The sequence below is a fragment of the Apis florea genome, unplaced genomic scaffold (assembly GCF_048593485.1).
Source record: "Apis florea isolate Af1SG1 unplaced genomic scaffold, ASM4859348v1 contig_2492_pilon, whole genome shotgun sequence".
NCBI lineage: Eukaryota > Metazoa > Arthropoda > Insecta > Hymenoptera > Apidae > Apis > Apis florea.
The window spans coordinates 4,736,696-4,808,784 of NW_028256593.1; the positions used below are offsets into that span (position 1 = coordinate 4,736,696).

A 72,089-nucleotide genomic window follows, 5' to 3' on the forward strand; every position below is an offset into this window, starting at 1 on the left:
GTTTGAGCATGAACGAAATAAGATCCTGCTCCCAGATGTCGTCCTCGTTTCGACTCTTGTAGTCTCTCTGTAATTACTCTAATTCTAGAATTCAACCAGTACAATGACGCGAATGGAAGACTGCATCGCCACGCATTTTTAAGAAGAGTTGAGCAAAGAGTTTTCCAGTTCGATACTTTTTTTCACGTGCAGATTTTTTTCTCCTCGACTTCCCGGCCAATCGATGGAAATAAGTAAGGACAAATACTCTCAAATCTCGACGCGCATACGAAGAAAAAAAAAAAAAAATACGAATCGCGCCTGACCTAATATCGATTTATTCCACTCGCGCTTTTTCTTGTGTGATCCGTTCGAGGAATATTATTGGAAAACCCGTGTCGACTCCCCTGCATTAAGAACGGAGTGTAACAGTGTCGTAGTAGGGGTGAACACACGTTAAAGTGGTTTCGTGCTTCTTCGACACGACGACGATAAAAAAAAAAAAAAAAAAAAGAAGAAAGAAAGCGCGCGTAATGACACGTTGCGCCCGTCTGTCGTCATTATTCGACATGCATTCGGGACTTTATTGCGACGAAGCTTTAAGGGGGAGGGGAGGAAGCTTTTTTCATAAAGCTGGGAAAATTTAAAAAGTGGTGAATTAAAGTGTGGCGCGCAAGACGTACACGAGTAGACCTCTCTTTTCTTTTTTAAAAATTTTAATTCTTTTTTCTTTGTTTTTTTTTCTTTCTTTTTTTTTTTTGCGAATAAATAACTCAATTAACTGATGAATACTGTTCGATACACAAACGATCTCATTCCAATATATATATCCAATATATATATATATATATATTTATGGAACATCCGCGCATTATTGGACAATTGAACAAGTTTAGAGAGGAAGAGACGAACAGATGAATCTCATGAATAATTTATTTATTAACTAGAAATTTTTTAATTTCATTATTTACTAATAAAGTTTATTCACTAAAAGAAACATTAGCATGTTCAACAATTTTTAATTCATTATATTTCATCCATCACATTATTATTATTAATAAAACGTTATTTTTTACTTCTTATTATTCAATTTATTCAATTAATTACTTTTTACTAATTAATTACTTCAATAAATTTAATATTAATAATTTAAATTTTTTATTTTTAAATAAACAACAATCTTACATATTTATAATTTTAATTTTTAATTATTCAATATTTCCAATTTTATTAACTTTCATTATTAAATGAATATTAATTTATTTAATAATTTCAGGAAAATTATATAATTGAATATTATTTTAATTTCATGAGAAAAGGAGAGAAGGAAAGAGTCGCTTATAAATAGAAATTCCTCATTTTGATTGGACGTTTGATTTTGTAAAAGAAAATATATATATTTATGGAATATATATCTGAGCGTTATTGGAACATTGAACAATTTAAAGAAGGAGAGACGAATCTCGTGATAAGAAAAGGGGAGGAGGAAAAAGTGGCTTATAAATAGAAATTCCTCATTTTTTCCTCCCCTCGCTAAATTGACCGGAAATTGGGCGAAATAAACTATTTCGTCGCGCAGCAAGTTGAAAGGAGTTTTCCTAAGTTGGATCATCAAGATAAAGAGGTAAGTTTTTCCTTCACCACGTGGGGCTCGATGCCCCGTTCCATTTTATTTGTACCCTTGAGCAAGCGCCATGGAAACAGTCGACGTCTCCACGGTTCACGGTTGACGATCCGTGGAAACAACCCCTCGTGGACGTCGTCGTTCAAGTTTCCTTTGAAATTAAAATGCCACGCGACACCATCGACCGGTCACGTTCCACGTTGTTGATCTAGAATTTTAACGAGGCCTGTTTCCATTTTCATATCCTCCAAACGATGATTGCCACATTTTCGGGGGATAATGAGGAATCGACGAGATTGAGAAAATATTTTTAATCCTTGATGAATAAAGATATACGCGTGCATTTTTACGATTGTTTTAATAAAACGACGAAATTTGACGAAATTGAACCAATGATGCCATCATTGGTTTATTAGTGACAGACACGTCGTTCAATGTCATCATAATTTGCATACCGAAAAAATTACTTAGAAGCTATTTCATTTATTGGGTTTATCTAATATGATGTATGAGGGGAGGAAGGGAAAAAAAGAAGCGACAAAGGACACGCAAAGTTTCCATATTTCACACGAGTAACAAATTTTGTTATATCGCGAAAAGGATTCTCGAATCGAATTTTTTTTTTCATAAATTTTTAAAAAATTTTATTAACAGGGAAAATTGAAATTTTTTTTCCACCCAACGTTTATTCGTGCATTGTAGCAACTTGTTTTCCACGCGAGTGAACGACGACATTTCTGAATTCCTATTGAAATTCTTATTATATAAACCGCTATTAAAAAAAAAAAAAAAAAAACGACCAATGTCCTGGAAAAAATTTATTAATTTTCAACCGAACCTGTTAAACGAATAAAATACAAACTGGATCTAAAAAGATCTAACGAAAATTTCCAATTAAAAATTATTCCATCTTATATGAAATAGATCAGTCTTATTCGCTTCCCTTTTTTTAAGAGTAACGAATTCTTCACAGGGTTTATCTTGGACCACGTTTCGAATTCAGCATAATCCATGCATCGATATAACAATATCACTACCTGTTCTCGAAATTTAACACAATAATCTCTTATGATAATATATAATAATAATAATAATAATAAAATTTCTTATATAAATATATAAAACGAAAAGAAAAGATTATGCATTATATTTCGATATTCTAATTGTTGCTTTCACGAAAACTAGAGCATTAAGAATTTTAATTCTACCATCTCTTGCCTGTTCTCGAAATTTAACACAAAGAGATCATGTGTTCTATAATATCATATTTCGATATAACAATATCTACGAGCATATTAAAAATTTTAACATTATTTTAATATTATGCCTGAAAATTCAATTTCTATATACGTGTCGTATTATGTCAGATCAATTATCGACAGTAGAATAAAATCTTTCTTCGTGCAGTGTATAACATTACGTTTACACGCATGTCGAAAATATTTAAAAAAAAAAGAATTGGTAGACAATTTGCATCTTGATCATTGGTTTCGAAACTTTAATCCAATTCGAAAAATCGTTAATGCACGCCAAATATTCGGGAATATTTCCGTTTCGAAATTCCAATAATCGAGCAAACAATGAATTTGTCCAATTTTCCGTTTTATATTCGTATAAAATCGACTCTCGTGCAAGACTCGAACGAGAAATTTCACTCTTCGTTAAATCGGTTTTTCGGCATGTTTTTTTTTTTTTCGGCAAAAACTGATGCTACATTATCAATATTTCTCGTCAATCGAATAATTATCACCGTAAAAAATAATATTTTTATTTATCGCATTAGATTGGGTTGTTGCGGGCAAACAACCAAATTGCTCTGGCGATTTCGTTTAAAGTAACGTTCGAAAACGATGGTTCACATTTCACAAAGAAATGTTTTATCGTTCCTAGAGGAATAATCTGGCCAAATGCTTTTAAGTTAACCGCAACGATTCATCGTACCGAAGAGAACCAATTACGAGGATAATATCAGAAGGAATTTGAATTTGAATAGAATGATTTGCTTTTAACGAAATTAAATATGTGGAAAATATTTCACATAAATTCTAATTCTTCTTCTTGAACTCACATCCTTTTTTTTTTTTTTGTAAAACAAAAGAGAATCATATTGGAAATTATTTCAAGCAGCTTAAAAATAATGTAAGCTCAAAATTGTACCATTTTCTATCGATTACTCGATCGAAAATGCAAATAAAAACAAGGATTGTTGAAACTGTTTACTTTTAATAATTTTATATATATATATATAGATCCGTGGAATATTTACAACGTAACGAGAATAAAAGTTATTTTTTCTTTTTCTTCATCACTTCATGATAATCCCTGATCGATCTATCGATCTCAGATGGATGTCAGAGAAATGTAATAATTAATGGGAAAATAAAAGGAGAATAGAAGAGGTCGAGGTATTAATGATTCATTTATAGAGAGCAGTTTCAGCTTCATGATTTCTATGTTTATCGATTCATGGACGAATTTGGAATTTCCATTTTCGTTCGTGATTTAGCCGAAAGCAAACTTTAATTGCAGCCCATTAATTGCCGTGACGTGAAAATTGATCGACTTTGATTATTTTCGAGTGGAAGTTTCCAACATTCCACGATGATTAATACACTCATCCTCATCGAAAGATATTTATGACGAGCCAAAAATAGAACGAGATATAACAAAGATAAATTTATACGAGATATTCTTTTATATTTTTTTATTATTTTTAATTCAATTTCGAGGAAAATATTGTTCCCTTATAATTCCTTCTGAAAATATTTTTGAAGGAAAGGAATTAATTTCTTTCTATATAGCTTTCTTTCTTTTTTTTTTTTTTTTTTTTTTGAATCTTTAAAACCACTTAACCCAACAAGGAAGAAATTTCACTTCTCTATACGTATACCACGCCCCAATGAAAAATCTTATAAATAAACTACCGTGAGAGCAACACTTTAGAAAAGTGTTTGTGCTCTACGGTTTGCCAGGTTAACGGGAAAAATTATTTTTAAAGGTAAATGCGTGGAATGGCTCGTGCTGCACAGCAAGCCGAAAACAATAGAGATTTATTTATTCGCGTCGAAGGGATGAAATGAGATTTGTTCAAGTGAAAATTTGTTTTGTTCCCAGCCCAGTCTCACGGTTTGCAAAAACCGATACGTGCTAATTTAATTTCCCTTTTACCCCGCTAATTACAGCCAATCCTGCATTTGCACATCCTTAGATTCTGTTCTGTTTCGTTGTTATTTGGACAAACAAACGGTGGAGAGGTGTTTTTTCTTTTTTTCCAAATAAAAGAATTTTATTATATCGATATAATAAAAGGAGATATAAAACGCGTAATGTTATTTAAACGTCTGTAACGCAACAGCGTGCAAATTATATACAGACTTTATCTATAATTAAAAGTTTCGTTGTTTGATAAAATTTTCGTATCCATTCCAGATTACCATTGAAAATCTTGGTAAATGAGAGAAGAGGCGAGATAAGAGGATGAAAAGACACCAACGGTGTTTGCAACGTTGGATTCACTGTTCCCACTCGATCACCGAAGTCAAGTTACGATTGTCACGATTAGTAATTGGATGGGTGACCGCTTGTTGAATTTTTCATTATCTTAGTTTAGGTTTGTGAAAACCTCATTTTAAATTGAAAATTCCTAATAAAAGTTATTAATAATAAGTTAATAATAATAATAAAGGATTTTTATACGTCACGTTTCATTCTGAGAAAATTTCATCGAATGTTTGAAAAATTTTCATAGATCATAGATGTTGGATTATAAGTGGATTATAAAATTCGAAAATATATATACGAAGGTTTTTTCTATTCAAATAATATGAAAATGATTTAATCATTTGTATGATACATTGTTTCGTTGATAAATACTTCCAGTATCGTTTTTCGATTCGTATGAACAGAGCGAATAATCGCAAAGTTTCAACGAGTAAAACGATGAGAAAATCGAAAAATATATACAGAGACTTCTCCTTGCTCCGGCCATTATTTGACAAATCTACGTGAAAAATTCGGTACGTCAAGCGGCTGTTATCGAATCGCCGATATTCAGGATGTACTCTCGCAAATTTATTTCGCGAAAAGCGATAAATTTTTTCGCCGTTTTGTCGCTGCATCATCATCAGAAATAAACTGCATACGATAGTGGTGGAAATCTTATTCCCGGAAAATGTCCCCTACTAGGGACAATGAAAAAAAGTATTCCATCATAATAATTTTATTACACGTTGTTAAATTATATTATAAATTTACACGATTTACATTTCGTATAATTTTCGTTAAATTTCTAGATTTTAACTTTTTTTTTTCACTTCTATCAGATTATATAAAATTTTACTAGACAGTTATTTTTTTTTTTCAACATGTAAAAATATATTTTTTTACCTTTCACATTTATTACATTTACGTTGATACGTATTGCATTTTGAAAGTTTTTCTTTGAAAATTTTCAGAATATGTTTCGATCAATTCAATTCTATTTGCTGAAATAATATATATATATATAACAAACATATTTTTTTAAAAAGTACATTTTTCCAAAAATATTTATTTTCCGTATGCAAAATGCCTATAAAATAAAAATTGTCAGAACATTTATAAGATTACTCTTCGAGCTATATTTTAAAGATTTACGAAAGATAAAATTTTCCTGTTGTTTCGTTTTTAGAATGAAAACTTCACGATGCTAAATCATCGGTTCGAGAGAAACGTTTAAGCAAATCGTAACAAAATGATCGTTACGATTCACGTGGAAAAAATGTAAAACGAAGAGGAATAAATTCGATACATTTATTTATTTGAATTAAAAACAAATAGTAAAAAAAAAAAAAATAATAATAATAATAATAATAATAATAGTTTCCAATTCATTTTTCATGCATCGATTTGCATCCGTATTGCGATCACTCCTCTTGAAAATTTTTTGCGCAGTATTGAAATCAAATATCATCGAGAACAACAAAGAAAATGGAGATAGAAGAGTAAAGAATGAAAGGAAAAGGAGAAGAGATTTATCGTATTGTTATTGCAAAAATGATCCAATTCCAATTTTCCAAATCTAATTTTTTTCCATCGTGTTTTTTTTTCTTCTTTTTTTTACTTTATTGCGCCATTTTGTCATCGCCAACGCCATCTATCTCTCGTTCTCGAAAACGAAGAAAGCAATCGAGTTTGTTCTTTAAGGAGAACATTTGGACCAAACTGCTGCTCCACTCGATTCGAAAATTTTCGTTCTTTCGCTGCTCGATCATGAATAATCTTTAGAAATAATCTTTAGAGAAAAGGCGTCATTTTTCTGATATGAATTATACTTTTATTGTTCTCTCTCTCTGTAAAGCTATACGATTCAAAATCACGTAGGTTAGAATTATTATAACATAATCGTATTATTTTAAATATTTTCCATTATGCATCTTTTCCCTAATTACATCATTCTATATTAATATTCGAAATTAAAATTTGGCGAAGATAATAATTTTAATCTCTTAATTTTAATCTCTCTTTCAAATTTAAATTCAAAAACCGATTTTTAGATTTTAACCGATTTTACGATTTTAATAAAGTTATTGTACTTGTACTGACAAAAAACTCGCGCGAATTAGATGGATTCCTTAAGAAGCCGCCTCGAGGTTGCGAAATTTAAAATAAGTCTCGAAGTTCATCGCAGGAAGAAGTGAAGTTTCTTCGTAAAAAAAAAAAAAAAAAGAAAAAGGAAAAAAAAATTCGTTTCCCCTTTTCTCAGAAAACTTATTCCCCTCCTCGATTTCATAAATTGTAATCACATCATTCGATCGATCGAAACACACGCCACTGCAACAACAATTTCTACGTTTTACATCCACTAGAGAGAAATTACAATTAACAAAATTTTCTTGTGAAAATATTTCTTCATCGTACAAATATTTCTTCCTCAAATCTCAAAAATTATTTTCATACTCCTTCCTTAATAAAATATCCAAATTCCAATTTCCAATCTCTTGGAAACAAAAATTTCAATTCGTTCGAATTACCGAAAATTTTCATCAATTATATTGGATTGGCACAATTCCAATTGGCATACAAAAACTTCGAATTCTTCGTCGAAAGAAGTCACTGTATCGTCACTGTATCGTGCAACACACATATTTGACGTATCTATCCAGACACGTGAATCAATATCACCTGTTGGTTCGACGACAACGTTGAATCGAGGTTGGACGGGGGAAGGGGGAGGGGGAGGGGGCAAGTTTTGACGAGGATTCGCCAATTAAGGATAACAAAAGGCAACCACGAGGAGATACACCGAGCACAAATCGATTAATATTGACGAGTTGACGAACGTGAGGGGCCACCACTCTACGTCCCTTGCCGTCTTGAATAATGGCGGCATCTCTCTCTCGGGGTAATTGGAGATCGTCCTCGTCTCCAGAGGGGAGGATTCAAGGGCCGAGACAATTTTTATTCGAGTTCAAATATCGAGCAGTTTCTTTAGACTCTCTATATCCAATATTTGTATAATGCGAATCTGAATACCGAATTAATTGGGAAATAATTTATAATGTTACGACGATGTGTTTTTTTCACGAGCGATTCTGCGAGAAACGTTGGTTGACTAATTTTACACGTTTTAATTCGATTTCCAAAACGTGTAATTGATTTTTGAAATAAGTAAGTAAAAAGTTTATGAATCAAATATTTTCACTAGCCTTAAAATTTCCTCAGCTTTTCGTCAAATAAAATTAAACAAATCGATTTAAGTGTCTGGAAAAAATTATTGTAAAAAGTTTAAGAATCAATGTGGTATTCTGAAGTTGAAAATATTTTCACAATAATTTTGGGACTAGTCCCAAAATTTCTTCAGTTTTTCATCAAATAAAATGCAAAATCGATTTAAATGTCTTTAAGAAAAAATTATTGTAAAATGTTGTAAGAATCAATGTGGTGTTTTGTAGTTGAAAATATTTTCACTTGAAATTTCTTCAGCTTTCCGTCAAATAAAATGCAAAATCAAACGAATCGATTTAAATATTTGGAAAAAATTATTGTAAAATGTTGTAAGAATCAATGTGGTGTTTTGTAGTTGAAAATATTTTCACTAGCCTTGAAATTTCTTCAGCTTTTCGTCAAATAAAATGCAAAATCAAACGAATCGATTTAAATATTTGGAAAAAATTATTGTAAAACGTTGTAAGAATCAATGTGGTGTTTTGAAGTTGAAAACATTTTCACGATAATTTTGAGATTGGTTCCAAAATTTCTTCAGCTTTTCATCAAATAAAATGCAAAATCAAACGAATCGATTTAAATGTCTAGAGAAAAACTATGGAAAATTAATTTAAAGCTAAATTGTCTGATGAGGATCGTATTATAATTAAATGGATGCATGAATGAACAAGGATGCATATACATATATAGAGAAATGTGACCTAGTATCAAAGAGAGAGAGAGAGAGAGAGAGAGAGAGAAACACAATAAAATAAATGTGAAAACGTAAAAAGTCGAAGAATGTTCAGTCTTCTGATAAATGGAACGTCGCATTCTGAGACGATTTCCTGCATAATATTCCCTTTTTATCTTATCTCTTCCCTGTTCAGGGAAGAACGATCGAGTAATTTTATCGCGCGAATTCCGAGAATTGAATCGAGCATTACTCTATTTTGTCGCAGAATTCTGTTATTTGAAGAATCTTTGAATCTTTGGGAGAGAAAGAGAGAGAGAAAGAGAGAGAGAAAAAATTGCACTTTTTCTATCAATCTTTCGATAAAAGAAAAAAACTTCGAGACAACTATTTGTAATTGATAATAATATATATAAATAATAATAAGAAATAATCATAAGAATCATAGTAATCATAAGAATAATAATAAAAAGAGAAAGGAATATATATTTTTTTTTTTAAATACGAAGAAAGAACATTGTAAAATATTCGATCGATTTTATCTCGAAAAATATCGAAAAGACAGATATATAATTATTCGATCATCTTGTTAATTTCGTTTAAAATATCGTCTCGAATAGAAAAACGTCATAGGAATGGGGCTCCTTTGAACCCGTCCACCTACGACACGCGATTTAACTCGAATACCAGGCTCGTGATACCAGGCTGTCTCTGGTATTATAATTCGAGGAACTCGAAACACGCGTGGAATCGCAATGAACTTTTCACTTTATTATATCGTGAAATTTCGAACGAAGGGGGCGTGTCCCTCCCTTTAATCGACTTTGAATCTTCGAGGGTGCAAGGTTTTTTATTACACTTCTCTTACATATTTTTTTGTGCCTCGAAAAAAGTTTTCTAAATAATCGAAAACTTTTCTAACGATTTTTTTTTTTTTTTTAGTATATTAAAATTCGAAGGAACTGAAGATTTTTTATTATTATTATTATTGTTATTGTTATTGTTACGCGCATAACAATAGTTTCAAAAATTTTCGACTTGAAGATCGATTTTAATTTTTTAAAAATTAAAAATAAGTTTCCACTTTCCTCTTTCCAACAATTTATCCCGCGAAACCGATCGTGCAACATGATAATCTAAGATAATTCCGGTTGCTTTGAAGCCGTCTGACTAAGCAGCGACCTTATCTACTTAAATTAAGTAACTGGACGTAGGAACATTGCTGATCCTATTTCGTTCGTTCCATCGATCTTCTCATCAGTTAGAAATTATTCGATTCTCGAGAGAGAGGGAGAAAAAGGGAAAATTCCCTTTGCGATGATATCTCGTAACAATGATTAAATTGCAATTCGCAAAAAAGAGAGAGAGAGAGAGAGAGAGAGAGAGAGAGAGAGAAACTGTCAAAGTTTCGTCACACCGTGAAGATGAAACGACGAATGATTTCATAATCGAATTGTGTAATGGACAGTTACGTAGCTGGTACAAATGAACCGCATGATGTTTCATGATGTTACGTAATATAACGTGACAAAGAAATTTACAGGTTTAACTTAATTTCAGCATAATTGATCGATTTACGAATATTCATTTGAGTTATTATATCATAGAGACAAGTAGAAATATTGATTAATTCAAGGAGAGTACCAATTTTGGATTTTATACTTTTAACAGAATATATATTTTTTTTATAATATAACATGACAAAGAAATTTACAGGTTTAACTTAATTTCAGTATAATTGATCGATTTGCGAATATTCATTTAAATTTTATACGAGGAGACAAATGTTAATTAATTTAGGGAACGTTCGAATTTTGAATTTTATCAAAATATACATTTATATGAAAAAAGGATTGTTCAAATTAATTTCAGCATGATTGATCGATTTACGAATATTCATTTAAGTTATTATATCACAGAGACAAGTAGAAGTATTGATTAATTTAAGGAGAGTACCAATTTTGGATTTTATACTTTTAACAAAATATACATTTTTTTTATAACGAATATTCGTTTAAATTTTATATAAAGACAGTCAAATTTAGGAAAAGAACCAATTTTGGATTTTATATTCGTTGTTTATAATTTTATTTCTATCAAAATATTGTCATTTACATAATATAATAATATGATGAAGAAATTGCAGTTTAACTTAATTTCAGAATAATTGATTGATATACAACGTATAAATGTTAATTAATTTAAGAATAGAACAACAATTTGGATTTTATACTTGTTGTTTATAATTTTATCGAAATATGCATTTGCATTCGACACAATCTGTATCATTTATCACTAGAAACTATTAAAAAAAAATAATAATATTTCTCTTTTTTTCACACAGAAATCGTGCTCAAAGGGATCACAAAATCTGATAGAAGGAAACTTTGTAAAGACGTCTTCCCTTAAAAATCCATTTGGCGCGAGCATTACTTGATTAAAAATGAGATAAGCAAAGGAATTTCCAAGAAAGGAATTTCGCCACTACGAGATGTAAAAAGTAAAAGGAGAGAAAGAGAGAGAGAGAGAGAGAGAGAGAGAGAGAGAGAGAGAGAGAGCAGTAAGAAACGTAACTTTTCCCCCAATTCTCTCTGATTTCCTTCCCCAGATTCTTTCTCGAGAAAATTACAAAAATCAATGAGCCAAGCAACGACAAATCACCAAAGGATTTTTCGAAAGGTAATCCTGTTCACGTGACGATTCCTTCGATAAGCCAACTGTCTCGATCCTTTGAGCCTTTGCCTCTATTAACGCAGCAAAGAGAAATTTTGATTGAAGCAAGTAAAACTGAATTTCAAATGTCCAATGTACATTTGCTCGTTTGAAACTTTTCGAAAAAAGTTCAATTTGAAATGGAAATTATGGGAAAGTAAAATGATGTATCAAAAAAAAAAAAAAATTCTAAATTTAGATTATATCACGTAATGTGACTGTGTATTAATTCCACATCGATCAAAATTACTATAATTAAATTGGAATATCAATGTTCATAAATAGAAACATGACTATGATTATTGAGTGAAATCAGAGTTTCGTTGGAAGACGTGAAAGGAGAGTATTTGAATGTATCAGAATGATACACAGATAAAACGAAAGAAAATAAATACGAGGGAAGCATTACGTGAACCAGTCTTGAAAGAAAGAATATTTTCAAGCAAGAACAATTTTTCTTAATTATAATTCTAAAATTAATAAATTCTATTATATAATTATTTAATTATTAAAAAACAATCGAATCCACGCCAAGTAATCGTTGCATAATGATCAAACAAAACAAGGTTTTCCTTACCTCTCTGATGAAACACATTTAAAACACATTTTTAATTAAAAAAAAAGAAAAAAAGGAGAAAAACAATTCGAACGCCAAAATGCATTCTAACCGATCAAAATTCAATAAAACGAGCAACAGGTAATCGGTTTCGAGAAAACGAAAGAAGGACACGCATGATCCTAGCTTCAATTAAGAGTAGCGGAATGGCAACGAGAACCACGTACCAGAAGTTCGAGTGATTCAAAATTTAGATGGAGAACAGTTAAGCCACTTTCCTCAGTTGGAGAAATCCAGTTGGGTCGTTAAAAGCAACGACCAGCACGAGAAGCTTGGAATGAATATTCAATGCGACACGAAATCGAAAGCGAGATCTAGCTTAACTTAGCCCGAGCCCTCCTTCTTTTTGCATGGTTTAACATCCTTGTCGAGGACTATGGTGTTATATTCCAAGGGGAAAAACCACGCTCGAACAAATACGTCTTTAATAATTTAAATCCTCCTCTTTTTTTTTTTTTTTTTTTATAAAGGTTTAGGTGAAATGATTTGATCAAAGGTAACAGCAAAAATATATTTAATAAAGGAAATAGAAATAAAAATAACAAATTGATAGTAATTGTTATGTGGCGCTAGTATCGCATTACTGGTCGCCATAGTGCTAATAGCTAGCAAGAGTAATTTCTAAATATTTATATTAGGGAATAGATTCGAAATGATTGCATTAAAAATAAAGAATATATTTAAAAAAAGAAATAAGAATAAATTATGTGTGAATCGTGTCGATGCCTTCGTTCTACTACTTTCTGTTAAAATTAAAACAACTTTCGCTTTATAACTGTCTGATCTAACCTTGTTCTTAGAGAGATCTTTGTAACTAGTTGAAGGTGTAGAGTTTTATTCCCTGCTTGGGAACAACCGAACTTTCTTTGCGTGTATTTTGTAGAAAAGTAGAATCATTAGTAGTTGAGACTTATCAAATCACGTAGATTGATAGTTAAAGGTTATGTGGCGCTAGTGTCGCATTATTGGTCGCCATAGTGTTAACAGCTAGCAAAAGTAAATGCTAAATATTTATATTAGGGAATAGGTTGTGAAATGATTCGACTAAAATAAAGAATAACGAAAGAGTATATTTAATAAATTATGTCACGTAGATATGGATCGATGCCTTTGTTCCACTACTACACTGAGCTCGTTATATCGAGTCGCACGACCGTTTCGAAAAAGGGGAGCAGACAAAACAGAATCGAAACAACGATCGCGTCCAGTGACATGCGATTCACGCATAAATATACGAGATACGAGTCGCACCTTTACATGTATGTATAAAAATTTTTTTACGTGTTTACATGCTTTAATAAAAATTGTCTGCTATATCGAAAAGAGGTTAAATCAAGCTTGTTAAATTATTAAAGAGTTATGAAAATGTTTGTGAATAATTATTAAGAAATTTGTAGAGTAGGATAAGTAGGAGTGGCTCGTTTGTTGCCAGACAGATACAAGACAAATTTTCTTTTTAGAAATAAAAAATTAATTATAAAGTTGTAACAAATTGTTCGAACGAGATGGATCGATATTCGAAGGAAACGGATCTTGCTACGTGTCGGGGTGAATAATTAATCGTTAGACGCGACCTCGTTACACAATTCCAACAAGTATAAGAATAGAGGGCAGGGGGAAACGTTGGGATTTCATTCTGCAACTTCTCTCGAGGGCATCGTCTGCCAATTTATCGATCGTTCAGAGTTTCGTAACGTCGTGAACGTGTATCATTAACTACGAGGGAGAAAATCGATGGTTAGGTGAAACGGAACGATGAGGGGGAGCGTTATCTCTTTTTCGTTCACTCGAATTTCACGAGAGAACAAGTGTATTCTTTTGAAAGTGTATAAAATTTAGAGAAATCGAGAAGTATTAAAGAGGGATTTTCGAATTTTTAATTCGAAGCTTCTACCAAAAATTATTAAAAAAAAAAGTATAATAATAATAAGGATAAGGATTATTTGCGATCTGATACTTTAATTAATCCTCTTTCAAACGGCTGCCCAATGGACCAAGAAAACTAATTAGCCTCTGGACAGTTAAAATGAGGAGAATCGGCAAAGAATTTCGGCCGAATAATCTACTGACATTTATTAAAACGCGAATTTTAAAGAAACTTGAAATGGAAATTTTTAACGAAGTTTTCAAAAGTCTAACGTGACAATTTTTCCAGAATAATTGGCAAAGTTTCTCGAATATGATAAAAAAAAAAAAAGAAAGAAAAGAAAAAAGAAGAAGAATCAATTAAGAAAGAAACATGTTTACCACTGCAGGGCGGTCTCGTCCTTAATAAACAGGGTGTAATTATTGCAGTTGACGCGAACGCGGATAATTTACGCGCAGCCGTGTGGAATAACGACACCCTCGTCGTTACATCCACTTTTTTTTTTCGAAAAGGAAGCAGATTCTTGAATGTGCGTCAACTTCTCAGAATACGATTTAAATAAGGTAACGATAAGACGCTTGAGAACGTGAATTTTGCCGATTCGAGAATTGTGAAAGTAAAACAAAAAATTCTTCCAAAGAATTCCCAGATCAAGGAATATCGTTGAACAAATAATGAACGACATCTCGTCTCAAAAAAATTAAACGTTAAAACTAGAATTTGAATCTAATAAATTGGAAAACTAAGAATCGAAACAAAATTTCTTTCTATCATTGATATAATAAATCGGTGATATTTTCAATTTTCCTACCTTCTGCAGTGCATAGGTGCGACAGGCCAGCTCCTTCTGGTCCTGAGAATGATGGCGGGGGCCCTAGCGTGGCCCACGACAGGCGCCGAGGTGCGTCCCTGATTCCTCTTTCCCCAGAGATGACCGCCGCCGCCGCCAGGCCCGCTTCCGGTCCCCGGAATTCCTGGATGGGGTCCACTCTCGCTACACGCCCGCCTCGAGAACATTTCGCGCTTCCTGTCGTCGCACTTCATCATCTTTCCTCGTTTTTCAGTTTCTTCTCTCCTTTTCTATATCACTCACCGTTTCCTTCTCAAGAGAGGAATTCTCGAGGGAATCTCGAGAAAAGATTTAGAAATGCATAGAAAATGGACACACTCGGGGAATCAAGTTTCACTCTAGTAAGAAAGTTTTTTCGTCAACGGTTCTTCTCCAAGAGACACGCTTTCTTCGGGAACTTTTGCTCCATTCGTCGTTAGAATTCTTGTAAGAATCTTGGGCCAACCATACCTGTACCAGTTTTTCTTTTGTTCTTTCAACTTTGTTAGTTTCTCTCGCACTTTTGAAACTTTTTCTTGTATAGAATTAAATTTTCAAAGATAATTCTCAACACGTTGTAGAAATTTCTCTTTCTATCTAGAATTCTTTAATTGACACTGAAAATTATTCGATTTTACTTTTCTTATATTTAAGTATATTATTATTCTATAGTTGTATATTCTATTAAATTAGTTTTTTTAATATCTTTATATACTTTTGTATTATAGTTGTGGTTTTCTCTCTCTCTCTCTCTCTTTAATTTTACAAGAAATATTTTTCTACTTATTTTCAATTTTAGAAATCGATTTCCACAAATACATTTTATTGATATGTTTTTATCTTTTTATTTCACACTTCTTGGATTTTTCATTTTCTTTTATTTTCCACTTTCCTTTATCACCTTTTCTTTTGTAATTTCTTTCTATTCTCGTCTACTACACTTTTCAATTTTGAAATTTCTTTCTTTATTTCAATCTAGTATTTCTATCAATTTTTGATATTCATTTTGTCACTAATAACTTAAAAATCACATTCGAAGCAAGTTTTTTTGTTAAAAAATATTTTTATATTTTTATCTCCCTTTCGGGATTTGAACCGGAGTACTTACGATTTGCATTCAAGCGCCGTATTATCTTGACTATCATTACTTTCTTTGTACGATGTTTCTTATTTTGGTTTTTAGTAGCACAAATTCAATTTCTTCTTACTCTATGCTGACGAGAGTAACAATCTTTCTCGTCCTTAGTTTCTATCTTTATTTTGGCCCCAAGCGGCGAGAAATTAAGATAAATTGACCGATCAAGTTAAATTCTATGGCTAATAGGAGTTTTTAGAAAAGTTTAAAAATCTACACGTGACAATATTTTTCTATCACTGTGTTGGACTCAAAGTTTTCCTACTACTCTTCACTCTTGATAATATCGTAAATCCCAGCTCTAATCTAGCCGTTGCTTCTCGTTTTGACGTGTTGCTAGTAAAAATGACTTGAAACCGTGATAAGTAAAAAAAGCGAAGTGCCTTGGTCCTCCGGAGTATATACCGGTGAAAAATTTTTAAAGAGGAAAAAATAGTAGACTATTTAATCTAATAATTTGAGAATTATCATTTAAGTATTAAGAATATTTTAAATTTATTTAATTTTATGTATATATATCTCTTTAAAAATCTTATTTATATCCACGAGAGGTAAACATTTTGTCTTACATTTAATAGATTATTTATTAAAGATTTTTAAAAGAAGAGAAAAATATCACTCTCTTTCGATCTTTCGATCAATATTTTATTCTTTAATTCGCATAACCCTCGTAACTTTGACTACAATTTTCGATAATTTTTAAAACCCAATTAATATTCAGCGCTGATCACTTTGAACTTGTAAAACTTTCCACCATTGAATCGCTTTCCTCCTCTTCCATTTCCACATGAACAGGCATCTGTTTCATCTGAAATCGTAGAACCACGCTTAACTTAACTGAACCTTTCGAGAATTCTTCGTGCCTCGATACCCGCTGCAAAAGCTGGTGAAACTTGTTGAAAACGATTATCGATAAATACGCGATACTTTTACTTTTACAATAACAGATACGTCCATTTAATGAATGCAAACGTGACATAATCCAAACTAATCACTCAGCTCTAAGATTCCTCGCTCTCGCCTCAAAATAATCCTCGCCATAAGCCAATGCGAAGCTCTAATCGAACCTAACCTAACCTAACCTAACCTAATCGATCGTCCAACCGAGCTTATATCGCTTAAGCTCGCATGACGTTTGCATAATGGGTGGACTTGCCAGGACTGGAAACAAAGAGGAGAAAGAAGAAACCTCTCAGAGATTCGAAGGAAAAAAGAAAGCTTGTCCAGAAAGTTGGTCAAGCTTTAAAGATTTTAAAGTGGATGAAAACTTTTATTGTTCGATCTTCGGACCGTGGCCAATCTTGTTAACTTTTCTTTCAACAAAATGGAAGATGCTCGAAAGAGGGATGTTGGAGTTGACCTCGGCTTTGGATCAATTCCTCCCAGCTTGTAACCAGAAACTTAACACTTCAACAAGTGGTTGAATTCCAACCTTGGATCTACTATAGTTTGATCAGATCGAGACTCGAACGAGACTCTTGTTCTCTTGAACGAGAGACCTGTATCGAGTTAATTCTGAATTCAATTTGTTCGAGGTTAGGTCGCGTGAAAGAATTATGGGTGCACAGAGTGGTCGTATTTTCGATCCTAAGAATCGATCGAAGAAAAGTTCGAAAAAGAAGCGGAGTATGGAGTATCGATTTAAGATTATTGATTAAGAGATATTGGCGGATCGATGGATTGACTTATTGAGTTTCTGCCAATTGAAAAGGGAAATCGTTGAATATATGAGACTCGGTTGTGAGAGAATACGTGAAAACGCTTGTTTGCTCGCTTTGGATTAAATGAATTATTGCAAATAGTACGGGTACAATTGTTGACAAATTGAGAATATTAAATTTATGTTCTGAAACACGAGACGATATCCATTAACGTCACCTATAAGGATTGTTTATTTTCACAGAAAATGGAAAATGTGCCGCGCTTTATTATGCGAAACTATACTGTGAAGTTGATAACGAGAAGATTTTTCATGAATAAATGAATACTAAGTGAAAATAACTTTGCAAATTAACTCGTTTTTCCTTTAATTTTGATCGCCTCACTTTATTCACCCTCTTTCAATTTCCAAAATTCGATGTTAATTATCATCCTCGATCGAAATAAATTATTATTATTATTATTATTATTTCAATTTGCAACGCCTAGATGTTATAAACGTTAATTTCTTACAAGCTGTTGGGAGTGAAAAAAATTGGAAGGAGTATACGCATACGACCGCAGAGTGATGGCGCGCGACGCACTGCGGTGAGTGCGAAGCGCAGAAAAAATGGCGAATTGTGTTTTTCTTCTTTTTTCCCTTTCTTTCTTCTCTCCTTCTCAGTGACGGCTTCTCTTCGTGAATTTAAACACTGTTATCGCAGCCAACATCAGGATTCAACCTGGTTGGGTTTGTATTGTCGAGGAACATTGGTCTCTGCTCGATCGAATTCGTTCCCATTGATAGGCGAAGATGACACGAGGATCCCACTTCGAGGGATTAATATCTGAAAGATCTTTAGTGCCTGAACTTCTTGAAACTTCTCGACAACGATAAATATATAAACGCGTTTTAAGATCGTTTGAAATCGATACTATTGGTTTAATGCTCTAATTTGATCGTCTATAAAATTCCCTGCAACAAACATGGAGTGGGTAACGCGATTACATCGTACATCAACGTCACGTGATCAATCAGAAATAAGACACCGTAATAAGAAACTTTTATATCGCCTTCTTGCGAAACAACTTGCCATCCAAATGTCTCGAGCGAGGAGAAAGAAAGATTTGATAAACGAAGAAAAATTTATTCATCACGTAGAAATAATTACTTGTCGTAATATTCGATTCTCAGATTTTTTTTAAAGAGGACATAATTAAAGATTAAAGATTTAATTCACGAAGAAAAGATTGAGTTAAGATATAACAGCGAGTATCTGGTGACACACTATCTCGGAAACGATGCACCGTAAAAGAAAATGATACGAAGGTTACGACATCGAATCAATTGGCGGTAAACGAGCAATAAGCGCATCGAAATGCCATGTCGAAGATAGTCGCCATTAAATTGCGCTCAATCAAGCGTTCTTCATGAAACATGCCGGCGTCCGCCTTCATGGCGTCGCAATCTTATTCTTTATTATCGTGTCATCGCTCGTGACTTTCACTTTCGATATTGCCAATGGTAGTCAGAATCGGAAAAATGGTCGATGACGGAACAATTAGTTGAATTTTTATCCTTCTTTCTCATCGTTGATACTCCAGCTACGAAAATTCTGCAAATTACTTTTCATTATTGTAAAATATCTATCTAACCTAACCTAACTTTTCTAACTCGATATCAATGTCTTCGCTAAAACTGTTGAGTTTCACAGGAATCATTTTTATTGGACATTGAAGAGTGTCTATTTGTCTTTTCAATCTTGACACTGATATCCTCAATATCAAAAATCCTCGATTCTACAAATTGCAGGAATTACTTTTCATTGTTGGATACTGGAGAATGTCTACCTAACCTAACTTTCATAACTGGACATCAACATGTCTGCTAAAACTCTCGACAAATGATTTTCAAGAATTACTTTTCATTATTGTATATTGGAAAATGTCTATCTAACCTAACCTAACCTAACTTTTCTAACTCGATATCGATAATCCTTATAAAGCTCTTGACTTTCACAGAAATCACTTTTCATTATTGGACATTGAAGAGTGTCTATTCGTCTTTTCAATATTGTCACTGATATCCTCAATATCAAAAATCCTCGATTCTACAACTTGCAGGAATTACTTTTCATTGTTGGATACTGGAGAATATCTACCTAACCTAACTTTCTTAACTGGACATCAATATGTCTGCTAAAACTCTCGACAATTGATTTTCAAAAATTACTTTTCATTATTGTATATTGGAAAATGTCTATCTAACCTAACCTAACTTTTCTAACTCGATATCGATAACCCTGATAAAGCTCTTGACTTTCACAGGAATCACTTTTCATTATTGGACATTGAAGAGTGTCTATTTGTCTTTTCAATGTTGTCACTGATATCCTCAATATCAAAAATCCTCGATTCTACAACTTGCAGGAATTACTTTTCATTGTTGGATACTGGAGAATATCTACCTAACCTAACTTTCTTAACTGGACATCAATATGTCTGCTAAAACTCTCGACAATTGATTTTCAAAAATTACTTTTCATTATTGTATATTGGAAAATGTCTATCTAACCTAACCTAACTTTTCTAACTCGATATCGATAATCCTTATAAAGCTCTTGACTTTCACAGGAATCACTTTTCATTATTGGACATTGAAGAGTGTCTATTTGTCTTTTCAATGTTGTCACTGATATCCTCAATATCAAAAATCCTCGATTCTACAACTTGCAGGAATTACTTTTCATTGTTGGATACTGGAGAATATCTACCTAACCTAACTTTCTTAACTGGACATCAATATGTCTGCTAAAACTCTCGACAATTGATTTTCAAGAATTACTTTTCATGATTGAATATTGGAAAATATCTACCTAACTTAACCTAACCCTTGTAACCTAACTTTTCGAACTTGATATGCTTAAAACTCTGAAATAAACAATCAACTTTCAGAAATTTTTCATTATTAACATTGAGGACTCTATTTAACTTAATCTTAACTAATTTAACTAACCTTCCTAATTCAATATCGATATTGATTTTCAAGAATTATATTGGACAATTGCATAAAGACAATCACGTCTATCCAAGAATAAAATTTTGCTTTTTTCTCTTTTTTTTTTTTTTTTTTTTGCTAGAATCCATCAGCAAAAAAATATCAAGAGCAATTGTTGAGCACCAGTTTCAGTTTCTCGAGTAAAATCGCTCCAATGATTTTCGTACTGTTTCATTGTATTTCATTTCACGCCAAGATAGAATTTCTAATACCTTTTCCCTTTTAGTGGCCAATATCGTTCTTGATCACCGAGAAACCGACACGATATACGGCCAATAAAGTTTTCCTTTCTTTTTTTTTTTTTTCTAAAACCAAAGGCCGGAGATTAAACATTAAAGAAATTACGGCTCGTTTAAGGGTCACGCGAACCGCCTTTCGAAATACTGGAATTTTATTTCTCGAAGAGAGAAACCATTCCATCTTATTCTGAATTACAAGTTCCGGTTCTAATTACGTTCTGGCCTCGTATTATTCTTCTCCATTGCCCCTATATTTTTGCCCTCGGATTTTATGAACGGCATTCGACGAATTTGTTACGTGATTTTCTCTCTCTCTCTCTCTCTTCTTTTTATAGGCGTTGCATCTTCGTTTAAACGAAGATAAAGAATTTTAAGGAGTAATGCGGTTCGCTCGAAAAGTTTAAGGATTATAATGAAACACTCTTCTCTGTGAAATGAAGAAGGATAAAAAAACTTTTTTAATAAAAAGTTGGCGAGGAATAGTAAACGATCACTGTCTCATTAATTATAATCAACCGTTAATTATCATGTCTTAAGCTATCTGAATCAAGGTGTCTGAGAAGCCTATCTAAAATCTATCTAAGATTTAAAAATCTTGGAATTCAATGATTTCTTTCGTTTATTCCACGAAGAATAATAGCACGAAGAGCGTAATATATTCTTGGCCAAGTTGAATTTCTTGCGATCTCTCGATAATTAAACAACCTTTGCAAACAATTTTATATAAGAAGACTTCAGACATCGACTTCATCCAAGCATCTTTAATCGAATCTTTACCGCACTATTGTAAACTCATTTTTTTCTTTTTTTCGTTCCATCGAATAACTGACGAGCGGCTGTTTCACAGTTAACAAAATTAAATGCCCGTTCGAAAAGAGAGTTGAGAAATAAACATCGAGGAGATGCTCAAAAACACCGCGAATCGAAAATTCTATTTTCTCAAATGTTCGTACTCCAATTTTCGTCCCCCCTCGAAAAACCACTTTCCAAACGATTTCGCGCAAACCATATTAAAAATCGTTTTTCGAGAACGATTTCCTGTAAACACTGGAAAAAAACCGCAGACACCGCACGAGTGGTCGTTTCGACGACGAAAAACGTGTGGAGAAAAATTTTTCCAAATCGAAATTCCTCGGCTAATTGCGTTTGTGTCGGTCGAAGGGAGAGAAATTCGGTGTATTGTTTTAAACGAGAATGAGCCAAGTTCGACGGATGGCGAGGAAACCCGTTTTCATTTCGATCGAATTGGATCTCCTCTTCTGTCGCCAATTTTTCGCCAAATGATTCTCCACGCCATCCGATCATTTCCTCTTTGCTTGTTTTCGAAAAAGCAGGGGGCGACTCTTCGCCGACTCTTTCGATTCCATTTCTCGAATCTCGAAATTAGCAAATTTTTTCGAAGCGAAAATTTACTGGAGGATGATTCTGCTCTTTGAAAGTTATGAGTCGAGAGATTAGGAAAAGGGGAATAGTTATCATTATGTCTGGAAAATATTCGTTTTGGAAGATTGTTGTTAGATTGTGCCGATTTAAAAATGGAACGAAATGGCAAAGATGGCGAAGAAAATCAATGTCCAGCCAAGGGGGAAAAGGAAGAAACTTGAGCTAATCTAAACTTAATCTGTTGATCCAAGAATGGAACGAAATACGATAAGGAGGAAGAGGAGTAGGGAGGGATCAAGAAAAAAGAAACGGGGAAAAAATTGAAGGGACAGTAAACCTCAACCTGATCTAGATTAATTTGTTGATAGAACAAGATAGAGAGAGGGGGGAGGAGCATAGAAGAAGAGGAAAAATATTGGAACGATATTTCATGTCCAAGTGAAAGCAATGATCTAAATTGACCTGTTGATCTAAAAATAGAGATACGATAAGAACGAAAAAGTACACGGAAGATAGATGTAGAAGAAAAAAATCTTAACGATAATTAATGTCCAACATGAAAACAGTAAACTCGATTTAATCTAAACTTAATCTGTTGATCCAAAAATAGAAATAAAGGGAAAGAAGAGCATAGAAAGTGAAGAAAAAGGATAATAAATATCCAAGTGAGAAGTTAACTCAATCTAAACGTAATCTGTTGATCCAAAAATAGAAATAAAGGGAAAGAAGAAGATAGAAAGTGAAGAAAACGAAAAAAGTTATCCTAAGGATAACAAATATCCAAATAAAAAGTAAACTTAATTTGTTGACCAAAAATAAAAATAAAGGGAAAGAAGAGCATAGAAAGTGAAGAAAAAGGATAATAAATATCCAAGTGAGAAGTTAACTCAATCTAAACGTAATCTGTTGATCCAAAAATAGAAATAAAGGGAAAGAAGAGGATAGAAGTGAAGAAAACGAAAAAAGTTATCCTAAGGATAATAAATATCCAAATAAAAAGTAAACAGTAAACTTAATTTGTTGACCAGAAATAAAAATAAAGGGAAAGAAGAGCATAGAAAGTGAAGAAAATGATAAAAGTTATCCTAAGGATAATAAATATCCAAATAAAAAATAAACTTAATTTGTTGACCAAAAATAAAAATAAAGGGAAAGAAGAGCATAGAAAGTGAAGAAAAAGGATAATAAATATCCAAGTGAGAAGTTAACTCAATCTAAACGTAATCTGTTGATCCAAAAATAGAAATAAAAGGAAAGAAGAGGATAGAAAGTGAAGAAAATGATAAAAGTTATCCTAAGGATAATAAATATACAAGTAAAAAGTAAACAGTAAACTTAATTTGTTGACCAAAAATAGAAATAAAGGGAAGGAAGAACAAAAAGTTGAAAAAAACGAAAAAGATTATCCTAACAATAATTAAAATTCCAAGTGAAAAGTAAACTCGACCTAAACTTAATCTGCTGATCCAAAAATAGAAATAAAGAGAGAAAAGAGCACAAAAGTTGAAAAAGATTATCCTACGACGATAATAAATATCCAAGTGAAAAAAGTAAACTCGACCTAATCTAAACTTAATCTGTTGATCCAAAAATAGAAATAAAGGGGAAAAGAAAGAGCATAGAAGAAAACGAAAAAGATTATCCTAAAGATATTATCCTAAATGTCCAAGTGAGAAGTAAACTTGGCCTAATCCAAACTCAATCTGTCGATACAAAAATAGAAACAAAAAAGGAATAGAAAAAAGAAGATGAAGAAAACGAAAAAGATCATAATTAATATCCAGAGGGAATCAAGGCCTCAAAGTGACCTCAAATTGATTCAAATTAAATGAAAACATCGGAATGCAAACATTTCAAAAACGAGAAAAGACCATCCCAGAATAGGAGTATGCCTTTCTTCCAAGTGAAATGTTTCGTTGGAACATCGATGAAAGGTGAGAACTTGTACACTTGAATATATACGTGGGAGGAAAGAGAGTCTCGAGATAGAAATATAAAAAAATAAAAATAAAAAGGGGAAAAATCTTTCCGTGTTATAAACCTTCAGATTTTTACTGAGAACGGTGTCTGGAGAGTAGATGGACCCTTCGCTGGTGATCCATTATCACGAGAATAATTCAGAGCGAAAGCTTCGAATTGTGATGATCAACGAACAGGAACACCCTTCGTGACATTTTTAATAACGAGAGATGTTTAGATCCGATTATCCTCGTTCGTTCGTAATTTTTCTTCCTTTCGAAATTTATTTCCAGAGGAGAAAATTATTCGCTAATAAATAAATATATAATAAATAATATTTTCCATCAAAGTGTTTATCGAAATTACAATTAATCATCTAATTTATCATTGATTAATTCTATATCGATCATCTATTTATGATTGTGTTAGAATTTTTGTTAATTAAATTAATCGCTAAATTATTTTGTATTTCCAAGTAATTATAATTTTCTAAAACGTGACGTAAAAGGTTCAGAAAATTTTTAAACGATAATTCTTAAACGAGTATGATTGACAATATTTTTTTCTCTTCTCTTTTTTTTTTTTTTTTTTTTTTTTTAGAATTAATACGTTTTTCACTTATAAACTCGGTGTATCCGAAAAAAAGCTAAAAGTAATTGTAAAGACGGGGAAAAAGTTTATTCGCGTTGTAAGAAGTTGAGGGACATAATTATTCGAAGAAAAGGAGACAGAGATAGTCAAGATTCATGCAAACGCGTTGGATGTAACGAAGTTTTTTAATCTTATAATAAAATTATTAAGCGAAGCAATGGAATATATATAGTTGGTGAAATTTGTTAACAACGTTCTCGATGAGAAGTAAAAAAGAAACTTCTTTTCATTCTCTTCGAAGAAGTTGCTGGTAATTATAACAATTTTATTAACACGAAAATATAAATTTCACACCGTTTCTCAAATTCATTGCGATAAATTTATGATAATAAAATTATGTGATCCCTTCAATTCTTTTTTTAAACTTTTCAAAACGTATAATTTATTATTTTTAATCTCGTTGCAATCTTTTCTTTTTTCTTTTTTTTTTTTTTCGTCTGTTTTTTCGAATGACGTCCAGGAAAAAGATCTTATCTTAATTAACTTTAATGAATAGAAAGGATTTTTAATTTGCATCTAATTAGAAACTAAACTTTTGCAATTAATTTAATATAGATGTAATCCATTTCTCAGTACGCGTACGTACGTAAGCTTGATATTCTACATGGCCGATGATGCGTGATCCGGAGTGCATGTAGCGATAACATAAGCCGAACGTTCACGTGAGGGATGAAGATGAAACCATTAGATGTGTATTATACGCTACATGAATCGATATATAATACACGATTACCGTGTTACAATATTTCACCAAGTTAATTCCGTACCGTGTACGGTATGAAAAATAAAATTTTATCACGATCGTAAATCTGAACTTTTTCTCTCCTTCTTTGTTCTTCTTTTTTTTTTCTTTCTTTCTTTTCCTTTTTATTCCCAATGACAGACCAGCCAACTAACTAATGGCCTAGTTGTGGTAACTAGAAAAGAATCATCACGTATATTTATCAAAAGATCTCGCGAGAATAATGAATTCTATGTATATAAAAAAAAAAAAAAAAAAAAGGGGGAAAAAAAAAGAGTCAGAAATGAAAATGCGGAGGGAAAAATTTTAAAACTATGGATTAAACGTTTTTTTGATTAAACATTGGATCGAAATTTCAATTAAAAATTCGACCAAAAACTCGTCTTATTATTATTTTCCGTGGCATTTATATTTCAACGTTTTCAGCAAAAAGCTATCTGAACGTGCGTCACGTATACGCCATGCTAAATTTTGTCTTCTGGTCTGGATATTTTCCCCACCAAAACCTGGCGCAAAATATTCCTTAAATATCCGCACTTCTCGTTCACGTCTCGAGTTTTGAATTTTATTCTTCCTTCGGTGTCGCGTATTTCACTCTAAAATAATAATTTCTTTTTTTTTTCTTCTTCTTCTTCTTTTTCAACGAATAGAATAAAAGTAAAGGGAAATTATTAACCACGTTATTACGTTCATCATGATCTTCTGTCACGATCTTCTGTCGCGATAATGAGTTGAAATATTTATGTCGTTTGAAGTGGAACAGGTGTCTAATAAAATAATGTACATACGTGTATAAAAAAATTTTATGGTACGATTAAAAACGTCTTCGAAGTTGATAGTTCATTTTTCAACGTTTCATTTTTTTCTTTTTCAACAAAAATTTTAAAGCTGGCACTGGGGAAAATACATATTAAAAAATGTGTGTCGCGTTAAAACGGACCTTTGGCTCCCCTGTGCCAAGTAAGTATGTCACAAAGAACCATTTTGCATTGAAATTAATTAGACGAATCATTTTCGACAGGGGATTGAACTTTTAATCGTTATTTTTCTACGAAGAAATATGTCTTAAGATTTTTAAAATCTGATAGGTTATAACATGCGATCCGTAATAAAATTTGCAATAATCGATAAATGAAAATATCACATAAAATCGTACGTCTTATGATTTAAGAAAAAAGATGCGAGTCAATTTAATATATTACAATTTCTTACAACGATACAATCTAAGATTTTGAAATCATTTGAAAAGGAACAAACACGTAAAAACTTCTGTTGCCTCGTATTCCAACTTTCGAGGTTTCAACGCCTAAAAGTTTCGAGGAAAACTTTGATCTAGTTTCCCCTAGATAATCTAGGGGAATTTATTTGCAAAAATAACAGCGTAACAGTTTTAATCGGAAGAAAAGTAGGCAGCATCGATCTCTTGAATCTAAAAATAACGGGAAAAAGAAGGAAAAAAAAAAAATAAATAATTGTAGCAATGTTTAGGGATTTCCATCTACGTGACATTACATATTTGATGAAAGGAAAGTCATTAATTGGTTGTTCGCGAGCGGAGGATTCGCTTGAGTAAATTTGACGTCGTTTCATGACATGGCTTTAATCAAGCCATTAGTTTTGCCGCGGCTAAGAGTAGGCTGAGGTGGAAAAAAACAGGATCGAAGTTCGAACGAATCCAAGGAATAGAGGCTCGACGACGTTAAAAACCTAACCTAAAACTCCGAGAAGTAGGTCAAGTTCGATGGAAGATTGGAAAGAGATAAAAATTTGCAAATTTAAAATTTTACACCAAAATGAAAGCTTTTGTTAACAAATTTCATGTTAAATTTATATAAATAATACAAATACTACATAGAAAAGTGTTGAGCAGAGAAATTTTAAGAGATACTACTCATTTGTTGAAGAAATGTAAAATGATGAGCTCTGAGAGGTAAAGGATAGAATCAAATTGGAACTGGGACGAAGAGAGAAATCAACGGGGTCAAAGATCCGGACACTTGAGGTTTGAGAATTTTTGAAAGTTCAATATTGGAGTGGGGGGGGGATAGAAATCAGAAATTTCGAAGTTTCACAATGGAAAGAGCTATATAAAGTTTAAAGTAGAAAAGTTGTGGAATTCTAAAACATTCAAAGTTTACTTAACTTGCTGTTCAGTTAAAAAACTTCGCAGTTAAAAGATTTTGTACGAGTTTATAAAGCCTCGTCGACGTGCAGAGATTGGAATGTTTCCGAGCCGTACAATTTCGATGCGAGAGATTCAAATGCGTACACACAAAAACCGATACATTGCAAGGTTCGAGAGGTACGAGATTGAAAGGCGAAAAATGATTGAAAATTCTGGACAAAACTCGTACCACGATTTTAATCTGATCATCGATTCAAAAAGTTAAAGTTAACAAAACTCGATCTCAGTTTAAGATTGGTATATCAATCAAGTTAAGAACTAACGATACACGTGGACTGTTATTAAATCCTTCCTTCGTTAAGGGAAACTCTCCAATTCTTCCATATGCACAAACTCGATATAAACCTAATCAGCACAGAATCCAAAATCAAAAGCTAAATCTAATTACCCTAAACCTGAGTAAAAGTACTTCAAAACCCAACTAGATTGAAAAAGAACGTGGAATCTGATAGAGCTAGGAATTTAACCAGAGCCTGATAGAAAACCAAAGGAGAATTAACAAAAAAACAACAATTTAACAAATTATTGCTAAATCAATAATTAATAACGTAACGAGCAATAATCACCACAAAGAAAATCCATATGGATAAAGAGAAAAAAAGAACACGACTTGACTGTTGTAGCCTAGACACGAACCAGAAAACTCCATCGATAAAATTGCCTTATTATCGATCCAAGCTCCATTTGAATCTCGAGGATTCAATTGGCGAAATCGAAAAAGAAGTAAGAGGCTCGTGAATAAAAGTCAAGTTCCAAGTTTAATCGGGAATAATTTTACACTAGTCGGCGCACAGATGGTTAATGAAATCGAGATTATTCTGGCGGAGGAGGGGTGAGTTAAATCGTTCGTTGGCAAAATAGATAATTGGAAGTCGGAGATAAATGATCTCATTGGGTCGAAGGGGTCGACGTATTTACGACTGTCCAGTTTGGGTAAGAAAGGTCTGAAGAAGAAAAGCAGGATGGTTTATTAATTCGGTCGAGAATACGCGGGGTCGTGAATTAGCGAGATAGAAAAGGAAGATTGAATGTCCGGCTAAAGTCGTAATATCATATTTAAACTGAATTATTCGTTCCAATCTGTGATCATGTTAATTCCAATTACTTTGTCACAGAGCCATATATCATCCAGGATTGTCCTTGATTCATTCTGCTTCAGAGTTGACGAAAAAGTAACGAGGTTAAAAATAATTACATTCATTTTCAACATTACAAATTATAAGTATTTATTCGTACATAATATCGATCGTAGAGAAGAGTCGATTTTTCTCAATTTCTCAATTTTATTCCACACGTGGTTCGACGAGCGGGGAGAGCTCGTCCCTTTTGGCCTGGAACGATCCAACCAGATGGCGAGTAAACGTCACTCGTAAATGGGCCACTAAACAATTTTAAGACGGACGTGGCGTTTGAAGATTCGAAGGTTTTGAAAACTCGCGGCGCACATGGCGCATTCCTCGGAAAGAGGAAAATTTACAATGCAAATTTACAATTATTTGCATGTTGCGTCGACAAGAAAGAGGGGAAAAAAGAATAATGTGCAACGTTGACAATGAAAAAAAAGGGAAAGATATAGCTCGATATACAAAGGACGATACACGGGACTCGGGAACGTTTCGTGTGGAATTTCTTTCGGTTTGTATCGGCTCTCGTCATCTTGGTGCTCGCTCGAGGCGGAAAGCGACGATATCCACGATCGTTTCTTCTCCGTGGACATGGAATACATGTATCGAAACGTTTCATCGATTTTTTTTTTTTTCTCTTTCTTTAATCTTCTTTCGTTTCCGTTTCTCAGAAAGGGAAGGTTCTCTCCTCGTTTTTCCGAATGAAATGTAAATTTCGATGCACGAAAGTTAAAAAAGAAAAAAGTGCTTTCGAACTATTTGTCAATTGCTATTTTCAAAATTAAAGCTTTCGTTTCGTTCAATTATATTCTGCCATCTTCTCTCCATATTTTCTGCATTGAACTTGACTTTTTCGGAATATTTTTCGCACGAGTTGAGAAAGAAAAAAAAAAAAAAAAAATAATATGAGCGCACACTTATGAATTATTCAATATTCAATGTTTGTTCGTGTTCCAATATGATCTCGGTTGCTGGATTTATAAATTTGTTGGAAAAGAGGAAAATTGGATCCTTTTCGAGAAATATCGGCAAAGGTGGGACGAATATTTCAACGATATTCAACAAAGAGTAATTTCACGTGTTGCATTGTATCCTTTAAAATACAATGTGAAAATTTTAATCAACCCTCGAACAACTTGGCAACGACCGCGTGCAATAAAAAATTAACGACCCGTATAAACAACCCGTAAACGAGTGACGAAGGTATGTGTAATGCTATTCAAATTTCCATTCGAAAAAAAAGGAGGGGGGGGGGAAAGAAAGAAAAATATTTAAATCGAAAAAAATATCCCTTTTTCGCATTCCCATTTTTCCAATTATTTTGAAGCGTGAAGGAAATTAACTGCCAATTTTCCCGCAACAAGCGAGCAAAATTTCGTTCAAAAACCAAATTGGACGAATAACGAAACCTTCCATTTTTCAAAATTCCCGCCATTTCGTCGACCGAAGCAAAAAAAAAAAAAAAAAAGAAGAGAAGTAATTCGTCAAAAAAGCGCGAAAAACCAAAATCGTGTCGTAATTCTATTCTACTGGTCTGGAATATCTACAGTCGCAGAAGGAGGGAGCCATCCCCCAACCATCGATCGTGAGAGAGTGGATTGCGCGGTATACCACGATCGATTCGAGAACAATCGATTCGCACGGAAGTGAATTCGAAATTGTTAATTAACGCGTCACCAGCTAGGCGTTGAGTGACGAAAGGGCTGTAGACGCGGGGGATGAAGGTCGTGGAGGCGAGGGGGAGGGTGGAAGAGAGAGAGAGAGAGAGAGAGCGACCTCGTTTAACCTCGAAAGAAGGTCGGTTGATATTCAGAAACTCGAATATGCAAAGCGATTGCCGCTCGAGTTATCGAAGCTCCGCGTCTCTCTTTTTAATATTTTATTTCAGAAATATTTGTATCTCTAAAGATCATCTATCTTTATTGTATTTCTATTGTATAATCTTTAATTCTTGTTTAAACTACTTGTTGTAAACAGAGTGGAATTTCTCTGGAAGAGAAATATAAAAGTAGAGGAACATTTTTAAGTTATAAATTATAAGCAATTTGAGCATGTCTTTGAACGAGTGAGACATATTATTAATACTAACATCAATTTCCAACGATTATTATTATTCCAATTATTATTAAAAATAGTGAAATTAAGTATCACTTGAATAAAACCGTGCAAGAACAAGTTTTAGATCTAATACATATATATACTTTTAAAGATTAATAATATAAACAAGGGAAAATAAAGATTACGTATATAATAAATACGACTTACTTAAGGGGAATGTCTTCTCTGTGTTTGAAGCGACTTATCGACAAATTCGATGACTATCACTAAGTTAAATGGGATTACGTGGGTAACGGGATGGTCACAACGTGCCTCTCGCAGAGAAGTTAATGGAGCCGTGCAATCGCGTCATGAATACCACCACAACGGAAGTGGAACACGGGAAATCCTCGGTTTCCTGTAATTAAGTCGCGTGTTTTCGCGTAGAAAGTGGTTAACGTTCTACCACGTCACGTGGCCTCGAGAAATATTTTTCTCGCACGTATCACGATTTCTTCGGCAGTGAATTTATATCTCAAATAAATTCGTGAACTTTACACGTAAATCAAGAACTTTTCTAATTTGAACTTGACCTACGCAGAAGACCTCGCTTCTACGTGGTTGCTACACGGATTCAAATCACCTGTTCGACAGACGTCGAACGTAAATAATGAGTTGCTCGGAAAGTAATTTCGTTTTTTCACGCGAGTGTCGCTAGTGTTGAACTTTATCCAGCCAACTTCGTTCCAAACCATTGTGTTGTTGTTATTACATTTCGAGAGTCGGTATTTCGTGGTCTATTTATAAGAAAAACTCGTTCGATTATGTGCTTTTGTGTTTCTCGCGCGTAATAAACAAAGATGCGAGACCGAAAGGAACATTTTCGGCATATTTCACTTTTTTATTACCGAAAAGGTGTATATAATGATACGTCAGTGTCGAAACTAGTTTTTAAAATTCAGAAGACCAGTCGAAGACAAAATAAAGACACAGATCGAAGCAAACCGACGAATAACAACTCGAGAAATCGCTACAGTGAATTTGTCGAATTGGACTGTTTATGATCGCGTGAAACGACTTGGTGTTTCATTGTCGTGTAAAACAAAGAAATTACTTTCCGAACAACCCGATAATTATCGTGTGGATTAATCGATGATCTTCCTACATTTTCCTCTTCGATTTCAAACGAAATATAATCTCTAACCTGGAAATCGTGCTTCCTTTCGACTAAATGCAATTCGCCACTCGCTTAACCCAAGGAATTCGTGGGATGGGAATTGCGTGAAATAAGGAAGGAGCAAGGAACGTATCTAATTTCGTTTTGCCCTGATTTGAAATCGGTTAAATCCTTCGTTATAGATGGAAATTTGGGAAGAAGGCTCGAGCCTTCTCGAGGCTTCGACGGAATTATTATCAGCAGTTCGGTTTTCACGAATATGATGATTATTCTATTCGATCTGCGTTGAATGTCGTCTCTGAATTCTGTTAACCCAAATACCGCGTGAAATCGATGACACTGTTTCTCGTTTCGCGGGCGAACGAAGGAGGGCGAATTTTCTTGTCGAATCTCCTTTTTTTTTTTTTTTTAACCCTCGTGCGTGGAAAAACTGCGAAAGGAAAAATTTTTCGAAGACAGTGCTTGATTATCAGTCTGGTTAAATTTTGATCGTGTTTATTGATTAAACTTAAGTAAAACAGTAGTTCAACGAAGGCAAATATTTTTCAGAATGTAATAAAGGTAAGAATTAAAATATCTAATGAAAGAAGTATTAATTATCGAATGCAAAGATAATTCTCTACAAATACGCGTGTTAAAGCTAATAAACTTTCCATGCAAAGTCAAAAATACAAAGGAGGAATATTATTTGATCGAAAAATCGAATGAATTAATTTATTCGTAAAATTATTCATAAAAAATTCTCACATAAAATTCTACGTATAATTTAACAATAATAATTTTTGTTAGAAGAAGAGGAGGAGGAAAAAATCTCTAATTGGCACAATTTGATCTATCCAAAATTCAAATCAAAAGAAAGAACGATGAATCTTTTTTCGAAGACATCGAGAGAGAGAACAAAAGGAGGTTGAAGAAAGAAAGGGGAAAAAAGGAGTTAGCGAAGCCTTGAAGACGCGAGATATAGAAATATGAAACGAGATATTTAATAAGAGACGTTCGAAGGTCTACTGATTCTCACCCCCTGCAATCAAGATCTCCAACGTCTTTTTCCTTCGAATTTTCAATCACAAGGTTCGTAGAAACGGAGACAATAGTTCCTCTCTCCTTTCCATTCTTCATTGATGATCGGATATCAAATCTGACCGAGGCTTTGTCACTTTTGATTGAAATAAGGATTGCTCGATCGCCGGCCAAACTTTCCCCTTCCCCCCTATTTTATTCACGATTTCGGTCGATGAATCGTTCTCTGGCTCCCGTAGATAAAATTATTAAAATTCGATTCGTTATCTTGAAGAGAATTAAAAAAGATGAATTTTGTCAGAGAAAATATTGCTTCGAAGTAAATTAATTTCCAACGAATTTTGGAAATTTTCGGATCTTGATCCTTTCCATTCGCTTCTGCAGATGGGAAACAATTGTGCTCTGTCTGTTTCGCATTATTGAAAAAACACAATGTTTTGTGAATAATTTAATACAAACAGCGTTACAACGGATAGAGAAGACTGTTAAAATTGCAGGTAATTGATGTAATTTTCGCGGAATTAATCGTGACACAATCATCGATTCGACTAATTGGCTCAATTATCAACACATTCCTTATTTCTCTAAGAATTTTAACGATGACTCTTTAATCTCGAACGAGTTTTACACATTCGAGTTTTTCACATTATAAAATTAAAAAATCGCTGAAACGATGAAATTATTATTATTATTCGATTTCGATTCTTTTTTCCTCCTCGCGTAAAAATAATTAAATCGCGTTCAACAAATATTTGTCTACGATTCAATCGTGTACGGTTATAAAAAGAGAGACCTTTGAATACGCCGGTTTATTTTTCTCCGTGCATCGTAACACCCCGTGTTCGCGGAAAGCATCTAAAAAGCTGGGAGAGCGGACACGTGGTGTGTTTTTCCGTCCAAACGAAGAGAAACTAGCGCGCCAGTCGCTATATTCCGGTTGAGGAGCTTGTAAACACGAGGCGAACGGGGAAAAATAGAGAGTCAACCTTCTGGACTGGTTCAAGAACTCGAGTGGCGAACGTTTCCGTTTCTTCTTTTTTTTTTTTTTTTCTTTTAAATGCTTGAAAAAAATTTCCTTGGACCGCTTTTCTGAAGCGCTAAACTTGTGCACTTTTCAACAATCCGTGTTTGGAATCGTTTGTTTACTTTCTAGAGAATAGAATAAATATATATGTATATATAAAAAGAAAAAGGTGAAATATGAATAGAGAATATGAATATAGCAATTTGGGTATCGTTATTTCTATGAAAAAAAAAAAAAAAAGAGAGTTGAAGAGAATGAGTAAAATTATATAATTATAGAAATTATAATTGGATTTTTTTTTTTTTGAAATACATTTTTGATCGAACAAAATGTTTGTATTATGTTTCAGGATAGAAAAGAGATTGAACCGGATTGAGACTGAATTGAAATTTGTTGTATAATGATTGATGCTAAGACTTGTAAGGATTCTTTGAAGATTCTTGAGAGAAGAAGAACCCATAGAAACTGTTAAAGTGGAAGGTTCATTAAACAAGAAAATAATTAAAAGTGACAAGATTAAGATAAATTTCATACGATCTCTTTAAATTTCATGAAAATCTGACTATGTTTGTCAAATTGTTGTTGAATCGAAATCCAACTTTAACCTATAATATTTCTAATTCCTTGCTTATCTTTCATTTCCATTTATTTGCTTAAACTTCTTCCCGCGAAAATTTCGCAATTCATTCAGAAAGCATTTACACCAAGTAAAATATCAATGCCAATCTCTAAAATCATTAATGTCACTATATAAATCAGTATTAAAATTTCAATTTCGATATTGTACCATTATATTACCATCCTTTACTCTCATTCTTCGAGAGCATAAGAAAAAAAGAAAAGAAAAGAAAATTTCTTCAACATCTAAATATATTCATATCCCCATATTTCTAACCTAAAACAATCTACCGAATCAACCTAACCTCAAAACGTCCCCGAAACCCACTTAATCGTGCTCGAAGAAAGGCAACGTCGCCATAAATTCGTGTAAGGATCGAAATTGCGTCAAACTCGAGGGAGGGACCCTTCTCTCTTCGTACTTTCTTATTCCCCTCGCCCCAGCCATCTATCAACGTGTCTCGAAGCGAAACAAACGCTCGTTTTCGCTAGACACGAGCGTTCCCCCCCTCACAGCGCTGCCGAGAGGCGGGGAGGAGTCGAAATAAAGAAGAGGGCAGAAAAAACGCGTGCACAAAGTTCGTCGAATTGCGCGTAGTAGGCACGATCAGGAAAAAAGCGGGAAATATCACGTGTGAGTATCGATCTTAACCAAGTCATGGTCGTGGAACACCAATCTTCCAACCTATTTTCGTCGATTGGATCCAATAGAAGTCTGGTCGGCTTCTTGGACGCTGTTCAATCGTTTTTTCAATCGGTTTCTGCGTTTAACAGAATTAAGTCTTAATTTTCCAAGCCTCGCGAATCTTGGTGGCAAGCATTTGATTGTAATTCGAACAATTGCGTTTCTAATCTTCCATCGTGAGATTTTTTACGATTCTGCGTGGTTTACCTTTGTTTATAAATTGAGGTTATGTCCATTTTTGTTTACGAACGTAGGTTTGAATTATGTAGTAGGATTTCTGTGTGCGTGGAATTAGAAGAAGTGGTTAATTGTGAGCATCACTTTTAATTCTCATTATGAGGTTATGTGAAGTTATGTGTTAGAGCGATTTGGAGTATAATCGGAAAATGATTGATAGTTTCATGGAAAATCGATTTCTGCATTTAACAGAATCAAGAATCTTGGTGCCAAGTCTTTACTTGCCATTCGAACAATTCTAATGTTTTATCGTGAGGTTTTACGATTCTGTGTAATCTGCTTTCGTTTACAAATTGAGGTTATGCGTATAATCCATCCTCGTTTACAAATGTAGGTTCATATAATATGGTTTCTATTTTTCAGTAGAGCGTAGAATTAACAAAAATTAATTACGAACATTATTTTTAATTCTCGCTTAAATATTGCGAATTTGTACAAGAGTCATGTGACCTATTAATTGAGGTTATGCGACGCTTGGTGACTGTCATAGTGATTAATTAGAAGATGGTTAATAATTTCGAGAAAAGAAAATTAGTCTTTCTGACTTCATGGATTAAACCACTTTTCAAGATTCGTCAATTTTGTGGTAAGCCTCTTTACTTACCATTTGTAAAAATTACGCGAAATTGTAATTATTTACAAATTGAGGTTATATGTATGATCCATCTTTGTTTACAAATGTAGCTTTATATAATATGGTTTCAATTTTTCAGTGGAGCATAGAATTAACAAAAGTGATTAATTATGAACATTATTTCTAATTCTCGTTTAAGTATCATGAAATTGTGTATGTCATGAAATTATGTGACGTTAATTGAGGTTATGCGACGCTTATGGTGACTGTTATAGTGGCTAATTAGAAGATGGTTGATAGTTTCGAGGAAAAAGGGGTAACAAATGTACGAAGTGGGAAATTGTTCGATAAATTGTAATTGTATCAGCGTGTAGCAAGGATTTAACAAGAGGGATTGAAGAAAAGTTGTAACCAGGCTCGGGAAAGGATTTGAATATCACAACTTCTTCAAGTATTATCATTTTGGTGCAACTTGACAACGATTAAAGTTATAATAGGAGTTCTTCGAAAACAACTTGGCAAATTGAATGAGAATTATTTTAACCATCAACTGATTAGATACGACTAAAGCAGATTATTTAGTTTTATATCATTTAATTATAACTGATAAAGCCAAGCCTTTAATTCCGTCGAAATCGTACAACTTTTATTTTCATAATTGAGCAAATCACCGATATCCGATAATCATTTCAATTTGTATTTTCAATTAAGAATATAATAAATACAAAATTATTCATAGTATTATCTTTCATTTTTCCATTTAAACAATTAAACAGTAAGATTATATTAAATACAATCTACGAACAAATCATTTAATAATACTATCAAATTTATACGAACATTCTATAATTATTACGTAAATTATTTCCTGAAATAAACTTTTCACCAGCGAAAAAGATTAAACTTGTAATTCAAAATAATAATTCCAGAAACTTTTATAAAATTTGAATAAGCCAATAAAATAATCTTGATTTTAATTCGTGACAAAAAAAAAAAGAAAAAGTATTTCGATTAAATTAATTAACTTAACAAACAATCGAATGATAATAATTTCTAAATAACAATAAAAATAAATATTCTCCACAGTATTTACAGGATCTCGATTTTATTATGGAAGAATTTAGAACAAACGATGAACGAGAACACGTGACAGGGACGAATAACGTATAATTCCATCGGTATCTCGATCCAGCACGATGCTAGGCGGAACTTTTGATTGGATAATTTCGGAGGTAGCGAAACGTTGTCAGCTTGTTTTTGGCGAAACTTCAGGGACGCGAACAACAACAACAACAAGGAAACGCGAACGCGTAGACTAGAAACGTCTGAGTTATGGATCGGCTTGTAAATTATCGTACACAATCGTGTCGCAAATTTGTGACGAAGTCAAAGCCAAAGATCAGCGTAAGCAAGCTCGAGGGCGAGTGTCACTGTATACACGAATGCAAAAATCAATGGAAACTCGCGTAAAATTCCTGACCAATATCCTTGAAAACGAAGTTAAAAGCGAAGTCCTTGGAAAACTTTCATTTCAACGTTTGAAACGAATCATCTACTATCTTGGATACTATGAAAATTGTATATTTTTAATCTAATCTCAAGTTATTTTATAAAATAAATAAGGGAAATGTATAAATAATTTGAGATTTAGTAAAAATGAAAATTCGAAATTGCTACAGGTGTATTATTTTTTTAAAAAACTAACAATAGAATATCTCAAGGTCAAGGTGAGTATATGAACTGTACTTACTTCGAATATGATATAAGTATAAAAACTGCAATACGAAATAACCATAATTTTTTAAAAATGAATATTAAAAAAAAACTTTAAGTAACCTTAATTTATTCGACTCTTTTAACCTTATTTCTATGGAATAACTACCTACTTTAACCTTGAATCACCATTAAGAGCGAAAAAAAAAAGAAGAATATTATAGTTCGATCCCATCGTTTTCATTGGATAAAAAGATAAAGATAAAAGCAAGACGAGGTCGAAGCTCGTTAATTTCGTACAAAATGACTATAATAACCACTTTGAGTGTATCTGTACATTATACCTAGCTCGTACGTGATATAAGTATAAAACAACCACAAGTGAAGTAACACTTTAAAAATGCTGTGTGAATCCAAAAAAAAAATAACCTTTCTTTTGAACAACCAAATACTTTAACCTTGAACCACTTGGCCACACACGTTTCTATTAAAAGCAAAAAAAGAAAAAAAATATTATAATTCGATCTCATGGTTTCCTCGATGAATAAAAATAAAGGAAGATGATCGAGGTCAGTTAATTTCGCGACACCACTCCAAGATCCACCACACTTGGATGGAAGATACGTCTTCTAGATGATAGAACGATATAATATTGCAGTGACGTAGTTAGAGACCCCGCAGCACATCATTTCCTTCTAATAGATTGTCATCAACAGGGAGTAAAGAGAGAGAGAGAGAGAGAGAGAGATGTGGGAATATGATATAGCAAAAGCTGATGCAGAGATCCTCGTTACTTTGCCGGATAACACTTTCCACTTCGCTCGCCTGGGACCAATAATCAGTTCGACGATGCAAACCGAAACGGGAATACGCGTGTACATTCTTTATTATCTATTTTTCTCTCTGAATTTATGGATATGGATATGCGCAGAGAGAAGAGATTTTAGATATGATATTGCAAATTCTGTTGTAATTTTTATAGGTTATGTCGAACGAGGATGAGGTTAGATTTCTAACAATTTCTAACAATCGAATCTAATTCGTATTTTTGATATATTGGATTATAATTTTAGATTGATAGAATTTTTTTCTAATTTTTATAGGTTATGTTATTCATTATTCATTATTTTTGATATATTGGATTATAATTTTAGATCGATAGAATTTATTTTCTAATTTTTATAGGTTATGTTATTCATTATTCATTATTTTTGATATATTGGATTATAATTTTAGATTGATAGAATTTATTTTCTAATTTTTATATGTTATATTATTCATTATTCATTATTTTTGATATATTGGATTATAATTTTAGATTGATAGAATTTATTTTCTAATTTTTATATGTTATATTATTCATTATTCATTATTTTTGATATATTGGATTATAATTTTAGATTGGAAGAATTTATTTTCTAATTTTTATAGGTTATATGTCGAACGAGGATGAGGTTGGATTTAATAACAGTCGAGTTTAATTCGTATTTTTGATATATTGGATTATAATTTTAAATAGGAAGAATCTAAAGGATGAGAAGCGTTTTGAAAGCATTTAATTATTTGTTGTATCGTAGATATGAAACACTTGAGAGTGAATATTGGTGAGAAAATAGCGAAATTCGAGCATTTATCGAATTTCTCGAAAATATTATTCCATATGAACTGCGTGCATTACTTTTTCATTCTGTTGAATGAATTTTTTTTATGAAAGACTTCCACCGTTTCTATCTACTTTTATTCCTCTTTATATTTTTCCAGGGCACGAATGTGGGCTGTTGGAAATCCTCTTCACCGAGCAACAGTGTCGCGATAGTCGCGTGGAAACTAATTCTCTCGAAATTCGTAAAATTCGTGGGGCCAAGAAGCGCGTCCATTCATCCATTCTTTCGTTCAAAACATTTTGAGGAGGGGAGAAAAAGAAGAAAAAGATTTCAAACAATACGTTTCTACGATTGGCGTGTTTTAATTTTAGACGAGCTTCGAGTATGAAAGTGGCAAGTAAAAGGAACTTGAGCTCTCAATCGTTCGCTTTATGTTACAGCTTCCTATATATTTCGCTCTCTTGTGCAAACACCACGTGTGTACGAAGCTTAAAAGCCTTCCTAGTACACTTCCCATGCGTAGAGAGGAGAGAGTAGGTTTTCTCGATGTGGGAGGAGTTGCCAGTGACACGATTATATACGTTATAATAAGGACCACTACTCTTGTTGGGGATCCTCGAAAATGAGGAGAATATGGTGGAACGGAGCTAAAGTCTTTTCTCTTGGAGACTTTTTGCTGTGAACGTTATAGAAATACACCTATGATAATAGAGACTTGTGTAAGAATAATGGGTGTCACGTGATATAGTTGTGATTGGAGGTTATGTGATTAGATGAATTTAATGAAGTGCTGGTATTAAAGTGTTGTATTTTATGCAGAGAATTAATTCAACTATAGGAAATTTAAAGAAAAAAATTGAAAGTTTAAAATTCGAGGAGAATTACGGGGTCAGTTGGAAATTTCACTAGAAAAAAATTCATAGAAACGTTCCAGCACTGTTATTGGCCGGCTACAGAGTTGCTCAGCTGCAGAAATTTAATATTATAAATACAGATAATTAACTATAGGAAATTTAGAGAAAAATTAAAAATTAAAAATTCGAGCACAACTATGGGGTCAGTTAAAAATTTCAACAAAATTCAAAAAAGACTCATAGAAATGATCAGCTGCAGAAATTTAATATTACAAATGCAGGTAAATCTAACTATAAAAAACTTAAACGAAAATTAAAAATTGGAGTCAGTTGGAGAAATTTCAGCAAAAAAAAAAAAAAAAAAAAAATCGAATCCAAAAAATTCGCAGAAACATCCGACGCTGTTATTGGCCACAGAGCTGCAGAGTTGCTCAGCTGCAGAAATTTAAACAAAAAGTTGCAAAAATTCGAGCGTATAGCCGAAATACGATATTCACTCGAAATAAAGAGGCATCGATTTTTTTCCGCATCGATACCTAAAGCTTAAACCAAGCTCTTGCTTGCTTGCCCACGCGTTTCACGTGGCCTTCAAAAAAAAAAAAAAAAAAAAAAAAGAAAAAAAAACATTTTTATCCGTTTCATAGAGCGAACGAGGCATCTCCCTTTTCTTTCTTTCTTTCTCTCTCTCTCTCTCCTTTTTTTTCACCTGAAAATTGAAAAACACAGCACGATACGTTTGATTTCCCCCGAGACTCCCGCGAAAGGGACAGTCTAACGAAATATCCCGGAAATCCTCCCCTTCCCCCTCCATTCGAGAACGGTAAACGTCCCTCGAATCGAATCACCGTGTCACGTGTTGAAATTCCTGCCGCTCCTCTCTCAACCTCCTCTCTGCCGGGGGTTGTTCACCTCAAAACCGAAACTTATACCCGTCGTCGATAAAGTTCACCCCCGAATTTCGCGGAATTTGAAATTTAAATCGAGCGAAATTTATTATGCTCTCGACGGAGGGGAGGGAGACGGTGTTGTTCCATTATTCAAGTCGCGCTTCGAACAAAGCTGTACTGTGCGTGGACAATGATTCTGTAACACTGAGGTTGTACAAAAGAAGCTTTACAGAAGCTTTTCTTAACTTGTTCTCGAGTTACAACGCTTTCACGTCGTTCTAAACGTAAGATATCTCGGGAATAACATCGTCAATTTCTTCATCCGTGTAAGCTGTAATTATGGATAGGCTAATACTATTGGCAACGTTTGTCGTTTAAAGAGGATAGAATAAGGGAGGAGGGGAAAAAATGGAATATAGCTTCGTTGGTTTGCGCGTTTCTCGAGCTTTTAGATTTAATTTGATACGCAGCGAATAAAAAAAAAAATTTCTCTCCAATTATAAATCGCGTCCGATTTTTCCTTATTATAAACTGATATAAAAATATTCCGATTTTTTTTCCGTCTCGCGAGTCAAAAAGTATCTTTCTTCTACTTATGAATCACGTCAATTATATTTTAAGAAGTATATCTTTCATTTTTTAACACACTGATAAATGAATATTGAATTTATATTATATTCCAATTATTTCTCTTATTCATGAGAAATACTTAATTACACCATAGAAGTTAATCTATTAATATGTATTTTTCTATTTATGCATTATGTCATTAAATTTTAAGAAATATATCTGTCCATTATTTCCAAAACACAATTATTTTTCTCATTCATGAGAAATACTTAATTACATCATAGAAGTTAATACTTATCTATTAATATGTATTTTTCTATTTATGCATTATGTCATTACATTTTAAGATATGTATATTTGTCCATTATTTCCAAAAAACACAATTATTTTTCTCATTTGTGAGAAATACTTAATTACACCATAGAAATTAATATTTATCTATTAATACGTACTTTCTATTTATGAATTATGTCATTATATTTTAAGAAATATATCTGTCCATTATTTTCAAAACACACTAATAAATGAATATTGAATTTATATATTCCAATTATTTTTCTTATTCATGAGAAATACTTAATTACACCATAGAAGTTAATCTATTAATATATATTTTTCTATTTATGCATTATGTCATTAAATTTTAGGAAATATATCTGTCCATTATTTCCAAAACACAATTATTTTTCTCATTCATGAGAAATACTTAATTACACCACAGAAGTTAATACTCATCTATTAATACGTACTTTTCTATTTATGTATTATGTCATTATATTTTAAGAAATATATCTGTCCATTATTTTCAAAACACAATTATTTTTCTCATTCATGAGAAATACTTAATTACACCACAGAAGTTAGTACTCATTTATTAATACGTACTTTTCTATTTATGTATTATGTCATTATATTTTAAGAAATATATCTGTCCATTATTTTCAAAACATACTAATAAATGAATATTGAATTTATATATTCCAATTATTTTTCTTATTCATGAGAAATACTTAATTACACCATAGAAGGTAATACTTATCTATTAATATGTATTTTTCTATTTATGAACTATGTCACTATGTTTTTAAGAAGTATATCTTCATTATTTCCAAAACACACTAAATAAATATTGAATTTATATATTCTAATTATTTTTCTTATTCATGAGAAATACTTAATTACACCATAGAAGTTAATACTCATCTATTAATATGTATTTTTCTATTTATGAATTATTTATGTCATCATATTTTAAGAAATATATCTGTCCATTATTTCCAAAACACAATTATTTTTCTCATTCGTGAGAAATACTTAATTACACCATAGAAGTTAATACTCATCTATTAATATGTATTTTTCTATTTACGAGTTATGTCATTTCTAAGAAGTATATCTCTTATTTTTAAACACACTAATAAATGAATATTGAATTTATACACTCCATTTACTTTTCTTAATCGTATCAGAAAAATACAATTTACGAGTCTACTAGACACGATTAAAATTTCACAGATTTAGAAAAATACTTAATTGCACCATAGAAGTGTAGTAGAACACTAGTATCTTTCCACTTATGAATCACATCGTTATATTTTATTTCCAAACACGCTGATAAATGAGTATTGAATTTATACATTCCATTTATTTTTCTTACTCGACTCCATTATATACAATTAAAAGAAAATACAAGAAAAATATTTAATTACAATAAATCATAGAATCTTTCCATTTATAAATCAGAATTCTATCTCTCGTTTCAACTAATAAATGAATATCGATACTCACATGTTTAACACGAAATTTGTATACTCCATTTATACTTTTCTTATTCAGAGGAAGTGTGTTTAATCTACGAGTACAACTATACACGTTATTAAAACTTCACAGACTTGGAGAAAACATTATAAATTAAAATACTTAATTTCTTCGTATCTCCAATATATCACCAAGAGGAATCGAAAGTTTCATTCGAGAATGCGATATTTCATACCCGTCAACCATTTCCATTTCCAAAACGGAATATCCATTTCCATTAATGATCTCTTCCCGATCCATAAAGGGAACGATTCGCGTGAAGAAAAAAAAAAAAAAAGTTATCACGCGAACAGATTTGAATGGTGTGCTAAGCCCTGTCACCATCGACGCTCTGGAAATTGCATTGTAGTAATCGGAAATAATCTCGTTTGCCCGTAACGGATATCCATAGCTGAGCCCTAATCCATCGCATCAGAGTTTCTGCCGGCGATTAAACGAAAGCGATAAACACGAGATCGAAAGAATCGAGGACGAGGAAAGGATGATGGCGAGCTTGGAGTAAACGAACGTGTGTGAACGAGGAGTGATGAGATTTTGGAAAGGTGGGGATCAATGTAACTTGAATTAACGAAGAGAGGGGATGATAAAATTTTGGAAGAGTAAGGAAGAGAGTGTGTACTTTTATGGAGAAGATGCGATTGTAAAATAATTTTGTGCAACAATGGATGCAATAATTATATGAAGTGGGGTACAAGTATTTTGGAGAACGTGGAAAAGTTGGGAGGAGAATGTGATGAAATTTTGCAAAATAATTGTACAAAGTGTATAATCTAATCTATCCTTGATGGAAAAAGTGTGAGAAGATTGTAAAATTTTGGAAAGCAATAAAGAAGATGGAGAAATTGAGAATAATTGTGTTAAATAGAGTATTATAACTTAAACTAACCTTAATAAGGATATTGTAAAATTTTGGAAAAATAAAGAAGATGGAAAAATTGGAAGAAGAATGTAATAAAATTTTACAAAAATGGAGAATAATTGTAGAAAGTAGAGGATAACTTGATCTAACCTAATCTTAATAGAAAGAGTAAATAAAAAGATTATAAAATGTTGAAAAAGTTGTAGGAAGAATGTAATAAAATTTTACAAAAATGGAGAATAGAACATAACCTAACTTAACCTAACCTTAATCTAGAAAATAATTGCGTTGAAAAAAATACTTCATTTCAAGTGAAGATGATATAAGAAGATTGTAAAAAATTGTGAAAAAGTGAAGAATAATCATATGAAAGAATGTATACCTTAATGAAAAGATTAAATATGTACTGCAACATGTTGGCTATTGTCCAATCGTGTCATTGTGCTTTTCTGACTAACAATACTTAAAAGACGAATGCTTGGATAAAATCGTCTTGATTTATGACTCTATCTATGTTGTCGAACACAGATGACATTAAATTCTTTTTTTCTTTACATTAAAAAAATAACTTTCTTCAACTCGAAACAATAACTGAATTATTCTCAATCCTTTCTACACGATATTTGTATCTATTACACTGTCATGTATCAATCAAACTGAATAATAATGGTAAAGCCTAACCTTGTCAAAATGAACTTTCCAAATGTATATTCGAGCAAATACGTGGGAAACTTCGATTGCTAATTACGCGAATAATTTACGGAATAATTCAGGATTGCTCGATAAATGTTTTTGATCGTGAAAAGATGGATCCAATTAATTCGAACGATAATTATCCTGAAGAATCATTTCGTTCAAGCATTTTTATTCGTCCAAATAATCTTTCGATAAGTTTCTATGAAAGCTATTCGAAGATAAGAGAGACACTACATCCGATACGAAAATACCGAAAGAGTTTATGCACAATTAAAATTGATTTTCCAAGTCGAAATCGTCGCAATTAATTCGAACGATAATTGTCATTTCGTTGAAGCATTTTTATTCATCCAAATGATCTTTCGATAAATTTCTATAAAAACTATTCGAAGATAAGAGAGACGCAATATACGAGAATATCGGAAGAGTTTATGTAGAATTAAAATTGATTTTCCAAGTGGAAATCGCTTCGTGTTCGATTTCGAGACACGCAGCTAATGAATATTACCATCATCCCTCTAATTCAACGCAGTGTCGCATTGAACTGGATACACGGCTTCCGATTACTCGTCATTTTCGCCTTGGAGTGCATAAAATGGGAAACGCGGCCTTGGTCGAATTCACCGATCGGCGGGCTAATTCCGCGTGTTCTCGAGTTTCTCGACGTTTCCCAGAACTGCGAAAACCATGGACAAACGGGAATCAGACACGCGATTCTACACAATCGCTCTCGGAGTGGCCATACACTTTGGAAATCCGGAGGTCGTCGTAGCACCGTCGTGGCGTCCTTTCGTGATCGTTTCGTAAAAATATTCGTTGGAAATCACGATCGATGACTTTTACGAACGACATCGTGAAGATTACGATCGATGACTTTTACGAACGACATCGTGAAAATTACGATCGATGACTTTTACGAACGACATCGTGAAAATTACGATCGATAATTTTTATGAACGACATCGTGAAAATTACGATCGATGATTTTTATGAACAACATCGTGAAGATTCACGATCGATATCGTGAAAATTACGATCGATGATTTTTACGATCGATATCATGAAAATTACGATCGATGACTTTTACGAACGACATCGTGAAGATCACGATCGATATCGTGAAAATTACAATCGATGATTTTTATGAACGACATCGTGAAGATTACGATCGATGACTTTTACGAACGACATCGTGAAAATTACGATCGATAATTTTTACGAACAACATCGTGAAAATCACGATCGATATCGTGAAAATTACGATCGATGACTTTTACGAACGACATCGTGAAAATTACGATCGATAATTTTTATGAACGACATCGTGAAGATTACGATCGATGACTTTTACGAACGATATCGTGAAAATTACGATCGATGATTTTTACAATCGATATCGTGAAAATTACGATCGATGATTTTTATCAATCATATCATGAAGATTACGATCGATATCGTGAAAATTACGATCGATGATTTTTACGAACGACATCGTGAAGATCACGATCGATATCGTGAAAATTACGATCGATGACTTTTACGAACGACATCGTGAAGATTACGATCGATGACTTTTACGATCGATATCGTGAAAATTACGATCGATGATTTTTATAAATGATATTGTGAAAATTACAATCGATGATTTTTACCAATCATATCATTAAGATTACGATTGATATCGTGAAAATTACGATCGATGATTTTTACGAACGATATCGTGAAGATTATGATCGATAATTTTTACGAAATATTGAAAAATATAGGGGAAGAAATTATTACGAGAAGGAGAAACGCGATATTGTTAATATCTAAACTTGAGGGACGCAGAAATATGTGTAATTACTAGGAATTTTTTTTTTGTGCATAAAATAAAGATCCTTGAAACAATCCCGTCTCTTCGTATATTTTCGAAATGAAATTACTGATTTTATTTTCTGGGAGCGTGGGAAATAACGATAGAATGGATTTCTTCGTTTAAAACGAAGAAATTCTTTTGGTTTGCTCGGTATATTCCTCGAAGTTGATTCGTTTGAGATAGAAAAAAAAAAGAAGAAGAAGAAGAAGAAGAAGAAGAAGAAATACAAAGTCTCGTCGAAACATCTCATTGGCAATTTGTGTGAATGAAATTTCCGTGTCCTCTTTATTTGTCGACTAAAAAGATACTAAATTGAATTTTATCCTCATGATTTAAGATTCCATATTCCTCCCTCCCCCCCCCCTCCCCTCTTCCCTATGTAATTTAAGAAATATTTCCCTCCATTTTAGAAATACTCGAATGAAGAAAGTGGTTTCGTTAAAGAAGAAGAAAAATTGCATTCAATGTCGTCGAATGAAAGAACCGATGCGTTAAATAGGGTGTGTTAAATTTAAATAAACGGGATTTCTTCGAATTCTTTGGTATCACGGGGGAGTTGAAGAAGTTTTTGCGCCATTTTTGACGAAAATTATTAAAAGCTATTCATACTCCGTCCGTATTCACGAAATTCCAATTTCTGATTTCGTTCAGCATCTGCGAGTAACATTGGATGAATTATGCTCGTGCAAACGGAAAGAAAAAAAAAAAAAAAGGAAAAAAAAAAAATTCAACTTTTCCATGTATGATGTTTACCACGTACGTATTCCTCTATGAATTTCCTTTTTAATTATTTTTGACAAGAACGCGGATGCTCGTACAACAAGATACATTTCATCGTGGAATATTCATGTTTACACCTAATCCAACGCACTGGAACGAACGAACGAGTAATAATTTATCGTAAACGCAATAGAAGCGTTAAAATGTCCACTACATGGGATGGGAATTTTAGTTATGATAGGTTCACACGTATGATTGACACGTCGTGGCTGTTCGATTCGATAGAATCAATTAATCGAGGATCAAGATCGATGGGGAATCAATGAAGAATCGATGGAATACGAAGAAACTGTTACGATCGAAAAAAATGAAAAAGATGAATCGATTTCGACGTCGTGATATCAAAATGATGATGAAAGAAGAAAAGGAATGATCATTTATTGGATATTGTTGTGCAAAAAAAAAAGATTAATGTAATTTTGAAGGCTAAAACAAAAATCTTTGACCAACGTTTTAGAATCTAAAAGAAAATTTTGGAAAAAAAGATTTTTGCTTTGACATTTTGAAGTTTGAAACAAAATTTAAAAATCCTTGGTCAACATTTTGAAATCTAAAGTTAAATTTTCAGAGAAAATCTTTTTCTCCAGCATTTCGAAAACTAATTTAGAATTTAAGAAAATTTGAGAAAAAGATTTTTGGTTTTAATTTTAAAATCCTTGGTCGACATTTCGAAATCTTTGACCAACAATTTTAGAACTTAATTCAGAATCTAACAAAATTTCAAGAAAAGAATTTTTGATCGACGCTTCGAACAAAATTTCAAAAGAAAATGGCCAATATTTTGAAATCTAAAATCAAATTTCAGGGGAAAAATCTTTGACCAACAATTTTAGAACCTAATTCAAAACCTAACAAAATTTCAAGAAAAAAATTTTTGATCGACATTTAGAACAAAATTTAAAAAAAAAAATCCTTGATCAATATTTCGAAATCTAAAATCAAATTTCAGGAAAAAATCTTTAGCCAACAATTTTAAAATCTAATTCAGAACCTCGCGAAATTTCAAGAAAAAAATTTTTGATCGACGCTTGGAACAAAATTTCAAAAGAAAATAGCCAATATTTTGAAATCTAAAATCAAATTTCAGGGGAAAAATCTTTGACCAACAATTTTAGAACCTAATTCAAAACCTAACAAAATTTCAAGAAAAAAATTTTTGATCGACATTTAGAACAAAATTTAAAAAAAAAAATCCTTATTTCGATCAATATTTCGAAATCTAAAATCAAATTTCGGAAAAAAATCTTTAGCCAACAATTTTAAAATCTAATTCAGAACCTCGCGAAATTTCAAGAAAAAAATTTTTGATCGACGCTTGGAACAAAATTTCAAAAGAAAATGGCCAATATTTTGAAATCTAAAATCAAATTTCAGGGGGAAAAAAATTCTGGCCAATATTTTGAAACCTAATAACCAAATTTCAAAAAAAAATCTTCGACCAACGTTTCGAGGCTTTTTTCAAACAAAATTTGAAAAAAAAAAAATATCTACGATTGAATTATTTCGATACAAATATTTTCGAGTCAGTTTTCATTGCGATTCGACGATGAACACCGACCTGTATGTTAAAAGGCCGACACGTGACACACAAGGGAACGATAAGACGTAACATAACGTGAATATTTTTAGAACAAAACTAGTAACCATCGCGTGAACAAGGATCTACCGAAGCTATCTTTAGGTCTGATTTACACTGACGATTCGGTTCAGATGCAATGGTTTAAATGCCATTTCATCCGGCATAATCTGTCAGTCTTTTATTACCCAACTTTGTTCCCTCGACACGAAGGTAACGAAAAATCTTGGAAAGATCTAGGAATAAATCCGGGACGTAATTAGATTTGGATAGTGATCTCGACGGGGAAGGTTCTCGAAATAAAAGCAAATGTGAGCTCGTTTTATCGCAGGGCTGGCTTTCAACTCGAAAAACTCGTTGCCTCGTTCATGTTCGATCCTCCTCCTCAAGAAATTAAAAATTCTCTTCTAATTGGATGATTTTTAATTTGCTCGTTCGTCCTAGATAGATCATCGATATTAATTGGAGATTAATCTGGAAAGGAACGAAAATTCTGAAGTAAGTTTGAAAGTTTTAAAGGTTGATTCCATTGATTCCATTATACGAATAACGATTACACTTGTTAATAACTTTTTAAATCAATTTCTCGTTCTTTCACACGATGCAATGTAAAATTTAATTGTAATTTCAAATCCCTTTCACCTTGGACCTTCTCTTCGAATCAGTGAGTTTAATTCCTCCGAATTTTCATTTCAAGAATGCTTACAACGAGAACAGTAAGTTTCCAGCTCCTGTCTACCGAACTTAACTCGAAGATAAAGGGGCTGTGTGTTTCGGTCTTATGATCTTTACTCATTCTTTTTATCCAACAAAGAAGACGTTCTCTTACCTTTGTGCCTACAATACGGGTCACGAGTGGACTCCATCAAACAAGACAACAACTTCCCTCCCTCCGCTATATAAAACTAGATCCACATCCACAGCTAGCTCCTCCATTTTGTAAGCAATAATAACTTAGCGCACTTGGACGAGTGCAAACACTTGATTAATCTTTTCTAATCGATGTTATTCGTTCTCTGAATTAATGAACGATGTTTAACGAATATCGCTGGATGATTGTCTGGTAACATTCTTGCGATACAATCGTACGAGACAGATCTTTGAAAGATCGATTCCAAAGCAAAAATATTGGACGAAAGTGAGGGCAAGACTTCGTTACATCATTTACTTTTATTATAATTATTAATTAATTAAATTAATTATTATCGTTAATGAAAACGAGAATGCAATACACGCGCAATCGTAGATCTTTGAAAAATGGTCTACGTTGGATGAAAATGAGAGTAAGATGCCTTTCTTACATAACTGTGGACATTTTATTCTTTTTATAATTGTAATTACTATCACTAATAGAAAGAAGAAAAATTTTATAATAAATTATTCACTACAGAATAACTTTCTCAACAAGAAAAATAAAAATCTTATGGTCTGGCTGCGTTTGATAATGTTGTTTCACTGATGAATGTTAGGGAGATACAGTAAAGCAGTTTTTCGATTGTCAGTGTTGTTCTTGTTATTTGAACAAATCGTTAATATTTGGCATATTAAGTTTTAATAATTTGAAAGAAATTATTAAAAAAGAAGTTTGCAGTTAGTTTTTTATTTTATAAAAAATTAACAAATAATTTGACATTTCGTGTAATGAAATGTATAAATTTGCTGTAAAACAGTACAATAAATTCATGAGAGGGGAGTACATATCATCACACTATCCTCATTCTATAAAAAAATCGAAAATTTTACCACAGAACTGCTTTTCACTTTTTAAATGAAAACCTATCCATAGTTGATTCGTTCTTTTCAATCGACAAAACATAAAAAACGTCTCTTCTAGAGTTTGAAGCATCGATAGCCATCACAATGACAAAAATAGGCGAGCAAGCCAAAAAACGAGATAAATCTATTTCAAGTTTATTCCATTATGTGAACAATCAGCTGAAAAATTCAAAACTAAGTTGGACTAAAGTTAATCTCGAGGAAAAATCCTCCACGAGAAAAATTGTGTAAGACGAACTGGTCACATTTGTGAGAAATGCGAATGAAATCATGAAATCATTTCACTTATAAATTGCTTTCTGAATTTCTATCAATATAAAACGAATAAATCGTAATAAAAGATTAAGTCATTTCTTTCTCAAAAATCGTCCCTGAAGAGGTTAATATCTACCTGATCGTTTGTTTCGAGCAACTACGAATATATTAACGCGACTCAATTATCGAACGTGGAATAGTTTCTTAAATTTTTCCACTCAACCGCTCTCGTCGCAATGAATTCGATTCGTTTTCCAAGTTGAGAAAGATCGAAATACCGCGAGAAAAGGCAAGGATAAGGCGTGAATATTACAGTTTTATCACTCTTCATTCGGTCTCGCCACAATGGATAAACCAATCGAACCCCCGAAAAGCAATCACCTTTCGCAACGTAATAAAGTTTCGAATCCTACTTGCCCATTGAAACCGCTATGAAAAAACGAGGGAAAGAAAAAGAAAGGAAAATTTTATGGGATTCTGAAATCGATCTTCCCTTCGCACGGTTCCACTATATAAGAAACTTCGATAAACTGTCAATGCGAAACGTTCACTTGGGTCCAGTGTGAAGAGGAATCGATAAAACGATTGGCTCGAAGCTCTTTGGGAATTCCATCTTTCTCGTGGAGGCGAAGGCTGGTCGAAAATTGGTGGAAAACGTGGGCTTTGTATATATTGGATGGCAGGCTGGTGTCATAAATTTAAAACGGTGGTTGATCTAACCGCGCCTAACATCGTTACGAGCCAATCATCGTGATGCACGTTGTGAAACCGTCACCAATCGTTTCAAATTATAATGACAAAATTTCTCAACACGATCTCTGTTCAATGATCTTTTCTGTCCAAGTCTGAAAGTCGATTGGTCTTAAAGATACCCTGGAAAAGGCTCTAAAGGTGTAATCTTTTGATTCTCACACTTTCACTCGAGCAAATTGAAACTTCTCAGATTGAAAACTTTGTGTTTGCTGCAAAACACGAAGTTAACCTAGCCAACTTTCTTGTTGAAAAAGATTTCCAAACTTAACTAACAGATCGGTACAATTTAATGCTCCCGTTTCAAAACATTTTCAAATTTCTCGAAACACGGGACAAAGAAAATTAGGCCTCAGGATCCACAAACTGGGCCCAGACCTGGCCCACTGATTCGACACTCTCACCAGCGAAACGAGCAAAACTTATTGGTTACCAGATGAGAAAAAAGTTTCTAGCCAAAAGCTCCCTCAAGAGATCCTTTCGTGGCGTTCACGAAAATCAGTTTCCCTCGACATTCCTCCTACGTTCTCCTCTCACCACTAGGCGGCCAAAAACATTGACAGTTAAATTCGACGAAAGAAAGTCCCAACGGAACGTTCTCACTGGCCCAAAACACTCTGGAAAGCAAACAGACATCATTCACGATCGTAACAACTTCGAAGGCTACTCGCAAGATTGTTTCCAAAAGACAAAGCGGTTGCATTAGTGACTTTCCAAAGATTCGTAGCTGTTGTTGAAACATCGACACGGAAGGACACAGATGATTTCGCCGCGAGTTCGCGAACTTTATTGTCAGCCCTCGTATATCTCGTGTCCGTGTTCCATTAACTTGTTCTACCCGTAGAAACAGGTACAGATAGGCAACGATTTATCGCAAAGCAGCTGTCCTGATGACTTACAAGCAGCCCCGTCCACCTGGCCAGCTTGGATAAATTCAAAGAGCAGTGGTTGATTGGACGATCCAGTTTTTCGATCGAATGTTCCCGTCAGAAACGTGGAGGAGGAATTTCGATGTCGACCGGCCAATCGCAATCCCGATTCATTTGATCGAAGGGAGAGCTGATTCAGGTTGATTCGACGTTTCGTTGGATGTGGTATTCTTAGAGCACGTATATGCACAGCTATCGAAAGCTAACTTGTTTTCGAAATGTGGATACAGAGTGACTTTGTTTATTATTAATCAGCTTAGCGATGTGAAAGATTGTGTGTGCACAAGGATAAATGGTTCTGGAAAGCGAGATGAAAGATATTTCTTCGTTCAATTGCTCGAATATTAATTCACATGAATCATCATCGAGATCATCAAATAATCTTCCACGAAACAATCGGATACAAATTATAGAGGAAACAGATGTAAAAACGTTGAAAAGTAAGTTTTTTTCGAATTCGGTGAAAAATTGTTAAAAATATTTGAACTTAAATACAGTTTCGATATTAAAAGTTATATTACAATAAAGTTAATACAATAGATTTGCGCGAGATTTTGTGAATATTATGAATCTATATCTGAAGAATATGATCGAGAAGAATGGGTATCTCAAGAAGAAACAAAAACTTTGAACTTCCAAGTTCTTCTCGAGTTGATAAATTCAAACTGACTGATTCCACGAATTCAAAATCGCGAGATACTTGTCGAATTGCAACATCAAGAGTGGAAGTCAAAAGAAAACGTCGTGAATCTTCTATAGGACGTTTCATAAATAGATATCCATCTAAGAATAAAGAAAGTTACTGATACAAGTTCAGAAATTTTATATTTGTACAACTTCTTTTTCAAATATATCTCGAAATTTAGCTACTTATTTCTGAACACTAGAAAAGAACGAATAAAATTCTCTCGAATGAACCACATCCTTGGACGCCTGTTTCGAAAGTTTAAATTTTTATCGTCCTGACGCTTGAAATACTGTTAGATATTATTTAAAGAAGCATCAATAATACGAACTACCACTAATGGCTATTTAATACGGCCACTATGCAAATAGTATTCACAATATAAACATTGCAACAATGCTCGAACACCTTATCTCCCTGAAAACGTCTCAAATTATTTATTTTTGCCCTCGTACCAACTTCTCCACTTCACCATGCCTCTTCCAACTATACACCAACGTATCTACGATCAGGATGTCACCGGCTGACACTTTAATGTACGACCAGGCCATATCAGTTTCACCAAGTTCCACCTCTCCCTCTCTTCTCCACTTTTTCCCTTCCTGCTTTTGATTCACGGCCATCAAAGAAGAAGTTGCATCGCTCTAATTCCAATAGTTAACTTTATTGAGTCAACAACAAAAGAGCTGCTAAAATTTCCAATCGGCCGTCTAAGCTGAGGATAGCGTTTAAACGTGATTGGTGGGTTTTACTGTTGTGTGGCAACAACTTGGCTTGGAGAAAGCCTGACAAATGCAGATTTCATAACGTGACGTGCTTTGTGAGCTCGGCTCCTGCGTTGCAGGTCTTCGAGGCACAGAAAAATCCGTGAAACAGCGTCAAAGAGCCCGGGTCGAAAGAGCCGGGTAAACGGAAATCTCGGTGTCCTTCGTTGCAACGAGGAGAAGGTTAATCTGGACGAATCTTGGGTGTCAAGATTGGTTTTTTTTTTTTTTTACTTGGATCGAAACCTTTGGCGAAAACAGCCTCCCTCGAAATGAAAGGCACGATTGTATTTTAAAACTTGATTAAAAGTCGTCTGAAAATTATCTCGAACGGATAAACGGATTTTTTTCTATTTCTCAATTTTGTCAAATTAGTTTAAAAAAAAAAAAAGAAAAGGGAAGGTTTTAAATCGATGGTTGTTGGTCGAATCTCCGTGGCAAGTGTTTAAAGAAAGTTTCTAGACAGAAACGAATGGTTGTCTTTTGACTATCAACAGGTTGCTCGGACGAGGATTGAACTCGTTGGATTAACTATCAGGCTCAGAGGATTTTGGATTATGCAAAAGCAAGAAAGTTTTCTTTCACAAGATTGATGTTGATTTTTAGTTAGATAGAAATATTTTCACAATGTGTGAACGAAAATATACCGTTTCAAACAGGTGGAAATGAAAGGGAAACCGGTTCACTATATTTGCGTATAATTTTTTAACAAAATTCATTCGTCATAATTTTTCATTGATCATCATCACGAAAGCTTGTTTAAAAAAAAGAGAGTTTTTAACCAAAACTCTAATCTTTACGTATTCTAAAAATACTGATTTTTCGATTCGAAATGAATGCGTCAAATGATGCAAAAATTGAAGAAACGATAAAAGCGCAGTCTTTTCCGTGAAAACCTCCAAACAGACGAGAATCTTTTGTCGAGAAAAGTAGAAGAAAGGAGAAGAAAATCTATATCTGGATGTGATATCATCTATAAAAATATTCTATAGTGTGAAGTAGAATTCTTATTTAACAATTTTTAAAAATATCTTATTAAAAATATCTTTTGTGATAGAAAAAACGATTGTCAAATAACAACAATAGAATAAAAATCTACAATCTCATGAAATATTATTCTCTTTATAGTTTTGAACTGAAAATATGATTATTCTTGTTCCCTGTTCTGTTAAAAGAAGATCTATATAAAATTGCAATTCTCGTATAAGTATGTATGTACAACGGTATTGTAATTGCACATCTGTTAGAGAATAGATATTCTCGTTACTCGAATGAAGAAAAGATAATTGAAGAAGAACGATCGATCGAATTGAAAACTGTTTCGCCTCTTTAAAATTGATCCATTCTACGATTCGATCATCCAGAATCGTCCATCTACTTATCTTCAACAGGTGTTGCTTCAAAGAAAATAGACTTTTAACAGAATAAGTGAAGTGAAATTCTCGCTCGCTACTTCAAAAATTATGCAAGAAAAAGAAGAACCAATTTTTAAACACCTTATTGCAATTAGGACACCGAAATGTTCTCGTAAAAAAAAAAAAAAAAAATACTTTACCTATATCCCCTTTCCTGCTTCTTAACAGAGCGATTGATTTATTTGATCGACAGGATTCTGCTTCCCTGATCCTTTATCCGACACAGTTCCTCTCCCTCATCCTCTATTCAGATTGTAGGACCAATAATCTATGATCCTCAGTTATCCAATTAAAAAAATAAACCTTTCTTTTCCCAGGCTGAGGAATAAGTTGAACCTTATCTTATCTAGAGCTCCGAGTCTATATCCGACGTTCATTGTTCGAGAAAGTGTCTATCGCCTTAAAGGATAGACCCAGGACTCTCTGTCAGCCTCGTCTAAGACTCTCTGTTCGTGATGAATCCGTGAAAGAATATATTCGAATCGCACATCACATTGAAGCAAAGCTGTGGCCACGTGAAAGCCCGGCATTAAAAGTCTTCATCAAGTTCCCTCGCGCTTGAAAGCCTCATAGCATCAGCACTGACTCATCGCAACCACTGTCCAGGTCTCAACACCACTAAATCCTTCGGTTTAGATCTTAACACTGCTCTACCGTCTGATGCCACTTTAGTAGACAAAAGTGTTGTCATCGTGAACTGGTGAGTGCGGATCTCGTTATCCCTTTGGACACGTGTCCTCTGCCTGAGCGGAGGACGAATTTTCGATCGCGATTAAAAAAGGGACGTTTCTTTTTTGCTCATAAAGCAGCGAAAAATTATATTTAACGTGGTCGAAGTGAATCGAAATGAATCGGTGGAAAAAGGAGTGGAAATAACGCTAGCTGAGCCGGCTTGGATCGTTGAAGGGTTCTCAGAGACGACCGGTTTGCGAGAAAGTGTGAATCAGCGATCGAAGTTGCGGCACACGCGACTGTTTGAAACGGGAGCGATTGTAAGTCCGCACTGCTCGGCCGCAATCACGCGCGACTGTCGACAAAGCTGTCGCGGTCACAACAAAACCTACGGAATAGGGGAGCCACGAGGGGTGGCGGCGTCGCGGCGCGATGCGTCGAGACGACCTCGTGCAGCCGAACGAAGAAACTTGTCGACGGGGGTGGAGAAGAAATTCGTGATGAGAGAGTTAAAAGAATGGTGAAATTGGAGAGAAGGGAATCGAACTGTTTTTTCTAAAATGAAAGATGAAATGGAAAGTATTATGGAAGAACAGAAATTATTGTTTAATTGTTTTTTTCTTGTTTCTTATCGGCATTTATTTTTTTCGTGGGAAAGAATATGTGTTTCTTTTCGATTTTGAATATTATTTGTGAATTACATGGGACAACGTGATACTTTTCATTGAAATAATACATACAGCGTTAGTGTTCTTTATTACCGATAGCAGAAAGTTCAGCTTTTCTTTATCGCAATTGACGATAAAGTTGGTATTTCAGAATTCTTGTAACTCGTCGTCGGTAAGTAAGTTTCCTTCTTTTGAAATTACTGATAGAAGATATCGATAATACAAACACTTTGTGATACTGTTTTATTTTTGATTAAAAAAAAAAAAATCTTATATCTTCATTTAATACGTTTACAAGTTCTACTTCTAGTCCTTCTTTTGCTACGCACAACGATAGACCACATAATTCTCGACTCTCGCAATTGCACTCGTAGTGATCGAACATAATCCATCAAACGTGTTTGAAAGGAAATACTTTCTCATAAATGTACTTTCATAGAAAAGACCGTAATGCTTCTTTTTCATATATATTGGTCTTTGACTATTGATTCCATACGAAGATAAAAGTGACAAGAAATATCACTTACCCTAATGCTGGCCAATCCCCATCTGTCGTAGTTGTTGGAGCCGATGTGCTCTTGTTTGGAAGGCTCAAACGTGGACCAATTCGAAGTGTCATGGGACGTCTTCTACGCAATGTGTAATCTGTAACAAAAGTATCAATTTTATATTTATTTAAAAAATAAATTCTGATTTCATAATATACGTAATCAGTAAATTAATCATCAATTTGTTGATCGACTGTTTCTCTTTTCCTCGTTCATCGTGCCCATTTGTTCGCCAGCTTGATCGATGCTTCTCAATCAGGATAATTGGATAAACGGATTTCGTATTAAGAGAAAGTCGAAAGATAATTCGAACTAATTGTTCCAACACGCAAAATGTCAATCGAAACAATTGCATCCCCTTCGATCAGAATTAATCGAATTAAAATAAAAGGCAGAACCGGTATAAATTCGAAATATATATTTCGAAAGACAAACAACACGATATTTTCCACGTTTAATATAAAAATGTTTCAATATTTACGATTGTATTCAAACGTTTGAAAAAATCTTTTTTTTTTTTTTTACAGAACATTGAATTTAATCACATTGCGTTACACCGCGTTATATACACTATAAAAAAAAAGAAAAAATTACATTATGCAAAGTATGTTTATGCAGAAGGAGAAAACTTTACCATTGGTGCAGCCAAGAGAATTGCGGCCTTGAAACACGTGCGGAGATAAATACTGGGGGTAGTGGTTCGTGGGGGTTGTTGGTGTTGTTCGACTGTTGAGGACGGACATAGTTGTCCAAGGAGGTGCCGCATCTTTTATCACAGTTTCCTCTGCGGCGCTGGGCAGAACCTCGTTGGTCACCCGCACCTCTATCCCCACAGTCTGTAAAAATAGAAAGATGTTATTCGTTAATTCTCTCGTGAACTCGAGTAAATAAATAAAAAATAAATGTATACAAGAAATTATATGTCTTATTACAGATATAATAAGATGAGAAAAAAAATTAATACATTTCGAATCGCGTATGATAATTCGATTTGGAAAATTTATTACTATTAAATTTCAAAATTGGCAAATTGACCGATATAATTACGGGCAAATCAACGATTAATTGATTCCTCGTGTTTATCACCGGATTATTTGGCTTGCTCGCACGAATTGCTAAAATTTAACCGATTTAATTATATCCCCCACAGGGATAGAGCCAGTATATCGAGCAAATTTAAAATGCGTTCAATCAAAGAACTTCTGATTACGTTAATACCTTGCGCCTGGTATTAATTCAAGCACACGTGAAATTTAATGCCAAAACCCGTTAATGATGAAAGATACATCGTCGAAACATCTTTATTGTTCCAATGAAAACTCGTATCGAAGAAGGGGAAGCAAAATTTTCTATTCTCCTTCGAGATGAAAATCTCGATTCCCCTTGGAAGAAATTTTAAAATTTTTGAAAGAAAAAAAAACAAAAGAAATCTCTCGTAAACATACATCAGAATCTCCAATTTCCTAGGAGGAAATAAGGGAGGGAGGATCGCCACGTCGACTTCCGTGAAAGAGAGAGAGAGGAGATAGGAGATCCAAGGGAGAGGAAGAGTGAAAGGTGATCAAGCAGATATCGAGAGATCGTTTCGTTGAATCCCTTGGGACCTTTCGTCGTTTTTCTTCTTTCGTGGAGAAGAGGGCGGCCATTTTCTGCGAGGAAATGGTTCGAGTAAAAAAAAAAAAAAAAAAGGGTGTCTGGCGGTGCGTCTCTCGAAGAAGAGGAAGAAAATGCGGAGAGACTCCTCGGCCAATTTTCCTCGAGGCACCGCGCCTCGATAACTGCATTCCCTTCTCTCGACATTAATAACCTCAGTTTGCGGTCGTATTCGCAAATAATTAAACGATACGATCCCACAGTGGACTTTTAACGTTTACAACGAATCACGGCTTATCGTAAAGCCAGGTGTATATTTTTTATTATTATTATTATTGGAAACAGTTGAAATTGAATTTTAATGAATGTGAAATTCGAAGCGACGATATTTCGTTCTACGACTATCAGAGATGTAATTTTTAAGATCGAGAAACTCGAGTGTTCCTTTCTTGTGCCGTCAAAAATTTCCACGTTAAATATTCGCAAACAACTTCCTCGAGCGAATGAAACCTCTTTTTCTCGAGTTTTGTGACCTTTTGTGACCTTCGAATGACTTTGAAAGGACGGTCAACGACCTTGGAACGATCTTTATGCTTATATCATACATGAAAGCCTCGACTTCTTCGCATTTCTTCGTGTTGACGATATTACAATTTTCTAGAAGAAGAAAAATTGGAGAGAATTATGTGTATTCGAATCGAGGAGAAAAAAAAGAATGAAGGGGGGGGAGGAGGAGGAAGAAAGGAAGAATGAAAGAAAGGTTTTTGGCAAAATGGAGGGACGTCGTGGCTCGCTTTGTGGAATTCAACAGGCTTCGAAGCGTGATGCTCCACGTTCCATTCCAATGTTTCCAACATTTTTCGTCCACCCACGCGGAGACGTATTGATTCGGCGAGTTCAGTCAACAGGTAGCCTGCGCTTTCACTGAACGCTGACGTTTCTACACGCACACACCTGATCCCTTCCACATTCCCTCCACCTTTCTTTCCTGCCTCGATCATTGTTCATCGCTTCATAAACGAAACGACGATCGCCTGTTTTTCGAAGAAGAAAGTTTATTCCAATCTTCTTTCCTTTCTTCTTTCCTCTCTGCGATTCCGTTTCCAGTCGAATATTTGTTATATCTTTTGGTGATTTTTATTTCTCTCTCTCTCTCTCTCTCTCTAAACAATTCTAATTTCACCTTCGAAAGGGAAAAAAAAGGACAGGAAATTGGATTTTGAACCAGCCGTGTAACTTTATTGTTGTTGGCGACACAAAAAAATCGTGGTGTACAAAGGAATTTTGCGTTGCGCACATTAATTATAATGGGTTTGGATTAAAAAAGGAGGAAGAAAAAAGAACCGAAAACCTTTGCAACCCCGTTGCAACCTCCGGGATTTAGCCAATTCAGCGAAAAATAATTTTCAGCGTCAAACATTAGCATTTTCATAGCCCCTGTGATGAATAATGACTATAAAAAAAAAAAGGAAGACCGCATGATAGAAATTTTGAAAAAAACAAGAGCGACGATGTTGTTAAGCGAGCAAGATTGGAACGATACGATTTCAATGTTGGAATGCGTGAGAAAGGGGAAATGGCGGCGCTTTTGTTTCGAGAAGTAGAAATAGAATGGCAAAACGAACGATTCCAATGAGATGGAAAAAAATTTCGAAAAGGAAACAAACGAGAGGTATCGGGTTGGAATAAAAGTTTAAGCGACGTGTGATCAGTTTCACCGATACGCCAAAATTCAATCCAGGAGGGAATGGAAGGAAATTTCACTCTCCGGGAGGATGAAGAAAAATCGCCTGTTTCGAGGAATAATTATCCTATAATTTATGCCAGCCTCAGTTTCGAGGAAACGTTCAGTGTAAAGCATTATCCCTGGAACGAATAACGATGGCAATTAAGGGCTGGTTATTGCGAACGGATTAATGGAACGATGGAAATTAGCGTTCACTCGTCGATTTAACGAAAGTAAATTAAATAATAACGCTCTCTGTACGCCACGTTATTTAATAAAAGAACTCTTTGTTTAACCTGTTCAGGGACGCATATAACTCGTCAGAGTCCGTTAATTTTGTAAAAAAAAAAGTATCACGAATTATTTTCTTTCTATTCAGAGTAAAATGCCAAGAGTAAAATCAATCCAAGATACAGATTCCAAGTTGATCGATGAAGTTTTAACTCGGAAGAATTTGATTCTAATATTAATGAACGCGTGTTCCGTCGATAAAAATGCGAAGAACGGTCGATAAAGTGAAATGGAAAAAAACGGACGATACAGTTGTTATTGGAGAAGCATAAATAAAAATATCGAGATAAAAATCGAATTAAATTTTGAAACTTTAATTACTTTTTTTTTTTTTTTTTTTCATAAATAGACGACTGTATGGTGCACACGTAAATACAGAATATTCCGACCAATTTTTGTCAGCACTCGAATGGAACGAATAACTTTTCAATAATTTTTAAATAACTTCGAATCGATCCATCCATTGATACTTATCCTACTTACTTGTCTATCAAACGTTTGCCTCGTTTCAAATTATCCGTAAATGTATCAAGTCTGATATATCATCCCGACACAATATGCAAATATGCGATATATTCAAAATAATCACCCATCGTCCCTCTTCCACAAATGCTCAACTCTAACTCGACACCACAGCAACAAGAGAGAAATCCTATTACCAAGTATTCCAAATATAAGTAGGGTGCATAAATTCCCTCCCCTTGATCCAAAATAATATCGTTCCCGATTATCGTATCTCCTCGAGCGTAGCTCGAGGATTATACGCGCGAGAAGACGAAGAGATTCGTGCAGCGGCGCTTCGAGCACTGCGTCGACCTTGAAAATACCCCCACCGCCGGAGGTAGAAAGAGAAAGAGAAAGAAAGATCGAGAAACGATCGAAAAAACATACGCAAGGAGAGAAATATTTCGAAACGTATATCACGTTCGTATATGGATGACGCTTTCTTGTTCAGGAAAAATAAGATTTTAACCTTTTGCACTTGTATTTAAGAAGGTTAAAAATCAAGTAACAAGAGTCGTCTAGAATGTAATTACATTATACATATATTTACATTAGTAAATAAGAAGAATTTTAAAAGAAACAAACATTGAAATGTAAATATAAAATATACGTTCGAATCAGAGAATTTAAAATTTTAAGGACAACAGAAATAGAAAAGACAAGTTAGCGAACCACTCTGCATCCTTGTATAATTTTAAATCTAGGATTATATGTGGTATAATACAGGAAGGTGTTGTTACGAATTTCCATCGAATAATACAGAATTAAGTCGAAGTTGGACAGCCGATTAGAGGCTTATATTCAAAATAGGGAGCGAAGAAGCAAAAGTAGAGACGCTGAGAGCAACTAATTCAAAATCGGTGTTTGATGAAAACTAAATTTTATTTTAAAATATACAAAATAAAAATATTAAACTACTTCCAAAACGACCCGTGAGAAACTCAACTGAATCACGACCAACGTGATATATATATATATACACTGGCGGCCATTTAATATTTCAACGATCAATCCATCTGTGGTCTCTGGAAAAGATATAAAAAAATCTGTTACAGAATTCAAAGTCCATCGAAATTACATTCGTGATTTTATTATTAAATGTTGCAAGCACCATCATCGCTTTCCATCTATTTGTTTTTCTTCGTATACTTCAAATATTTTGTAAACAGATACACGTATATACACTTTGCTCAAAAAAGTCATCTTTTCTCAAAACTCTTTGATCTATATCTACTGTATATCTACTCGAAAAATTTTTACTCGTTTCAAGAATTTAACAAATTTATAAATTAATGGGTGCACATGGAAAATTCCAATCGTGGAGGAATACACGAGGAGGGGGAGAGGAAAAATTGTTTCGACACGTCTCGTTGCATATATATATATAATAATATATATATATATATAAAAATGTACATATTGATTCTGCCACGAGACACGTTTATTGAGAACCGATCGATGCAATCTCTCTCCAAGCACTCTCCTGGCTCGCCCTGTTACCCCAACGATACGATATTCGGCCATGGAAACGCGATTCCTCCCCGAACCGAGAGAAAATAAACCTTGGAAGAGTTTGCGGATTCGGCACACATTTTTCGACGCGTCTCAATTTCGAGGACGACGAGTTTTGTTATATTAATACTCGTGACAGGGCGAGGAACTTGTCCAACTACTTTTAAGAGAGAAAGAGGGAGAGGGAAACAAACTTCAACCCGATTTGTGACATAAGTCGAGGGAGTCTCGCTCAATGTGGTCTAATAACGAGAGATGACCTCGTGACCGAGGATTTATGTGAGATGAGAGGGAGAGCAAGATCGAAGATTGGAGATTTAAATTCTACTAGTCTGATTATGAACTCGCGATGAAGATTTTGGACCCAAATATGAATAGCACACGAGTGGTGAATGAATTTTTGTCACTTCCAATCTAAACTAAATGATTTAGTTTAATTCATTTTATTATTTATTATTAATTCATTATAATTCATTATACAATTATTTATTATTAATTCATATTAATAATATTATCAATAAGATCACTAGATTCTCGTGATCCACGTTGCAAAGCAAACGTGCCAATGATTTTGAGTATGTATTTTGAGTTTTTCAAGTAAGATTTAAGATAATTTTATTTTTCGAATAAACAAAATGCAACGTTTACATAGAGGCGATCCAGTGATAGTGATAGTGTTTTTCTATTGGATATCGATTCAAGACGAGCATTTCTTATGATTAAAAATTTTTTGTTTGTAATATACTATTTATTTTCAGTATTATTATTACATTCTTTAAAAAAAAAAAGGCACACTTGAAGACGCTCAGAACACTGTAATTTCTATTAAAGTATTGTTATTTGTGAAATATAATTTTGAAACTGTTATTTGTTGAAAAAATAACAGATTTATAATACATGTGTAAAAGAATTATTGTTTACGTCCACAAGAGCTAAAAAAGTAAATGACTGTATCACATTTATTTCTACTCGTTATTAGCATCACTCTGTGAATTCGTCGAGCACACGTTGAATTTAAGAATGAAAAAAATTAAATATCAAATCCAAAAGGGGGCTTGTGAAGTTAATTTTCGCATCCAATAAATTCGCGTGTAAAATCGGGTCTAAGCCGGATGGATGGATAATTCGTTCGACTTCTTAAAGAGAGAGAGAAAGAGAGAGAGAGGGGGGAGGAGAGGAATTAACTTCGGTTGGAGTCGTTGGCCGATTTAAATTATTCCACTCGGGCTCGGTCGTGGAAAATTTAGTTTGTCCCAACAGTTAAATCATTCATAGTATCCTAGACTCGAACAAATTGGATTATCTCAAATGATTTTTCGCAAGTGAAACGGCTAGGATAATTTTATCACCTTGTGTTCGTACGACGTCTCGACGAACGAATAGTTATTTTTCTTTTCTGAAGGAAAAGAAAATAAATCTTCCGTGGGAAATGTAGGGAGAAGATTGTTTTCGTTTCTTTTTTTTCTTTCTTTTTTTTTTTTTTGTGTGAAAGAGAAAAATTGAATCAACTTTTGCACTTTCTTGCGTATCTTTTGTATCTTCATACAAAAGCACGCCTTGTTTTCAAATATCCTGGCAATACAATCGAATAATCCAACGATTCTAACGATGCATAATTATTTCAATATAAAAATATGACAGTAGAAATCAAAGGATTTAACAATTTTCCTTAGAATTTCCACGCACACGCACAGATGTCAAAGCTTTCGAGATTGTAAATTCTTTTAATCGTCCAAGTTCATCGATAAAAAGAATATCCAAGAGATCTGCACATCGTATTTTGTATCGAAGATAAATTGGCGTGAATAAATCTGAAGTCGATTCAGTAGGATGAAAAAAGGGAGGGGGGGGGAGGGGGGAAGAAAAAAACGTCGATAAATTCGTATCCACGCTTGAATTATTTTGAATCGTTGAACGCGAAATAACTGAATTTATAGCTAACGTACGAGATTTTTATACATCTAATAACTGGGGAACGTGCCGTGGAATAACATTTATTTAAACGTCAATTTAAAACTTGAAGTTTGCATTAGTAATTGACGATTTTGTCGATAACAGGCACACATTGCATAGGTACACATGGAACGCAGTAGTGTATACGCTGAATATGGTCCGACAAGTAGTACGAATAGATACGTTTACGACCAAAGGAGTATCGGTACAATGTAATGGAATTGGACATTTGAAATTTTCATCTTAAGTATTAAATATACAATAAATATATATATAATGTTTATCCAATTATCCAAAATTGTAACCAATTTGTTATTATTAAAATGATTCGTTTAATAAAAGGGAAAGATATCAATGATTTGTTGAACCGGTTCGAGTAAAGTGATCTAAATAAAGTGTTAATTAATTTCCCATTAGAAAGGAAAACAAAATTAGAAAAAAAAAGGAAGGAAAAATATGATACTTCCGTTGAGAGGGAACGCATTTTGTGTAAATATGTTGTGAAAATATGGAAATCTTTCTTTCTCATTTCTGAAAATTATCTTTTCACCATATGTAACCGCGAGTTGATGAAATGCAAATTTGGCAGAAGGTTAATGAAAAAATTTGATATTTTATATACAAATTAGGTGTGCTTTTTGCACAACTACTTTCTCGTCGTCACACATGGAAGAAAATTGAATTCGTAATCTCGACGACATCTCGGATATCCGAGAAGCAGAGATACGAAATCTACGAAAAGGCTTTAGATTTTTCACCTTCTGAAATTCTAATAAAAATTCACGTGGATCGAAGGAAAATCGATTTTTAAATTTTACTTCGCACGTTTCTTTCTCTCTTTCTCTCTCTCTCTGCCCAGAATTCGAAGAGAAGGTTCCAAAGAAGATTCTGCTTAAATTAGTAGTTTAAGTTTCTCACGCCCTGCGCGAAATTAAGCTGTCCTACAGCGCGGAGGAACGCGTGGGAAGTTAATAACGATCGAAGAGCACGCCTGCCAACTTTCGTGTGCGGACAATCGATGCGACATCGTTGAAATTTCACTACCAGATACACATCCTGCTTAATTTTATTAAATCGTCCACACAATCACAAATTTATTCCCAATTTTTCTTAGTTCAGAAAAAGGGCAACGAAACACGAAAATCTATTTCTATACGAAAACAACAAGTGGATCGAAGCGGAAGAAATTATGCAAATAAATTCCTTCTCCTTTTTCTCTATCATCATAAATTACTTCGTATTCGAAGGATGCAGATGTATTTTCTCTAGAAAAATATTAAGAATGTTAGAATATTGGAAAGGTACTCTTAAAAAATGTCAAAAAGAATATTAAGCGTTGTTGATGACAGTGAAGGTTCTGCAAAATAATTTGACAGTGATAGTAGCGATTGTAACACGATTTACAACGAATTCGAATTACTTCACCGCCCGTGGCGCCATCTGAAACAGCGTTCTTTCGTTTTCAAGAAGAGTCGCGACAAGATTCCAGTCCATGCAACGATTTCAAGCGATAAGACGCGCGAGAAGCTTAGGAAATCGGCCGTCGAAGCTATCGAAACGATTTGCGCGCCTCTGGCAGAGAAGGCTATATCTCACGGAAAAAGTGGTAGCAATGATTCAAAGCCGGAAATTTTAATTCGGAAGACGACGATCGTTCGAGTGCACCGAAAAAGTTGGACGACGCGGTGCGACTTTTGTGCAACTTGCGTGTTTTCAAATTGTCACCACACCTGTTCCCTTGTATGCAATCACCTCGTACACACTAATAACACTGAAACGAAATAAATGCTAATTGTAATATCTTATCGATCACGTTCGAAGATGTTCGTTCGAATAATCGTACCACGCTATGTTCGTTATGGCGGATGGCCCAATGTTACTTGGGAAATTACGGCTAACCAATTGGAAGCTTTTTCGAGGACGAGAAGCTATCGAATTTGATACAACGCGTTTTGCCATTGGTTGTGGATTATTCGCATATTAATACACAGTGGCGCCATCTGCGCGCATTTTCGAGGATGGAAGCATCCTCGGTCTGATTCTAAAAACTTTACGTCACGTTTTATCTTGGAAGTTTCACCTAAAATCGAAGAATATTTAAAGAATATAATTTCTCGTTGAATAACAGATGAGGAAAATCCAAAATCCGAGAATTTAGCGAGAAGAATCGGCAGAAAGATCTTGGATACCTGATTTACGTAATAAAATCTTGAATTTGGAAGGAAATAACTTATTTGCACTAATAATACATTGATGAAAGATGATTGGAGAATACAATAAAATAATTAACTCCCTTTGGGTGTTCGATCGAGAAAGCCGAGTTTACTAGGCGAAAAAATTAGATGGACGGATCAAGAGGCATCGGGGAAGAGGAAATTAGCGAGGCCTCCGGACTTCCCTTTCTTCTTTCCCCACTAATTTATTCCGTGCCTGGGGCTGTTTGTCGCCGTTCGAGCGCCATCGAATCCGTGTCCAGCGAAGAGAAGAAGAGGCGAAGTTAAGTTTTCGTCAGTCGAGGTTTCTCTTCTCGTCGATTATCGAGGCGATAATCGAGTTCACGATTCGAGGGATGGACGATCCGAGGGGGGAAAGTTCCGGTGCAGTTTCGTTCGACAGGTAATTTTACGAAATGTCGAGGGATTTTAAATCGTTTCGCCGATTATAAATGCGGAGGGAGGGATGTGACGGGATGAAACTTTGAATAATTCTAGGGTAAAAATTGGATAACTGTCCAGAGATCAAGATCCAAATCGGCCGGTTATGAAATAGTGGAATTGGAAGAGTTACGGACAGGACACGTCCATGAATTATTCCAGTTAGTCGTTCGATTATTTTATTCTACAAGAAAAAATACAAGTGAAAATGGAAGTTTAGAAAACAAATAAGAAATTGAAAAGAAGCGCAGCTTTGATAAAAATTCAGATTGCAAATGCAGAAACTGTCCAAACAATTATTCAGATATCAAGATCCAAAGAGTTACGTTCATGAATTATTCCAGTTATTATACAAAATAGAATAAGTGAAATGGAAGTTTAGAAGTAAAAAGATAAAAGATTGAAAATAAACAAGCTTTGATAAAAATTCAGATCGTAAAGATTCTATTCAGAGATCATGATCCAAATCACTTACGAAATAATGGAAATGGAAGAGTCACGTTCATAAATTATTCCAATTAGTCGCTCGATTATTTTCTTTTACGAGAGAAAATGGAAGTTTAAAAAACAAATAAAAAATTGAAAATAAGCGCAGCTTTGTTTCAAAAATTCAGATTGTAAATGCATACCTATCCAGAGATCAAGATCCAAATCGGACACTTATGAAACAATGGAAATGGAAGAGTCACGTTCATGAATTATTCCAGTTGGCCGATTATTTCATTCTACGAGAGAAAACAATGGTAGAGGGAAAAGAAGTAGAAAATTGAAAACGAGCGCAACTTTGATAAAAATCCCTAGAACCTGTAAAAACCGACGATCGACGATTCGAGGAAAATTTAAGAAATTTATAATATCGTCCGTAATAAAATTTCCTGAAAAATTCCATCCCATCTGTTTCCCACCTCATTTTCGTAATCACAAAATCCTCCCAACGATTCTCGTTTGCATTCGCGTGCCATAACTCAAACTAAAAGTTACAAGCCAAAAGACCCCCAACATAACCTCAACTCTCTCTCTCTCTCTCTCTCGACCTAACCTCGAAAATTCCATTACGTAGAATCGGGAGTAAGCTTCTTCGAAAAGTTTAACAACGTTTCTCCAACAAAAATACACTTCCTTTCAAAAGCATCGAATTCGTTCTGGGGGAAATCTGCATTTATACGAGCCACCCACAAAATCCCCACGTGTTTAAGGATTAGTTAACGCCCATACTCGCGGAGTCACGTAAAGCCATATTCGATCGCGTGTTCGAGAGATCGAAAGGGGCCTCGAGATATCGTTTCGAGATGAAATGACGTGGCGTCGGATAAAATAGGGATAAAGGCAGATGAGAAAAAGCCTAAGGGCGAAAGGTGTTGTCTCTTCTTCTGCAAAAAAAAAAAAAAAAAAAAAAAGAATAGAAATGAAAAAAGGGTGGATTTGATATTTCCTTTAATCGAAACCTCGAGGTTTCCTCGAACCACGCGAAAATCGATTCACGATAATTTTGTTAATAAATTCTCCTCTCTGTTAACGAGGACGAAAACTCCCCGGGGAATCTATCTCTGGATGGATAATTAGAAAAAAAATTTTTGCTCGAGGTATGCGCGAAGACGATCCCTGGGATAATCGAAGCCTGTAAAACTGGAAGAAACGTCCGCCGTAAGAATTGAAATCCAAATTTATCCAAGTTCAATATCCATTATCGTCGAAATGGGTGTTGAAACTCGGGTTCTTTCTCCCTCCTCTTCCCGATCGATTCGAAAATTATTCGTGTCGAGAAAAATTCGTATCGTAGAAAGAGATTCTATCCTCAAATTATCGAAGCTTTTTTTCGTGATGGAAAAGAAAAAACTTCTCGACGAAAAACGAGCGAACCGATGGTTGTACACTGTCGAAGATTCTCGTAATCCCAAACCGCCCTCCTATTTCATCCTAATTTCGAGCTAAATTCGAGCAGCAGCGCGCGTCGACAAAGACAAATTGTACGAAAGCAAGCTGGCAACAGTTTGAACAAAAAGTAATCGGAAACGCGGCGGAAAAATGCAATCTAAATTCATGGCGGTGTTATATTTTGATTCGGTATCGGATCTTCGCCCGGATTATTATTACGATGTTACGATGGATACTTTGAATTGAAAGCGAATTTCACTCGTGTCAACGGTAAAAAAAGATTTATGGAAGGTTTTTTTTAACAAATTCTGCGAAAGTTCGCGCGAATGAAACTCGATACTCGAAAAGACACGCTCGTCGATAAAAATTGAAACAATATCGTTTTTCTTTTTTTTTTTTTTTCAATCAACGCTCTAAAAATTTATCCTAAAAACGGTAGAAAGTGAAATAGCGAAACGCTTTGTCGATAAAGTGGTTCTGTGGGGTGTGGAACTTCCATCCATGACTTTTAACAATTGGAAAATAATTCCTCCAAGATTAAACAATACGAATTTCTTTTAAACTAATCGCGTTTAAAATAAAAATTTTGAAAAGCAAGGTATATCGCGATATATTCTCAACGATATCGTGATAAAAATCTTGTACGAAAATATTTATTGTTGTTATTATTCTTGCTATATTTTTTCCAAATTGAAAATAATAATTTAATATTTTTTTTTTGGATGTGAAACAAAGAAAAAATTTTAAAAATGGGAGAAAAATTCATATAGATAAAGAGCTTTCGGTACGAAATAGGAAGAGAAGATTAAAGAAAGCTTTTCTTCTGATTTGAAACAAAAATTTAAGCGCCTTAAGAAAATGTCAGTCGAAAGAACAATTTAGGAAATTTATGTTTCTGAAAGTCATACTTTATGACAGTCCATTTATACATTTCATAATTTATGAATGAAGATTGTGTTACTCGAGGCGTATTATACATATAAATTGAAAATGAGTAAAGAAATATGTTGAAGCTTTAGAGAGGAAAATCAAAACGATTCGTGAAAAAGTATTTCTACGTTGTATTTTCAAAATTTCACAATTCGCATTAATCATAATTTCGATATAAAGATATTTGATATTTCAAATATCGAAAAAATTTTACAAATTCGTATTTATCTTTTTTTTAAAAATACTAATATGTATAATATATAATATTGAAATGATTATTAAATTAATTTATCTCGAATATTTCATGAAAATGTAATACATAATAATATAAGAAAAATTGAAATAATTTATAAATAAATTTTATTGTTCTATCGTGAAAATTCCAAAACAAAGAGCTAGTGAAATCGTGATTTTAAAATATTCAAAGCAATATACCACAGTTGTTTTATTAATAGCGAAAGATAATTAAATCTTTCTTGATGCAACGGTAATTGAAATTAAAGCAAACGTAAGTATATGTATATATGTATATATACTATAGAAGTAAACGTATATCCACATAAAAACACTTGTTATGAAAATTCTCTTATAGTCTTATGTATCTTTTAATCAAAAATTATATAAGAGAAAAATTATAATCTTAATCCTAATCTTTATAATATAATAACATTTACTTCGTAATCAAATATTTTATTTTCTCGTGAAAAAAAATTTCAATAAAATCGCATATACTTCGATTGTCTTTACTCGATTATTATAGCATTATAATATTATTTTAAATTTAATAACCTCCAGGTATTGTTACGAATATTTTTTTTTCTTAAGAAAGAAAATTAAAGTATAACAATTAATATATAGGTTTAACGTATATTTCCAACTAGAA

The 72,089-nt window shown here is 33.6% G+C and overlaps 1 protein-coding gene across 1 annotated transcript; it reads right to left on the minus strand.

Moving 5' to 3' along the window:
• Window positions 1-16,763: 16,763 nt before the first annotated feature.
• On the minus strand, window positions 16,764-59,814 carry LOC147657947 (uncharacterized). Its single transcript, XM_086905648.1, has 4 exons — window positions 59,773-59,814; window positions 58,803-59,004; window positions 58,148-58,265; window positions 16,764-16,948 (listed from the first exon to the last, which is right to left on the minus strand). The coding sequence occupies exons 1-4, from the start codon at window positions 59,812-59,814 to the stop codon at window positions 16,945-16,947; spliced, it is 366 nt and encodes a 121-aa protein (XP_086761774.1). The 3' UTR covers window positions 16,764-16,944.
• Between the last annotated feature and the right edge of the window lie 12,275 nt (window positions 59,815-72,089).

What these genes read in the sequence shown, in the direction of transcription:
- LOC147657947 (XM_086905648.1), bottom strand. Translation starts at nt 59,814, where the DNA reads ATGGCCGCCCTCTTCTCCACGAAAGAAGAAAAACGACGAAAG. An exon ending in AAGAAGAAAAACGACGAAAG is followed by an intron (nt 59,005 to 59,772) that starts GTCCCAAGGGAT and finishes CTATTTTTACAG; the next exon opens with ACTGTGGGGATAGAGGTGCG. An exon ending in TTCTCTTGGCTGCACCAATG is followed by an intron (nt 58,266 to 58,802) that starts GTAAAGTTTTCT and finishes CTTTTGTTACAG; the next exon opens with ATTACACATTGCGTAGAAGA.